The following is a 72089-nucleotide window of genomic DNA, read 5'->3' on the forward strand; positions in this document are numbered from 1 at the left end:
TACATAGTTTACTGTAACATAAAACACATATTATATTTGTATATATGGCTGGTAACTGCATATACACCTATATAGGCTATAATCTATGTGTATAAAACCATTTAAAGATATGTATTTGTAAGTGAATATGAATAGTAAATTTTCATGTTCATTATCAAACTAATATTTCAAAATTAGAAAGTAAATAATTTTAATTTAAAGTGCTTAAACAATTATTAAAATAAATTGTATAGATTGAAGAAATGAATATAATTTTAACAAATAATCATATTTTTTTCCATAAATTATTTAAAAAAATTATGAAAATTTTCAATTTTAACCTCTCAATAGCACTAATTCAAGTAGTACTAATATCAATAAAACTAATTTGCTATCAGAAACATATATCTAAGTTGATCAGAGCTTTTTTTCTTTTTGAAATAGTGTCTTTAGAAATAAAAGAACACAATATTATTGTCGATTCATTTATCACTTCGTTCAAAATATAAAATCGAGAAAAAAGTAGAATTGTTTTTGTAAAATCAGTTTTTGATAAAATCGATTAAGGTTTTTGTTTTAGTTTAAAAATTAATTAATGTAAAGACTTGAAACGTTTAACGAATATTTAAATTAATATTTTTATGATAAAATTTCTGTTTGTGAATAAAAAAGCTTGACACATTCATACAAGATTTCACCTGATTTGATTTTATCACAGTTAAAAAATATCAAAAATACAGTCCTATTTTTTTACACCTATTTTAAGTTCAAGTTTTAAGCTATTCATAAAAATTACAAGAATATATTATAAATTATTTTGTTATAAATTCATAATATTTTTAATATAATTATAATACCTAAGATTTGAACATTTAATACATCGTTTATAATAAGACTTTTTACTGGATTTGAAAAAAAAAAATTAAGCATATTTTAATTAATTTTCATTATGTGTTTCTATGTTATGGATATAGCTGGATACCAAATGTGATTCATAATAATCACTATAGCGTGTTTTAAGAGAGTGTTAAAAATTATTTCTTAATTTATGTCCGTCCGTGTGTTAAATATTTTGTCTGTGATCAATTTAACTTAATGTAACAATTTTATCATATATGTATATCATAGCCCCGTAGTGACATAAATAATAATTTCGGTAGTCAACGATTTTGTTGTATATCTATATAATATAATATAATATAATATCTATATAAACTGCAGAAGTGTATAATCTCTGCTCGCCCTACTCGAATCGTCAAACAATTAAAGCGTGTATGACGAGTTGTAACTTTTTGGTACAGGATAACCTCTGGAACAATACATTATAATATTATTTTTAGTTTTAAAAAAATATTTATTTTCATTAATTTAAAGTTTGTAAGTATGTGATTCATCTATAATGAATTAAAATAGTATAATACATAACCGCATTTATGAACCTACTTAGTATAATTTATTTTTATGTTATGTATAAAATATTTTATTTTAGTTATAACTGACAAGTGAAAACTATAAGGTCCAGGTTTTTAGTTTTCAACATAATATTATCATTACTGAGCGTTTGAGCATATCGTATAGTTTTATAAGACTAAAAAATGTAATAATTCAACAAAGAATTTTTTTTCAAATACTTGAGAATATGTAAAGGGAAAACCTATTTAGTTTCTTAATCATATTCTTAGAGTAATTTTATAAATTATTAGATAAAAATATTTATATATTTTAATTTCCAATTGTTATTATAATTTATATTTTAAGATTTATTTTTGTATTGCAATGAATTTATGTGCTTTCATAATCATTAATTATTATTATTAATTTTTCTTTTAATAATAATTTGTAATTTTTCAAATAAAAATAAAATATTGTGTCATTTTGTTAAAATATAAAACATTGAATGGCATAACTCCTGAGTATAATATTTTTAGTATGTATCAGTTATAATTATTTAATATTTTTTATATAAATTAAAAATGGAGTACTTATGTCTTATAAAATTAAAATTAAAAAAAAAAAAAATGCAAATAATATATATTTATTATTCCGTTTTATTTATCTAAAATTAGTAGGTGTTTGACAATATGTTAATATTGCTTTCATTTTCCAACATAGCGTTATTTCTGTTTCTTGCAGATCCAACAGTCCAACACTATTGTTAACTCAACATGCATAACCTCGGGGCTTGGTTCTGGAATAAATTATAACTCTGAAATTGTGTTTAAATGCATATAATTACGTTTGTTAATATAGTCATAATATTATAAATTAATGCTTTATATATTATAGTATAATAAAATTATATCATTGTATGTGAATGAGTAAAAAAATTAGGTTTTTGGACGTTTTACAACCTGTAAACGAGTTTTTTTTATATTTATTCATTTTAAAAGCGTGCCACTGGGCACGAATAACGTTGCGTCGATGGATCTTGTGGTATAAATGGTATAATACTAATAATAAGTGCTAATACTGGATTTGGGTGGGCCAGTGGTTCGGTTGTCTTTGTACATTTAAAGTTGGTCACACACAAGGTATTATAACGTTTAAAATCATTAAAAATTGAGAATTTTTTTTTGAAAATTAAAAATTTCTCAGTTAAGAGATGCATTTAGAAAACCATTGCACTCTTGCACATAATATCATAATTATAATATTATACTTGCCATATTATTATGTATTGCTCATGAGCTGTAAAGGTTTTCGTAAGTTATCTCTATTTCACAGGAATTTCAATAATTCGAATTCGTATCATTGTAAGTAGGTACAAATTATTAAAGGTTCTGGCTGTGGTAACTTAATTATTTAGGGATGGGTCACAGCATGCTAAGCTAAATTTTAAGGAATTAATACTGTACATTAATCTTAAGACTTAAATCAACTATTACTATGAGCATCGTTATTATTTAGCCAATAACGGTTATAATTATGTTGCCATAAAACACATTTCACTCGGCATCTTCATAATAATAATATGTTAAACACAACTTAAAAGTGCATCGTAGTAAACGCTAAATCATACAGGCACACATAGTATACATCACTTGCAGTCGAAATGATTCATTATTGTGGTCTGCAGTGTTCTGGTTATTGCCGTGGTGGCGTTGCCATACGAATATGTAGGTATCTAATATCTATAGAATTTAGTAGGTACTACGTAGGTATTAATAGGTACTATAATATTCTAATTTATATTATAGTTTAATAATGTATGTGCGAAATGATAAAAGAAAAATACGCCCCACATTAGAATCCGGATATACATTAATAATTTATAGTATATTATATATGCATAGGTTCTATACGTAATATTATAATGAACTATATATTATACTGTAATACATCGACAGACGAACGATCGTCTGCTGAACTCACAGCTTATGTGGCCGTATCGCCGCGGTTGACATCCCACACAACGGTGTATGAAAATATGAAATTTGTCGGGTTTAAATTAATTTTAATGGAAAACGCAACAATATAACATTATAATAAAATAACTATAAAATATAACGCAGACGGCCGCGCGATATGGGTACCTCTATGTGGCGGATAGGAATACCCTTTCATGATTCATGCATATATATTATATACCGTGTGCGTGTAATGTTATGTATAGGTACTTACTTGTAAACACATCTTACAGGTAATATGGGAACATTTTGGGCGGCGCGCGCGTGGTATATGGGTATACCAATACGACGTTTAGCATAGGCGTGACGCCGTTACACGAAAACCCCTTATTAATTTTTTACATTATTCATTAAGTCGAGACCACAACAATACGCAGAGGATATATAATGAGCGTGTATCTGTGTTTGTGTGTGTGGCTCAGATTTACGTATATAGGAAATAGGCGTTTATTATTATGTTCATCCTAAATATTTTATACAGAACGTCGTGCCGGTTAATGATACGTCTCTACACGTGGTAATGCGTGGGTGCGACCGGCGTGTACATGCATTACAATAATACGCGGTGTACAAGAGAGAGAGAATGATATAAATAGAAATAAAGAGAGAGAGTGATAGAAATAGAAAATGAGAGAGAGAGAGAGAGATTGAGTGAGTGAGTGAGTGAGAAAGAGGCGGACAGAAATTAAATACAATATTATTATAGAATTAAAAGCGGTACGCGCTCATTAATATGTAAAACCTAAAATCCGGTTTATCCGTCGTCCGGTTTCCGGTGATGCGAATGTTGTATACCTATATGCGTTTCTATACGATACAGGCCGTGGTATATTAGACGCGCGCTCATCCGTCCAAATATCGCCGCGGTAACTCAAATATTGACGGTTTATTTTTATTTTATGTTTTTCGGTTATCTTTCTTATTCATATACTAGTTTATTATATTATTAGATATTATATACATATTTATATTTACTCCATTCATGTTATACTACACACTTCTCTGGAGGCTATTAACTCGTCAATGATCTCACGCGGCGTTCCGCGGATAGTCTATACTTATCTACGCGTATATTAGAGGTATGCATAATGGGTACGTGCGCTTGTACATACGATTGCGTCAACGGCGGGCGTGCGGTACACATTCATACGATATGTACTGTGAATCATATTATTATGTTCAGCCACGGCAGACTCATCTGGGCGGAAGTCGTGGCGGTTAAAACCTGAAATATTGCCTTTTTTTACGTAGGTTTAAATGAGTACGATTCGTGATGCATCACAAATTCCGTGTGCTATATTGTACGCGAAAAAAAAATTCTACAGCAAATCAGAAAGGGCGCACAGAGCACCTATATGTATTATGACGAACTGCTGTATAATTATGCTGAATGAAAAAGAATTGTCTGACTTTCACATCGCAAAAATACGTTTTGAAGATCGTTTTTAAGTATTAAATTTCGACTGAGTTTTTTTTTCACAAACCTATACAACTTTAAACAGTATATAGTAACGGATACAGTACTGCATAGGTAACATTTATGCGACTATGAACAACCCTGCAGTTTATAATTACGTGTAGCTTATAAGTCGGGGGTGCTGGATTACGTAAAAAAAAACACATTTTCATCAGGAGACAGTGGAAAAACTATATTCGTTGTCGAGTATTCACTTTGTATTGTACCGGGTCCGTATCGAGTATTTTAAAACTGATGTGTGTTGTAGGTATATGTAATACTTATTATAATTTATAATCATAGTGTGTTTATAAAATATGGTCCGAGGCAATGTTATAAAATGAACATTTATTATTTTTTAAATAGGTAACAATTAAGCTATCACATCATTACATGCACATATAATATACAGATATATATTACATTAGTGTATTATACATTAAACAGCGATCATATACTTATATACTATACCGTTTACGTCTGTTTTGTAATAAGACTATTTTTATTTTCGTTTAGAAAATAAATGAAGTGCTGACACCTAATATCAGCCGTGGGAACGTGTTCGGGAAATGGGCAAAAGCCGATTGATGATGTTGTAAAATCAAAAAAAAAAAAAAAAAAATTGAAAGAAATAGTAGTCTCCAACCTTCGGCATTGTAATGTAATATATCATACACAATACAAAACCATAAATATCGGTTTTGGACCATTAAGTGGACGGCTCGATGAAATGTATATATTTATTGTGATATAGCGCAGTGCATATAGGTAGTTACCTACCCGAATAAAGAAAAAAAATAAATGACACAACACTACACTACGCGGCGGTCGCTCGCAGTTAATGGGTTTTTAGGAAATACAAACGCGCGTGATTGACACTTGTCCGAATCAAATGCATTAATGATGCATACACGTACCTAAATGCGTTTTGTTACCTATATTTACTGTGCAAGCACCTACACGTGTGAAACAATTTGAAATAAAACAACAGTACCTACACAATTATATATAGTTAGGTATTAGTGTAAGTACTGTAAGTATATACCTATTGTCTTTAACATAACATATGTATAACTTATATTTATATATTATTAAACTGCCAAATTTGATATACGATACAATAAAAATAAAAACAATAGTTATGAATTCGAGGATTCAGTATGGAATAGATACCTATTTTTGCTTAAGAGGACGCCGCACCCGCATGTGTTATCATACAACATAACAAATTTTCGTTCAGCAGAATCCGTTTTATGTTTTTAGCTTTAATATAAGAGTAAATTTACTTATTATCAAACTTAAAGATAAGAACTTTATCTAAGCTATCAGATAGGTTTTTATTAATATTATAATTTTAAAATGAGTTTTAAGCATTTTTAAAGTTTTAATATTTTACATAGCTATTACTCAGTTTAAAATTAAAATACGAATAAAAGCCTATGTCATAGTCTATATAAAATTCTTACCTTTAAGTTTGATAATAGGTAAATTTACTCTAATATTAAAATTAACAACATAAAATGGATTTTACTGAACGAAAATTTGCTATGTTGTATGTATGTAAAACAGAGATATAACAAATACGGGCGTGGTGTCCTCTTAAGTATTTGAATGTGTGTACATAAATTATACATCGGTTTACCTATTTAGAGGATTCAATAATTTTATACAGTAGTTACACATATCATATCTTTCTGGATACACTCTGTATATTTATATGTGTCTATATATTTTACAAAATATTAAAATACCATACACGTATTTCGGTTTCTTTGTCAAATAAAACCTTGAATTAGTCAATCATCGCTGATGATGGTGATTTTGTAACAGAAACACGTGTGTGTCATTTTTTTCGCATTTATAATTTTTACGTTTACAAGTTGAGTATAAATTGAGTAATTATTTTTAATTCAATGATTCAGTTTTGGCTTATGATTATTGTGAGTAAGAATATGACGTTTTATGAGTCATGTGAGGTATAATATAAGAAGAGTTTCTGTCATGAAATTATCTAGAATTTTAGAACGATTATTGTATGAAAAGTACTGTACACAATCGTGTAATAGTTTTTATTATCGATTATATGATAGTATGACAATCAGAAAATATTAATTAATGTAGGTATATCTCATGTAGTTTGTATATTTTATTTTATGATCAAAATTTAATATTAAAATACTTTAAATTTTATTAAATTAATTGGTTTTAAATGTTTTAATTTATTTATTTATTTCTAACATAATCTGTTAATTTATGAAAAATAATGTGAATGTATAATTTATTTTACCTACAAGGATGAGTGTTTAATAAAATTAAAACAAAATGCATGTACCTATTTAATTAATTTAAATGTTTAAATTTTATTATGGTTTGAATTTGGTAAACACTATAATGTGATGTTTTAATATATTAACATAATAGTATAAGTATAAATATTTAAATTTGGTCAATTTTAATAGAATATCCGGGTTTATTTTTTAAAATAAAAAATACCTACAGATTTTTATTTATGCAAAATATTTAAAATATTTTGAAATATGGCGAAATTAAAATACATATTATGGTTCAATTTTTCTTAATATGTTTAGTATTTTGTTCTCGAATAATTTACTTTAATATTTTGTTCTAATTATACGAATAAATCTGTACCTTGTGGAGAGTTATCAATACCTATATTACTTTTTATTATGATACGAATCTTAGTTATGCACTTTGACACCTGCAGCATTATTTGTCTTGTTGTATGTTGATACTTGACTCTATAGTCTATAGTCTTATCAGATCCAAATACATCGTGTGCATTTGAACGAATGCATTTTAATTAAATTATGTTAAAACACAAATCCGTCAAATCCATGATTTCGAAGTCGATTAAATAACTTAAGTAAATATTCTTATTTGTGAATGCTAATATCAAGAAAATATAATTAATAGATGTGTAAATAATAATAGTCACAACTATAAAATATTATTAGAACAAAATTATATAGTATTGAGTATATATAATTTTATAAATACAATTAAATACAGAAATGAATTAGTACTTATACTTAATTAGATTTAACAATGCTACTTAACTATCTGCACTCGTAAAGTTTGGCTTCTAAACTCGATTAAATTATGTATTAATATTTATTTTTGTTGAAATATTGAAGTATTTTAAAGGATCCTTGTGAGATCAAACATTCAATTTTTTTCTATCTACCTGTATTTTACACAGCTAGTTCTTACAACGAAGCGTTTATTTTTTTGTTTGTTATAAAGCTAAGCACCTATTTGTATAATATATATATATATTTATGTTTAATAATTATTACGTTTCTATATGTTACGTCAAAATCGAGTGTATAAATAAATAATTCACTTACTGGTGAAAAAACATTAGGATAAAACTATGTGATTTGGTATCTATAAAAAATACTTTTTACAGCAAGTTTTGTACCCACAGGTAAGAAAATTTAGCGTCACGCCATATACCTATAATGGCTAATGTATAATATATATACGATGTGTATTTATTCAGCATTCCTTGGGTGAATTATAGTCGCACGAGGATATACGAGTAGAAATACATAGGGTTTTAATGTAAATTTCACATGGAAGGGATTTGTTGGCCTATTCCTTACACAACGGTAATGCGTAATATATATTTCCAACACCGGCACGACCGTACATAAGGTTTGGTACACTCGCTCGGCGTTGCAGCAAAGGCAATACAAATATATAGTGCCTGTATATATATATTGCACATTATTGTACATAGGTATATAATATATATTATTATTTTTATTATTAGGTATACACACGATAACAATAAGAATATAACGCCGAGCTCGGGCGTTTTTTCTTTATTTATTTTTCGTCGTTGTATTATAATATATTATGTACGCGTTATATATATGTGTGTATTATAAGTTGCCCGTAGAGAAATATGATACCGAACGCTTCTCATATGCCGCTGTATACGCATATATGTATGTTCTGAATGTGTGTGTGTGTGTGTGTATGTATATATGAGTACTTGCTGTATAATAAACAGCGCGGGGGAAAAAAATCTAATAAAATATACGCTCGCGAGCCTTGTGTAGAAGTACTATGTAATATTATGTATAGGTACGTTGGAAATAGATCAAAGAAGACGTTTATCGGGACAAACCGGCCAACCAGGACCGCATTCTTCTTCAAGACACACACATACACACACACAAGCACATTCATTCGATTTGCCATTTTTTCCCCATCCGCTTCGCCCGCACTACTACCCGGTAGAGAGCTTCGTATTTTACTGTGCGCTCACGATCGCCTCGCGTATGCGTCTGCCATAGTATTTGTAGGTATACTCATTTGTGGTTATGTTTATGTGTAATGTACGATCACATCAGATCAATTAAATTATTAAAATTATTTTAATTTGACAAAGAGTCAGAGCCAGATATTATAGGTTGATTTATCAAACATGCTCATTGCCCACCCTAATTTTTTCCTTTAATAAAATAACTACATTTTTTCAAATTTTGATATTTGGAATTTTAAATGTACGTTATATACATTTGAAGATAATATTTTTAAATAATTGTTGAAATTTTTTTCACTACTTAAGGAATGTTGTGTTGTGTTACAAGCTTCAATTTTTTAAATGAGAACCCCTCTTTTTTTGTAAATTATTTTCTGGAAAATTTAAAAAAATACTTGATTCAAAATTCAAACAAGTAGATTTTCAGTTATTATAAAGTTTTGTTAAGAAGAAAAATCCTTGAAAATGGTTTTTCAAAAATATAAAATAAACGTAATATTGAATCTATATAGTGTTTATTATACTTGAACCATTTTTACAATTAATAAAAGTTGATAAATATTAATTATTAAAATATTCAAGCTGCTATAACTATATCTTTCAAACCTATATCATCATGCAGAATATAATATAATTTAATAAGAATTTTAAAACATTGAAAATATGATCTTAAAGTATATTAAAACATTTCAAAAATCAAATCTTGAATAACTGCAATATTGAAGAAGAAGGAGGGTGCATGTTTAGAGTACACCCGCAGTTATTACTGTAGTGTAATACATTATAATATATTGGTACAATCTCACATCAGAAGGGCTCTTTTATTTTGATTGAGAAGAGAATGCATTTTTTTATTTTAAAAATGTATACAATAAGCTTACAAAAATATTAGTTTGCAATAATATATTTCATACGAGTACTGGTCGAGTAGTATACATTATAAACTTATAATATGAAACGTCATTTTAGTTTCAATATTTAACTTTATACCCGTCTGGTTTAGGAATGGGCTTATCCTAAACTGGCATAATTTACTAGATTAATTTTAATGTATTTATCATGGTTAAGTAAGGGTCAAAAACGGGTAATGTACATATTACAGGGTATATTGTTAACCTTATATTATATCTATATGAAGTATGAACAGTATAATTCATAAATTATCCATTTTAAATATGTATAATGTATAAAGTTAATTTTTAAAATTAATTTATAAATTAACCAGTGTGCGACGGATAAAGTACGAGTATATTCGTATTATTTTCATTGTAAATTTATAATGTTGATTAGTATAATACGACCAACCCACTAAAACACTTCAAATCACGTAAGTTCAATTAAACAGGTTGATTTTTTTTATCAAACAATACAAAAATTTAATTTATTAATGTTTTTCAAAATATTTTTTTACATAATTTCCAGTTAAAATAAATAACATTTCTTAAATATTTTTTATCCTTATAATTTTTAAGTTTTTTTTTTGAATACAATATGCATTTTCAATTTTATTTTTTAAAATAGAATATTTTTTGAAGTATTTTGATACATAAAAATCGAAATTTGAATGAGTATTCTATGAGTTATAAATATTTAAAGCTTAGCTAAGCAGAGTAGTAAACCAATATCTTGCGGGGTATCCTCCTACCTAACCACTCCGCTAAAAATTCTTTAAACACTTATTATAACTAGGTAATAGACTTATCATTGAAATAACCCAAAAAATATTTTATTGCAGAATATGAAATTAAAAATGTATTTTATTGTTCAATAAAGTAAAAAACTTAAAAGTTATTTTCAATAATAAAAATGAATTTCAAAATAATAAGTATTATCTGATAAAAGATTTATCCTGTGTACAAAGCATAATTATTTGAGTAACAAATGCCAAATAATATTCGGTAATCCGAAATAAAAATTATTTATTAGATGACTATGTAATTACCTATTAATTAAGTTATAATTGAACAATTATTTTGTTATTTCATTTAAATTAAAAAATATAGTTCAATTATTTATTATAATAAATTGTGTTTGGGACTTGAGTAATATCAATTATGAATTGATTTCAGAGAATTCTTCTAGCTTTGCATTTAAATTTTAAATTTGTTTTGATGAGCATTTACTTTTACATGTACATTTTTTAAAACGTTGACCACTGAAAATTATTGTAGATCAACTATTTTACGTAGTTTTTTCTTTTGTAATTAAAACATTTAAAATATATCTATTATTGCGTGTTTTATCAAAAATTATTACCTACAATCATTATTTTTATCAAAGTATGTACGAGTATATTTACTTACTTTTACTTAACTGTAGATAATTTCCTTGGTAATTTACAAAATAAAAATTTCATGAATAATATTTTTACCTATTATTAAATAAATATCTATTGAAGTATAATAATGTATACATTATCCGTCTTTTATATTTTATTCATAGGTTATGGACCATAACATATTATATAAAACAAAATAAAATTTAATCTTTAAAAAATAGACCCATTTGGGGAATTATTTCATTGCATTCCTTCAAAAACGGCTTTGATCAGTAGGTATGTCATGTAAAATTAAAATATAAACTATTGAATTTATTTTATTTGCAGTTAAAAAAATAAATAAATCAATCGAATATTCTGCTAAATTTATTTTGATATTTAAATTCTCCATACGATAATAGTATCAATTTGATTACATATTATTTCCTTGTTTTTTTTTTTTCCAAAATATTATTTTATGCTGACACACGTACGCTTGTAGATGGCTTACAGCTTTTTTAAGATACAGAAATATAGGAAATATAGGCAGTTTGCCATTAATATTATCAGGGGGTTTGTGTAAAATTCACATACTTGTGCATATATGTATAGTCAAAATTATAATATTGTATTGAATCATATTATGACTTAATAATAATAATAATAATAATAATAATAATAATAATAATAACGCTCTTGAATTTATTTGTTTTATCATTATATTATTATATTATTTAATATTTATTATTCTTATTGGTGTATGGCGGCGACGGTGAATTGGATGATGTCTCTCACCTAGACTGACACGAGAGAATTTCAGGGGGAAATAAAAAACGCGCGTGGGCTCCTCTTTGAGGTCCGTGAGAACGGACGGACTCGGACGTTAACTGGTGGCGGCGAGCCGCGGAGCGCGTTGTATCATCTCGCGCGAGCTGTAGGTACATATTCATGTGCATATATGTTGATATATATATATATACGTGTATACCGTCCTGCGTGCGCGGCGGTCGCGTTCACGGGATGGGAAACACTCGGCGGCGGGAATTCGCCCGGAGCGCTCAGATCGAGAGGCAGACAAGAAATTGATTATGTCATCATTGCGCCGGTTTGTGGGCGGAATACTACGCGCGCGCGCGTGTATATATAATAAGTATATATATATATACGATATTGTATACGAATATAATTTTATCCGTTTTGTACGTTTTTTTTTTTTTTTTTTTATAATAATCCGCGACCGACACCCGTGTTGTACACCTACCTATACGTATAGTATAATATTATAACTTGTACATGCTGGTATTGGCGTACCACCGCGAATTAACAGAGCTGCATATTTTATAGACCGCAGTTGTGCCCGATAGAAATGGCGTAATTCGGATTGACTGTATCGTGTATAGAATTCATAGTGCATGTTATGAAGGTACGCACGATAGGTATCTATACATATTATAGATGTCGAAATCACCCGATCGGAGTTTGACGAAATATAATATTCATATGTGCTTATATTAAATACATAATGAACGTATAGTTATTGAATTTTTTATGAATGTAATGAATATGATCATGGTTTTTTTTTTTTTTTTTCCGTTTGCACAATCAAACCTTTCCGGAGGGTGGCGAGGGGTCCGAATTGAATACAATAATAAATCAGAAAACGTTATTTCTCATCGGAAACCGTAACTAAAAGTATGATGATATACAACGGCTTGAAATTTTGGATACCGAGCTGAGCGATGATAACTAAATAATAAACATGTCTACTTCTTCCTCTTTTATCTTTTAACAATGCATTTATAATTTTTTTAAATTTTTAGATTACTTACTTTAAGACCAAGTGAAATTAGGCCTATTAATAAACCATTAATGTAGGTAATTTTAGTCATATACCTACGGTGTGTGATATGGCGATACGATGTTCTTTTTTTTTTAAATGAATGTATAATGAGGGGACCTATCTGTTTTTGTTTCTGTAAACTGTTAATCAAAAAATTTAATTGAAAATTCATCTAAATCGAAATTTGAACGTATAGTTTCTGAGCAATTATGTTTTATGTACGGAGAATAACAATGGTTTTTCATCAAATATACCTCATACTTTACAAACGTAAGAAATTGACAATCTTTAACTGTTACACATACTTACTTAAACATTTTAAAAATCAGAATTTTAATTAATGTATTATTAAAGAAAATAATTAGGGTGATAATTATTCCCGGTGATTAAACATTTAAACTGTATATGTATAATTTATATTTATTTTTTCATATAGCTCTGTGTTTTTTCACTTGGAGTACTCCATACATAGCCAAATCGCGCCAGAGTAGTTTTATGAAGCACGATAAAGACTTGTGATTTGTATCGTTACTATTATATTGCCATCGTCGCCATCATCATCATCATCATTATTTTTATTTTGCTTTTTTTTATCGTGATAGGACGATGGCCGTCGTGCTCCTAATCGCATGTTAATTATTAAGATTAATTATAACAATAATATTATGTGATTAATTTACGAGCCGCACATCCAGTTCTCAATACAGATCTTTCTATCATAATATAGTTCTAAATAAATTCTGACGTACCTACCTATAGTATTTCTACTTGTAGTAATAGTAGATATACCCATATAAATGTTATATGTACGGTGCGTATACTGTTCGGCGAGGTAGTTATAATCACTTATAATTTATCGTTACCAGTTTAATATCTTACTGAAGACCCGTTTGTCCAAAATATAGAGCTTGATATAATAATACTTCAAACCGAGTTTCTGAAGTCAAAAAGATATACAAAAAAAAAAAATTTAAGTATAACATTACGATCTTTAATTCAGTGAGTTTTTAATATTTTTTTTTATAAAAACTAGTTTATAGTACCTACATCATCTGAGTCCTTTTATAAAAATTTAGTCAGAATTAATATACTTGATTAATGAACTTATCGCTTTTAGTTGTTGTCTGTTGAATAGCACTTTAAAAGTTAGCAAATATTAGATTTAGGTGTGCTTTGTAAGAATACAAATTCAAAAACCGTTAACAATGTAGGTATATAATAGGTTTACGATAAAAGGTTTTTCTCAATGAATAAATCAAAAACTTCAGGAATGTTATGACCTTTTAGTTAGAAAAACATGTACAAACACACCGTAAAATTTATGGGTGTTTGGTTTATACAGTTAACAAGTGAATAGTGATTTAATATTCTCTGTGTATTGAGGTTTGACCTTTTTCAAATAGAATTGTAAATCCATTTTAGTAGATCATGTACTTAAAAAAAAGGGTAAATGTTTCAATTTATGGGTATGTTATATGTAATATATGTAATATATGTTATGTTAATAATGTAATATGCATGGTATATCTATGTATGTTTTATGTGTAATAAAATGTAAAAATATAAGTTTATAAGTAAGTATATAATATATTTATATATATATATAAAGTTAAAAATCAACTAAAAATATTATAAAATATTAAGTTTAGAGTATATTGATGAATAGTAATCATTTCAAATCAATAACTGATTTGTTTTAAAACAATACGACGTACACAATTACACAAGTAATCAAATTAATGAATTAAAAATTTTAACTTTTAAGTATTATCAAATATTTTTAAACATATAAATTTATCATGTTAACCGATATGGTTATTTAATAAAATATTCGTTATTCTTTTTTTATTGGTTATAAAATAATAATAGTTGATTAATTATAAATGTCTTGGAAATATTTTTAATTTATTTTTATTTTTTACTAAATGTTCATAAAAAATACCAATAAAAATAAGTTAAAAAGGTTCCAAATAAAAATATTAGTTTAATTACTTATATTTAATATTTAAACATTTAAATTATCATTACCACTTTCCAAAATTTAAGAATAATAAAGAAATTAGAAACAAATAAGTGGAAAGTATCATATGAATAAAAATGGCCCTCATTTTATTTTAATTTATAAGTAACAAAATGTATTTAAAATACAGAGTCTCTCAATGTTTAACAAAAATATCAAATTTTCTGGTTATTTTTTGTCCGTTTGTATACTCATAAAATTTGCGGGTACGTGTTCGTATCAAAGAGCATGACTAATGTCACATGTTGATTTCGAACACTTAGCCTTAGATGGATAATAAAAATTCACAAAATTTAAATACCTACTCTGGTTTGTAATCCCCACTCTTTTCGTCTTATGAGGGACGTGGACTGAGATACTTGACACAAGAAGCCATGGAAGGTATAACGTCTAAATTATTGTCAGGACAAAGTCATTAAAAGACACCTTGGTGTTTTTTTGTCTGCCCTGCAGTATCCTCGGTGATAATGTTTTTTCATTTTTTTTCAACCCCGCTTTACGACGTCATCATCTTGGTTTTTATGATAATTACATTATACGAATATAGCTACACTCAAATGTGCAGAATAACTCAATATAAATCGTCAAGTAGACTAATTCCATGACCGTCACTAAAGTGTACCGTATTCTTAGTTTCGCAATCATCCGTACAATATTTTGTTATTTGTTATGACCTAAACGTAATAATACATAATAGCGAAGAATGAAAACGATTTTCAATATATTAAGATTCTTAATGCATAATAGATGTTATTCACAGTATCACTGGATTCACTAAAAAAATTGAAATTCATAGAAACTAACTGGTTATTTTTAATTAGAATTTCATTTGTATATTTTTTAAATAATAATTTTACTTACTTGCGTATGTTGTATGTGTTAGAATGCTCGTATAAGATTGATGTTAAATAATTTTTCGAAAACGTATCTTACAAGAATATTTGATGTCTTAAAAACATTTTTAGTAATTTAAACATTTACTAAAATATAAAATAATAATATAATATATGACGTATTTTTATTAATTATAATACATTTATTTGTACATTGTATAATAGTCGTATAAAATCCTCATAAATTATTTAACTTGTTTTATTATTGAGAATTTAGGTCAAGTATGTATATTAACAAGTATTTTTTTTTTTTTTTTTTTTTAATAATAACAAATACATATTGCAATATGTAAAATAAATATATTTATATAATTAAAAATATAAAATATTTTAGAATTCCAATATAAATTTATTTAAAACATAAAAATAATAAAATAATTTATTCAAATCTGCAGGTGTTATGGAACGAATTTGTAAAACGTATTAACATTAGTTTATTATTTTTTTTAAATCATAAAATTTACAAAATTTAAGTGTTTTTGGTCAGGTTAAGTTAAGACAGTTAGGTTAGGTTAGTATCTGTTTCGAAATTATGGATGACCTAGAATTTGATTTACGTTTATATTGGTTTTTTTTTTTTTTAATGGGATTATGCGTTTTACTCAACCAATGAGCCATGGGTATTTGAGTAAAAAATATTTATTGACCAGATTGGAAATAGTGTGAAACTTGTGAGCTGATAGCAGCACACTATAGTGATGCAATTGATTTATAGTCATGTGTGCTTGTGGTTTTTTAGTTTTATGTCATTATAGGATTCGGTTACTTTGAAATGTAATAAGAGAAGATAACCGAAGGCCATTACCAATATATCTACCATAAAATACAATCTAATAAAATAACACACAGATTTACTTCCTTTACACTGTATTTTTAGAAAGGTCATATAATATCCTAGATGCCTCCTGTTTTTATCATAAAAAAATATATATTATTTACATATAATTGGTGTTTTTCTTAAACCGATCTTGACCCTGATTTTAAATGATCTGATTATGTTTATACTTCATTGATTTAATATTATAAATGTGATGAATGATGATAATAAAATATTGTTGGGATGTATATTCATTAAATTCATATTTATTTTATTATTTTTATACAAATTAGATAAAATATCTTTTAAATTATTTAATTTAGTTTTTAATAATATCATTTTAAGAAAAATATTGTTTCTATTTCTGAATAATAAATACCTTTTTAGATAAGGCGTATACTTCATACGTAAGTTATAAATAAGTCGTAAACTTATTAATAATAATAATAATAATAATTGAATATTAAATTTACGTATTCATAATTTTTTTAATATTTAACTATCAAGAAGATTGTAGAAACTAATATATATGTATGATACATAAATATCTAGGTTCAAAAGAGAAAAAAAATAATTGATTTAAATCAAATTATTAAAATCTTTAATATTGCTTTGAAAATATTTTGTTGCACTACTTACAAGGATAAGTCATTAAAGTAAAACTATTTTAGATTGTTTAACTCATGTAATTTAATTTAAACCTTAGAAATTAGAGTTCGTTTAAATAATTACTTTTTATTATAATATAAATAATATAAATAATATTATTTTATTGAACATAAACGACTAGCATTTTAAATAATAAAATGAATTATTTGAATTTTATTTAATTATATGTTCTGTTGTAAGAAGTAAGAACTTGGGAGAAATATAATTTTATAATACAAAGAATATACCTATGAACTTATTCAAATATAAAGTTTATATTTATAAATTGATATAGACTACGTAAAATGTAAATATACTTTATCTAGTAGTTGTTTTTCGTTTTTGATAACAATATACACGTAATTTGGCAAAAAAATATTCAATATTATTATATCAATATATAACATTCTATAGAACAACATAAATATATATATATATATAAATATATGTGTATATGTTATATTACGTTATAATATAGATATTTTTCAAAGTGATTTTTTCCATAATTTATGGACAATAGACATAAATCATTTTGATTACTATTAAGTTTTATATTTGACGTTGCAAGAATAATTATGAGATTCATGATTATAAATGTATACATAACGTATTCAAACTATACCTTATACTTAAACATTTCACGTATTTTGTGTTCTTACAATCGGCAGATCGTTTGTATGTAAAGAACTCGTTTGTCATAGATGAAAACACGGTAGAAACGGCAGCGCACAATTTATATACATATTATGTAGTGCTATGTTCCCGCTGTGTGAAATTATGTGATTAGAGCAGTAAACGTTTTATGAAGAAAGACATAGATCTAGCGAGTGGCACACGCGCGCACGTACTTACGTATATCAAATAATATATTATACAATATTTTGTTATATTATGGTAGCAACGGGAATTTTTGAGTTTACGCCGACATCACGTATATTATCGTAATCACATATTCATATTATCTACTGCACAGTGCTTATTAATACTACATTATACATATAGTACGTTATATGGTTATCCGTGTTATTATTATACTCTAGCAGTATAGCTTATAATCACTTGTGTACTATATACCTGTTTTAGTGTTGTATTCATGACTTTCAAGATATTAAAAAACAAAAAATTGAAAAAATGAATTAGCGTTTATCAGAGTTATTCCTCAATAAATTGGCTATTATACTCCGGTATATTATATTAGTAATATTTTAATATTATAAAATTATTGTTTAAGACAGTAATTACTATAAGTACGGCCCGTAATCCAAGTCTGGCTTACGAATATTTATTAACCGACCATCTAATTTCCATATAATATTGAAATTAAACCAAAATTAAAAAAAAAAATAATTTTAAATTTCAAAAATTGAAAAAAAAATTAATTCAAATTTACTAAAAGTGTTAAGTTTGTAAAATTTAATATGAATGAATATTTTCCATTTCTTATCGTCAATTATGTTGTTAATCAGACATGAACTTATGTTGCAGTCTAACATCATATTTATCGTATTTAATATTTATACTATACATAAGCATATTTAATTGTAGAATGACCAAATTTTAATTCAAAATGTATCTTTATATAATATGTGTAATACAAAATTAGTCGTCATCATAGACGAAATTTTAGGGAGGGTAGCATGAGGAGCAGTTGCCCTCCCCCCCAGAAAAATATAGAGAGGGCAAACTTATAATTTTGCTCCCTTCTAAGTTAAATATTATTTAAACAATTTTAATTTCTATAAAATATTTATGTTGAAATTACTTTTATACAATTGTATAGGAAAATTAATCCCCATGTTAAGTCAGATTAATATTATAAATATTGCCATAAATTAATATAAATTAGGTAATGTAAATTCTATAAAAATATGGATATTAATATAATATTATGATTACTTTTAAAGCATAACATAATATATTACATTGAGATTAATTTATATACTTATCGTCATATATCAGTTATAAAATAAAAGTATTATAGTTACTTGAATATTTAAGTTTTTTTATTATTTTTATTAATATATACATAATCTGTACTACTTAGCACGATAAGTGTATGTGGTGACAGAATAAAAATACAATGAAAATAGAAATAAGAAGTCACCCATTAGTGAGTATCTATTTAAATATAGGAGCGTGAAATTTTATTTGTTCTTATTTAGATAGTAAGTAAGTAAAAATTTAGGTGGAATATATTAGATAAGTTGAGTATGAGAAGATTTTTAAATGGGTCAATAAATTGTGATTAATCCCTTCCCATAATAATAGCCAAGTGCCACCTATGATCGTCATAAGTTTATGTACCTATGTATATTATGCGTAAATTATACCATCGATTTTATATTTCTGAACGATGGGCGATGGACATAATAATAAAAGTAAGTTGATCCAAAAAGTTATTTGACTGTTTGAGTGACAGATCTGTCGTTGTACGAATGGAAAGATTTTGATTTCTTGTATTCTCACTGCTGTGGGGTGGTTATTTAGTTAAAGTAAGATTAGGTTAGGTTGGGATTCTTAATAGTTAAATATTTTTATTATTAAGACTTTAGTGCTTAATCGTTTAATTTATGATATGCAGATTGCACATACTCTAAAATGCTATGTACATAACTAAATTTATAACGTAATTAATTGATTACTATTGGTCTTAAGCTTTATCAACACGTAATTAGTATCTTTAAAACAAACGGTCCTCAGTTGTTTAAATACACTATAAAATTTAAATTTACAAACATATTAAATAAATAATTTTGCAATGTAATATCCATTTAATAAATTGGGAGTTTATTAATTACGTGTTCAAAACACTTTAGGTCGATAAACCAATTGTGATTTTTTAAAATCATATACCAATTGCCTAAATAGCAGATATTGGTAATTTAAATAAATACAAAAAATAGAAAAAGAAAAACTTATAAGTTTTTTGTAAACATATTAAATATAGTTTTATTTCATATTTAATTATTTTAAATTATTTAAATTATTTCAAAATTTAAAAGCTCCATCATCAACAAAACTAATTTTATTGAAACTAGTAAGTAATCAATTAATCAATTATTAAGTTCTTAATTTTCAAATATTCTTGTGTACAAAACGTTTATGTATAAATTAATGTCAACTAGATTGGATTGAATAATAATTTCATACCTGAACGTTCTGAAGGTAAAACAATTTGAAAGCATATGCAATTGGTATATTGCAGATTGTAAAAATAAGGAGCGCAATTTTTGGTACACTGATCCTAAACTAAAATGTTGTCACGGGCTAACATGTAACATGTATCCTAATAAATATTTAATCGAACGGTTTAATATAAACTACAAGTACCTCGGTGAAATTGAATTTAAGTAATACACATAAATCACATATTATATAGACATATAGTCACACAGGCACGCAGACAAAATATTTACCTATCGACAAAGACGGGAAAGAAAAGGGCTTATACAAAAAATAAAAATGAAATAAAATCATGTATTTAATATTTATAAATATTTATTAATATAAAAAAAACCAGTACAGGAAAGTACTTAAAGTTTGAATCCAGGTGTATTTATGCCACACTTGCAGCGGGCATAAATTATAAATAAATATAATCCGAAAAGCTAGAGTTTGTCATCACATGAAGGCACGTCTAGGAATGCGCGCAGTGCACTGTTGCAGTTGATATGAAGTCCAAGTACACCGCATTGCAGCGTCTGGTATAAACACACACACATATATATATATATATATATATATATATATATACGAGGTACACGGGGCTGTTATAACATTCAATATCGGATATTATGATGGATATACACACATACACACACACACAAGTATATATAAACATATAAAATATATATTATATACGCGGGTGAAACCAGATCCGCGTCATCCCGCGCGTAGTGCCGTCGTCACCGCCGCCCGAAGTATACACACACACATATGCATTTACAATATACAATGTATAATAGTATCGTGTCGGTACGCGTTCTCCGATTCGCTTGGCCACGTCAAACGTGTTCAAAATTTGTGATCGGTCCATTTTATCGGGTTCGATCTCTCTGGAACACGGTAACCAATTAATATTAAACAAATAGCTATATACGCGCAGTCTCGGGCGTATATATATATATATGTATGAGTACAACACAGGTCGTCGTCGTCGTCGTCGTCGTCGTAGTCGTAGTCGTCGTCGTCGTTGTTTTGTTGCCGGGGTCCGGCGGTGGAGATGATTATCTGGGACACGAACGAACGGGGCCCGAAACCCCTGACGGTCACGTCTACGATTACATTTCTTGCGGTATATTTCACCGGATAACCATCTGTATGTATGTATATATATAATATATATATATATAAACATACCTGTACGCGTTGGACATCCGTATGGCAGCCAGACGCGCAAACGGTTCGTACCAAAACAGTACATAATATTATAAATACGCATTATTCAGTGATGGCAACGGTGACGGCGGGCGGTAGAGGTTATTTTATTTTTTTCGGTTTTTTCAGCTTTATTTTTACGTTCCAACGAGGCTACTGTGCTGCAGTGCTGCAGGTATTGTAGGGCCCGTGCTGTAGTATACACATAACACTCGTATACCTGTGATATGTAGACGGTGTCGTCTCCCTTGTGTGAATTGTATATGCATGCGAACGATTCCCACCCACGAGATACAAAAACCAAAATAATATCCCTCTGTAGTCCGTTCGTCGCCGAATGAATGGTGTAATAAGAAGATACGAGAATAATATAGATGCTGTTACCTACATATGCATTTCATTCAATCGTATACCTGCTACACACACATACAATATACAGCACACAGTATACAGACGCACGTATTATAAACATTAGTTTCGTTTTTAAGGATTTTTATTGAAAATGTTTTATCTATATAATTATAATATATCAAGTTAAAACACGATGAAGGTACACAATAATTAAAATAAAATTAAGTGGCATGATAAGAAACAATGTCCATTGATATTTCTTAGCAGTAAAAACATGTTTATAGATAATAAATAATAATTTATTACAATATGTATATATATTATATATTACACATAATATAATATACGTATAGTTATTTTAAATTATTGATTTATATTAATATATTTTTTGATTATAATAATGTTAAAAGTTCTGAGAAAATAATTTCATTTTCTGTAACGGTTAATATTTATTAATTCAAAAGTAAATATGAATCGGAAATTAAAGGATTTAAAAGAATATATATATTATAGTTTTTAATGGAATCATCTTTAAGGATTTTTTTTTTTAAGAATATTGAGCGAAAATCCATTTTAATTTTCACAAACGTTTATGTTTCGAGGGTTTCAAGCATTCTTTGAAATTTATGATTTATGAGACAACAATATGTATATTTTAATCTAACCTTTGAAAATTCGAAAAAACGTGTTCCTTAAATTTCTAATAATTTATGATCTTAAATTTCACTTGGATAGGCAATAAAAAATTACCATGGATAATGTCCTCGTGATTGGAAGTTATTGTATAAATGGCTTATTTTTTAACAGTTCAGTTCTTTATTTTAAATTTTAAATTTTATTATCCTACAAAATTAACTGGTGTATTTGTGATTTTAAGGCTTGCATTGCTACAGAAAATGCGATTTAAAATTTTATCTTTTTGCAGTTTACCATGTTATTTAAAGTATTTTTATTTAAGGAATGTGATTATTATCTTAAACTAATATTCAACTGTATAATATAAATACCGTATTTTAAACCTATGGATATATTTTTTTAATTCAGTATAATCAATAATCATATACTATATACTATACATAGTATAGTTAAATTTGTTTTTCATCATTTTACGATACGCCTATTAATAGTAATTACATACAACTAATTTTTGGCTAATAAAATTGTTATTAAATGTTTAATGCACTGTTACGGAACAAAACAAAATATACAATTAAAAATAATTACTATAATTATTAAAAAACACATTATCTTATGAAAGTATTTTTTAAAGTTATAAATACGATGACTGTTTAAAAATTAGTGGTCATCTGAATGTACGTCAACAATGTAGCAAGACCCCAGGGAGTAATAATTGAAAATTATTTAATTTTGCCTTGTCATTTGTTTTTGATTCAACATAATCTCATTCTTTGATGGAATGTGATTTTTATCATTGACAATACGATTGACAACAATAAAAAAAAAAACCGGAGCAGTCGCTGTACTGTATAGTAAGTTTCAAGTTTAACTCGTCATTGAGCTATAGGTCAGTGCATTGGCTGTTTTAAATTTTAATTCAAAGATAATTATTTAATTTTAACAAAAAATTATTCTGTGCAAAGTTGTGTCATCTTCTAAGGATATTTTATAATTTATCTATTTAACTTTTAGTAAGGCGTTAAGTTGAACTCATATTTGTAAAAATATTGTATATTATATTATGTAACTACTAACTACTATTTTTATTAACCAACGCTAGTCAGTACCAACATAGTACGTAAAATAGAATAGTATAAATATTTCTTAAAACTAGTTGTAATATTTTTAAATTTGTATTGTGTATAGAAAATAATAATATTAATAATAATGAAGAAATGTTTCATGCCCTACGGACTTACACTTTTTAAATCATATAATCTATTGGACTAATCATATTTATATTTTTCAAGTTTTTGCAGTTATTTAATTAATTTGGTTTAGATCTGCAGGTTTTCTTTAAATATTCTACTTTTGCTCCATAAAACAATGATACAAACCTGATTTTTCCACCACCTTAAAAGTTGAAAGTTGAAGTATTTTTACTGCTACCAATTATTAGTTAGACTCCTAAAAAACCCTATATCATTGTAAAATTAATATATTCATTACTCGGCTTAAAATCCAAAATATTTATAATTAATATTTTAAGTTGTAGTCACAGTATCGTCAGTATAATCTGATATTTATAGTTATATTTACCTATTTTTATTTTTGGAGGAATCACTAAAATTTATAAAGAAGGAGTGGATATGTAAAATATACATCTGCAATAAATAATCTTCAATATTTAATTAATATTATTCGGTAATAATGTATACAACGCTTTTTGTAAGCAACAATCATATAATATCGCAATGGTATTAATATTTTAATATAGTGGCGATAAATAGCAACAAACTGTGCACAGTGGGTAACAATAATAAAATACATTAAAAATAGTATAATACTTAAAATATGTCGTGTGTTTACAATAATACAGTATAATAAATGTCCTGTAAAAACATAATATATAATATAGATATATAAATTATTATCATGGGTGAGTATACCTACTTAAATATAATATTATATTATACATGTTTATATATAGGCGGCCACCATTTGATGCATGCCAGTATGACACATTTATCGGTAGGTATAATGATATTATGTAATTAATTTACAAATATATTATAATTCGCTGCCTCACGCCGAACACGTTCTATAGAATAAGAGCGTCTCGTCATTATCGTCAAAGACCTCTGTGTAGGCTGTACATAGGAGGTGTGCTCACTGTCTCACAACAACAATAATATTATTGTAATCGACCGAGAGTGTATTTAGGTACAGTATTCAAGTACTCGGTAGCGATCACGTGACTGACGAGTTACACCGGCGGCGGCGGCTTCCATTATTTTCGATTAGTGTTTCTGCCGCCGATGCAGTAGGTAACCGTCCGAGGTACCTACCTACTACAATACTATATAATATATATACACATGGTCGACGTCGTCGTCGTCGTCGTCGTCGTCGTCGGCGGGATAAGGACGGGGAAGATCGCCGGAAAAAAAAACCAGTAGCGACCGCCAATAGGATTACCATGGATTGTGCCGAGAGGCGGTCGCGTGATTAATAATAATAATAATGATAATAATAATATATTCTATCGTATACGCGTTATCATACGTTGAGCAGAACGGCACGCACGCGTACTACATCACACACGTAGTCATTATAACATGTGCGTACTTCATGTTTTACGGTAGGCGTTTTATTGTAATTGGTGCGGTGCTTGCAGTGCTCGCGTTTCATCGTACCGGCCATATAATAATAATACGATAAGTAATCGATTCATCATCGAGCTTCGTCGAGTTTACGATATCGTATTATAATAAAAATGTTTATTACGATGTAGACGATGAGGTGATGAGGATAATATTATAATATTTTAATAATGTGTTCCTACGCTGTACATTGATGTGCAACACAGGTACCATAGTGTGAACATGACGTGATGTTAACGCGTATAGGTACACATTTACGTTATTATTATGGCCGTTCGCGTCCCCGTAACACTGGCGGCAAGTAGAATCCAATTTACCCGTTAATTGGACTGGGCGATGACAGCGGCCCGAGGCGTCGGCGGCGGGTAATACGGTATTGTTTTATCATAATGTATTTTCTACTGTGCACGTTGTGACGCCATAAACGTATATTTAGCATTTATTGAAATAGATTAGTTACTACTATATAGAACATATTATTATTATCATAGCTGGATTGTACAGTTGATGTTATAACTCCGGCGCACTCAAATCAACATAATAAACATGTATCTATCAGATTTAAAAATTCAAGTTATCAAAGGCATCTATATATCTTTGATATATAAAAGGAATTCGCACAAGTTTTGTCTCCATCATATTAACGCATAACATGAAATATATACGTTCTGCAGTTCCAATTTTGGTGGTTTTAAATATTAGAGTGAATTGACCAATTAATAAACTTAAAGAACGTTGGTTTTTAATGATATATTTTTAATTTTTAAATATTAATACTTGACATGCTCTTAAACTTCTTAAAAATTAAAATATCGTAAAAGTACAACGAGAGAACACTATAGAAATATTAGAATTTGATAAAATTTCAATTCACTTTAACATAAAATTGGAATTGTTGAGAGTAAATTTTGATATATTATACATAAATCGTAGACTGCACATGCAAATGCGTTGTTTGTAAAATTAATGGAATTTAAAAGTGATAAGTATAATAAATTTCAATATGGATTATGGATAGGGAATTAAATTAAATTTTCGCATAATTTATGTATAAATATGTACATCGATTTAGCTGAACTGTATATAAATTGTACATAATATACTACACTGTATAAGAAACATAGTGTTATGTTTAATACAGCGTTACCATTTCACTAAATCATTAATTCATTAATAAAAACTTTTTGGTTTTTTTTTTTTAATTTAGTAAGTCATAAAATAAGTATTTATAATTTAAAGAAAACTGACTAATATATCATTTTATACTTGTAGTTCTTACAATTAGTTTTTAAGGTTTTTTTTATAGAATAATATATATAGGTACTTAAATATAATTAAGATTGTAAAATAGAAAGAATAAATAGAGATCAGTTGAGTATGCGAAATACAATTATTATTTATTATTTATTTAATGTTATAAATGAACGGTAGTATTTGAGTAAAATATTATGTTCATAAAATAGACAAAATATATATTTATTTATATAAACGAATATGCGTAAAGCGTGGAGAACGAGGATAGCTGTATAGGAATGTTGAAGAGTATGATAAACCTAATTGGAATGACAAGGGTAGATAGGTTATAAGATAATAAAAATATTTTTTTGAGAGAAAGTGGAGGAGTGACCCCAATCTACACTACACGGTTCTATAGAACGGTTTAAGTTTATTTTGACTTTCGGAAAACAAAAAATAATCATTTTTCTAAAGTCGACGATTAATAATATTGTTTGGATGGTAATCTCCGTTGCTTTTATAGACAAATTATACATAATACATTTGTACAATCAATAAAGTAATAAACTGATTAGTGATCAGCTGCAGCTTATATGCTTATATACTTATATACTTACTCATTTTATGGTTCAGTAACTTATTTGAAATTAAAATTCATCTGTGCGTATAATATCATGTTATTTAATTCTAATTAAAGTGTTATTTTTGGTCCTCGTTGATATTATTGGAACACGAAAACAAATATTAATAATACGTCATGGAATCAAAGGACAAAGAGTGGAATCCATTAGGTTTTCTCATTGCACGACGAACACGTAATAATCACGGGAAATGATGCGAAATTGATGTCACCTTTGTATAGTATTTTGGCGTGACTGTCAAGTGCGCGCATACCCGTGTATACAATATAATATGCGATGCTTGTTAAAAAGTCGTAAAAGAAACCGTCGGACTACTTAAAAAGATCGTATATATTTTATTCGGATACGAAATGTTGCGCATATGTGTGCGCGTAATCTTGATCGACCGTCTTACAATCCCTCTTACAATGGTGTTGCGTGCGCGCGCGGTTAAGTGTGAGTGTGTGTGTGTGTGTGTGTGTGTGTGTGTGTGTGTGTGTGTGTGTGTGTGTGTGTATGTGTTTGTCATCTGGATCGCAATAAAAAAAAAAAAAAAAAACAAAATACATAAAACACACACATACTTACATATATACATACATACACACACATATATATATATGTATATATAACAATAATAATAAAAACGCACACGCGGTCCTGGATAACTGGTTTAGCACGGTGTAATGTATGGCTTGTTGAGTGGATTGAATCATCGCGCGCGGAGGGACCGAAACCTCCGGTTCAGGTGGCGGCGATGTTATCGTCACATGCAGGTGGCCACCCACCTTAACAATTTGTATCGGCTGACACCTCGACGACCGAGCCGTATACACATATTTATACACAGATCTACACGCACACACAAGGGGTCTCCTCTCTTGTTTTCATATAATATATGTTTATGTGTATGTATATACAACGTAATAATGTGTATGTATAAAGTATATTATATACATCTTATCCGCGTCGCAGTGCGCGGGTCCACTTAAACCCGCCGTAGACGATAATAATAATTATTGCTATATTGGCCGGGGGAAACGAAACTCGTCCGTAATTAATTACCCGACCCCGAAAAAAGGACCGGCTAATGGTCGTAAACATGTTACGTTTGGTGGTCCATTCGATGTGTGTGCCAGTGTATACCTAAATGTATTATATCTACCTCCTACCTAATAATAATAATAATAATAGTATAATACACCTATTGTAATATAGGTACGTACGTGTATATAATATGGTAATCGGTCGATAAGTCCGAGGACATAAAGTCCGATTTGATAAAAGTTCGGATTCATTTTTTCAATGTTGACCAAAAAGTTCGAGAATAAAAATTATAATTGATCTAAAAGATTAAATTTTCGAAAAATTGATGACATTTTTTTATCTACAATAATTATAATCAGATTGATGTAGGTACTTACCTAGTGGATTCCCGACGTGTTTTTGTATTTTGACTTTTTACACTTGATAACTTCAGTTGTATAGGTATAAGATAAAATCAAACGCAATATATACATGTATATTTTAATCATTTCTTTTATATTTAAATTGGTAAATATGTACATTTTATCTGACAATAAATAAATAAATCCAAACTCTTGTCTGAAATTCGTATAGCTTAGTAGATTCCCAAATTTCTTGGGTAATATTTATACTTGTAATAAATTAATAAATACATAAATATACGCTGCGGCGAACAAATGTTTTCCGATTGATGGAAAATAATTTATTTACCTAATATAGTAATATCTATGGTAAACATAATAAAGCAAATTGTGTGATTTCGTGACTTTCTTGTGGTGGGGATAATATTTTTAATTCTTTTGTACATAGTATGGAATATTGCAGGTTCCCTATATTTTATCCGAGGCGGACAAACGTTCGTATTACTGGTTTCTATAGTTAAGGTTTTAATATTTCACATATTTGAATTTTGAAAATTATATTAATTAAAGATATTCAGATTAATATGTATAAAATATGCAGCTACAGCATTTAAACTCAAATAGGTAGACGAAATGACCTAACCTAAAATGAAAAAATATTGCTATCAGCTTTCATGTGAGTTTTAAATATCCATTACTTTAATACGGATTATATTTATAAAGTTAAATGACTATATAAATATTTATTTGATTAATTTTTTTTTTTTTAATATACACCAATAAAATATTTTATTGTTTTAAGCCGGATATCACCAATTCGAGTATAAACCCCACACATTGTATATGCGCAACAATCCGGGAATCAATGCCGTAGACATTCAGCTGTTCAAGAACCAATTAGGAATTATCATCGCATATTCATATGGCGTAGTAGGTAAACATATGGTTAAACGGTGATATTCGTGTATAAATAAAGCGTCATATTGTATGTATAATATACTCGTACCTACCTACAGGAAACGAATCCGCGGCGGGATACTTGTCAAAAACCTGGTTAACACGTTCGCCTCGGCTCGGCGCGACGGCCGCGGTGGTCGGTGGTTGCATATAATTCCGAATATCATCAAACACGGCGCGCAGCAACGGTGTCCGGTAGGTACCCATCTAAACATATTATAATAATACGTCATATATAAGTACACATTATATTATTATACATAATTTATGTATAGCAATACGATAAAATGGTGTGGTGACGTCCTCGGGGCGTGTAGGACGGCTTTTGCGGATTAGTGTCACGTTGAAATTATAATAATAATATAATATTGTATAATATATTAATTAATCGGCTGTGGAGTGTAAATAAGAAGCCGGGCGTTTTCGGTGCATTAATTGTGATGTTTTGAAATGCTCGCGTCAAGTGATCGCGCCGCGGGTCCAGTCGACGTCACCGGGACGCGGACGTGTTATTAGTTATTACCTACATTATATTATGTTATATGCGCACCATTGTGTGTGTGTAGTGTCGGACAACCTGTTATAGTCGTGCTCGTTTATGAAATGTGTGCCCGTGTAGAGCTGCTTGCCGAGTCATTGATTGATTATCGTTTTTCGTGGTTTTTCTCATTTATTTATTTATTGACAGATTATTTTTTCGCGAATTCTACACTCGGCTATTTATATTTGTTCGACAATCGAACAATGCACTGACGGAAACGCGTATAAACACTATAATATAACCGTCAGTCGTGTTTGGATGAGTCACGTGCACATAATATATAATAGTATAATGTACGCGTCTTGGTAATGTGCTATAATGTAATACGTTTGTACACTGGGACGAGCACGAGGACGCTGCAGCGCGTTCGCTTCTGCCGATGATGTCAATTTCATTGTTTACCGCGGCGACCGCATCGATCGATCATCGTGCGGCGCGCGGGAATGGATGAATGGTATTATGTACTACGTACATGTGTACAGAATGAAGTAACATTTGGTAGGCATGGCGGTATACCATACAAGATATTTTTTTTAAAGTAAACACTCGTTTTAAAGTTTTAACGTTTATGGAAATACCGTTTTTGGATATAGTTTAAAGCCATTACAAAACAGTGTTTTTGAAGAAAAGGTTCTGTATCTATGACGGCTGTACTTATATATTTTTCATTATATTTCATGTTTCGAAGCAGAGTATTTTTCTTAAAATTTAAGTGTGTGAAAATCGAATTTTGAACGAGTATATTACGTGTAATACCACTATCAGCATTTACGTATTATGTACCTATTTAGTGTTTGTCGAGTGTAGTGGAGTGGCATATATAAGGATTTTTCGCAAAATGTTAGAATATTAATTAATTACTGCTGTTAAAATTTTGAATTTTATAAATTGATGTACTCGGATAAAGATTCTGCTTCAGAATACGAAAATATCAATTATGTTGTCATTAAAAAGTTTAAAAAAGTTTAAAATAACTATAAAAATTATTAAAAATATTTTTTTATCAAAACTTGAAGTTATTTAAAAAGAATATTTTCAAAATCATTAAAACTTTTTATCTGTGTATATTGTACATAATATGTTGATCTAATATATTCTATTTTGCATAAATACTGTGAATTTGTTCGTTGTTTGTTAATGTCGTGATAAGATGATAGCCTGATCACCTTGAAAATATAACATGAAATTTCTGTGTTATCAAAAATATTATTTGCTAGCAAAATTTTCGGGGAATTAAGTTTTAACAGTTCAGACTGATTGAATAGTTAATAATTTTATATTCATTATGTTTTTATTTTTATTTTAATTACTCATGTAATACGATAGTTAATTTAGTATTATAATACACATGACCGATTTTAATTAATTGAGAAAGTGCTAGCTGCATTTTAATTAAATTTGTCAGCCATATTATATTCAATACGTGTACTTTTAACATAGAAATATGTTTAATAGACAACCATTTGTTACACACTGCAATAATATATATATATGCTTAATAATATAAGATATATAACTAGTAGTTAGTGTTAATTTATAATGAACGTTGGTTGCATTACACCGAGATCTCATCTTGTATATTATGTAGGAATTTATAACTTGATAGATATATATAAATTGTCGTGTAATAATTAATAATACAATTATATTATTATAAATATCATACATTATGTTACTGCATATTATTGTAACTTATTCCGATTAAAATATGACGAATGAAAAATGTAATGTAAATATTGATAAGTTATGTTGATACCACATTTTAGTAATAAACCAAATACAATTAGCCGCATAAGAAGATAATTGTACCTATAGTTTATGAACGGAACGTTGAATATCTTAGTCTTTCGATGTTTTTTTTATTACTATGACATCTTTTATAGCAGTAAAAATCATCAACTTTGAAAGTGTTTTCTGATAGGAAAATGGATGTAGTTCGAAATTTGGGGATTTGGGTTGGAGGTAAAAAATAAAAATTTCCAATATTTTCACAATAATTAGAGAAAAACAAAACAACGAAAATCTTCACACAAAAATAGTTTTCTACGACATATATATATATTTTTTTTGTAGTTAAAAATAAATAACCGGAGGAATGTGAATTTTCAATAAATACTATTAAACAAATTTTCAAGAAATTTAATTTTTAAAATATTTGTACTTTATTTAAACATATTTAAATATGTTGATCTTTTTTTAGATTTTAAGTGATTTATTTTTGATAATATTTTTATTTTTAGGTAATAAAATCTGAAAATATTGATTCTAAGATTCCTTATAATATATTTTTCCATAAATGTAATTCGGGGGCTGGGTGCTTTAAGTACTCCCAGTAATAAAAGTAGCACCCAAATAACATATACCATTTGTGGTTAATATTATTTCATATTCTGATAATAATATCATTTAAATCATTATTCATTGTTTGATCATGAAGGTTGCTTATTAATCGCATCGTATAATTCATAATCATAATTCATTTGAGATTAACTGAAAAAATAGTGACTTTAGTATTCTAGTTTTTTCATTGAAATTACGAATCTGCAAGGTTTATCTTTAAAATTTTTTAAAGATATTGAATACACAGTGGCAAAATTTACTTATAGAAATTAAACAAAATAAAGATTTTAGTTATTAATATAGTACTCTGTAATTTGTAATTTAAAAAATATTTACTTTAAGAATTTTTGTCATTAATCACGTATATTATTGTTCTAAATACACAATGACATTTAAAAATATTTATACTAACTTTAAGTTGTTATTTTTACTACTAGTCAATGAACCTATCTATCTAAATTATATAAAATATTTTATAATACGTCGGTATTAAGAGAACGTCGTACCCGCATATGTTGTCTCCGTCTTACAAATGCGTAACATGGCAAATAGTACTCTCAGAAGATCATGTTTAGCTCCTTCAGCTTGAAAATTAGAATGAATTGACCTCTTTTGAAATTTAAAAGTGAGATTATTATCTAGGGCATCTCATAGGCTTTTTATTATATTTTAATTTTAAAGCAAGTTATGAGTATTTTAAAATTGTAAATTGCTTGCACGTCTTAAAACACACATAACTCGCTTTAAAATAAAAATATAATAAAAAGCCTATGAGATGCCCTAGATAATAATCTCACTTTTAAATTTCAAAAGAGGTCAATTCATTCTAATTTTCAAGCTGAAGGAGCTAAACGTGATCTTCTGAGAGTACTATTTGCCATGTTACGCATTTGTAAGACGGAGACAACATATGCGGGTACGACGTCCTCTTAACTTATAGGTATAAGTTACAAATGAAACAATTATAAATTAGTCATTAAATATATTATAAATAAATTATCTGGTGTTATAAAAATAATTTTGTGATATATTAGATGTTTTTGAAAAATATAAGTTCAACCAACCGTATTAGTAATTGTATTAAAAATAAACAATAAAATATTCTTAGAAATAGAACCATCTCCGCTTAGAATTGTTTTTCGTGTATTGATTTATCATTGAACAAAAAGTAAACACATTTATTAACAATAATGATATTTTATAGTGTAGATAAAATGAAATAGTTTACTTAAACTCAAAGTGTTTAATATAATAGGCATAATGAGGCGTAATAAATAAAACTTGCTATCATATACATCTCGTTTTACGTCTGTATATCTGTAACTCTTTTTCATTCAAAGGTGCATTGGCCATTGATAATATTGAACTTAATTATTTATTATACTTAATTTAAATACAGTTTTGTAGATAGATATAGAAATACGTGACGTTGATGTTTATAAATCTTCGCCGTGACTTATTTATTGTGTTTTTTATAACTTTATTGTGAAAACCACACGTCTGCAGGCTTAAATACATATTGGTACACTTAATTATATGTTTAGCAAGTGCGGTTCTAATGAGGCTATTTAATATTGTTGTACATATTTTTACTATGTTTAATATACTAACACACAAACGTTATGCCAATTAAATAAATAAATGAACATATGCATTGTAACTATTGAGAATATAATTTGCATAAAAATGTAATTACAAAATATATAGTAATAGATTTATAATATTGCATGGATATTACAAAATATATTGTAATATTCATTTAATATATTGTAAATGATATTAATTATATGGTACTTTTTGTTCTATCCATTAACAAAATTGATAATATACTACATTAAAAACGCATTTATCCGTTATTTTTATTTATTAACTTCACCAATCTTATTTACTGTAATAAATAAAATTTAATATATGATACCAAATTGCGAGGTCATAAACCATGGGATTAGTTTTTCGGTTTCTATAAAAATAAATTACCATTTTGTCTATATATACTTTCAAGGCTGGTATAAACATGTGGCTTGAAAAACTAAATATGAAGAGTATTATAATATATTATATTGATAAAAAATGAAAATCTATTATTAATTTCTAAACTGTGATGGTCGAAGAGTTTAAAAACTGCAGCAATATTAACTTCTTCACTGTTAGAAAAACATACAACGTGTGTTTACATCGGTAGTGTTCAAAGTAAAGGAAACATGTGATTCGGCCTTTATGTAATCGACCGCTGTCGCGGTTAATGACCTAGCTATTATGACGGCCACGCTGAGTAGCATCTAGTGTACGCAGTTGTGCCGAGCTGAAATAGAGAAAGAGACATAGAGAAACATACACACAATATTGAGCTTGTAAATGTTTTTTTTTCTCATTTTATTTTTCGAACGGCGGTCGTAAACGAGATTCAAATGAATCGGCATATTATTATTGGGTAGGCCACAATGCGGGGGTGTGTGTTGTTTGTTTAAGAGACCCGCGTATGATATACAATAATATAGGGCGTTGACACCCACTGCCGCCATCAGGACTAGTGAGTTACTATACATTATAATAATAATATAATATAATATAATATAATGTGTAGTTTATACACCGCGCTTTTATTGCGTTATTGACTGCGTAATATTATACTTGATTTCAGTATTCAATGTTATTGTAATTATTTTTAAGTATATATTAATAAATAATAGTATTATGGATCATATAAGTCATCCGATGATATAATATCATTTTCGTTGTCGCTAGTAGTAATCTTCTATAAGAAAATAAAATAAAATAATGGACGCGTATGTGTATTGTATATATTTATTGAGTGAGAAAATCACTGTAATGATTAAAGTTAGTTTTTATCCAAGACTTCTGGTATGCATACACTTAGACGTGAGTTTAGGTATCACCATCTTTATTTATTAATATGTAAGTTTGAAGATCAAATAGCCAAGGTACATTCATTACAATGATGACCTAAGTCCTAGATACGTTTAAATGGCTAAATAGATAGGAACATTATAAGTTATAACAATACGTGATATATCTGAGATCGACTTTAGGCAAATTCGTGGAAAACATTTATGAGGAATACATATGTGGAAAAAAGGATCACACTCATAATATATCGGAATAATCATCAATAATAAATTTAAAATTGTATATATGTTACGGTAAAAAAAAGTTAAAGATCAAAATAATGTTATTTTCTTGTAAATATTATGATAATTATACTTAGGAAATCAGTAATTATTATTATTTTTTTTTTTTTATATTGATACTACTTATTTATAATTTTTAAGGTGTAACGATATCGTTAATTTTAACACGGAATGTTGTTAATTTATTGGCATTAAATATAATATTTTGTAAAATTGTGGTCTATAAGTTAAATGGGTAACTGGAACGTACTAATGTATACGAAATATAATATATATTTTAACTTAAAGATAATATTCCTAAGTTAGTCTTTCACAATACGTATCGTTTTGTATACTTACTTATACATATATTTTTTGTATTATTTTTCGTATGCTTCAGTACTCATAATAAATTGTTTTTATATTCATTAATTTTTATTAATAATATAATTCAATAAGGATGAATTCAAAATGAAAATCAAATTAAACAATATTATTTTTGATATAATTTTAATAAAAAACTTAAAGACAACAACTAATTTCTAACTATTGATTAGAGCAGTTTTAATAACTATAATGAGTAAGCGTTTATTAAAGATCGTACATCATTTATTTGATACAACTTTGGAAACACCGGTTATTATATATTCTGACAATGGCTAAGAATTTGTTATTAAATCATTATTAAGCTTAAATCTAATAAGTTATAAGTGACTATACTTCTAAAAAATTTACACGAAAAACTTCTTCATGGCTTTAGTCAAAAATAACGATCGATAGAAAGAGCTAATCAATGAATGATATATCGAAAATATGCTAGGTTAGATATGACACGTATGATAGTATTAGATTTCAGATGAGTAATATACAATTTTAAAAGAACCGTGCATTGCATTTCGTGTTATTGTTATTATTGTTTAATAATTTTTTAACATTTTATTAAATAATCAAAGTTGTGGAAAGTCTATCTTTGAAGCAACGTTCAGGTACAGAGCAAAAGTTAGTTTATATAACCAATAGATATTTCAATAAATTAAATTTAAAATTTAAGTATGAAAAAAGATATTGAAAAATTATGTAGTAAATGTCCGAAAATAATGATAACAATACAAACAATAAAGATAAAAGGATTATTGCAAATGAACACAATTATTTTATGATGAGAAAACTTTTGATATCGAAAAAGGTTTTCTTTAACACAAATATACAAGATCTGAAAATTTTCCATGCAAAGACATTTTACATAATCTCAAAAGTCTACTTAAACTTCTTTGAGAAAAAAAAATAGATAACAATTAAAAAATTAATAAACTGTAATATTCTAGTAGACTCACAGATTGTAAAAGATGTCAATCATATAAAGTGTAAGACGAATAAATGCGCCTACCAAGAAGTTGGAAGTTATATTAAATGAAATACCTTAACTCTTTAGTATAGGTATGAAAATAAATAATAATTTTAGTATAATCTTATTTATATTATTATTGCACAATAGTATCCAATAACTCAACAGACATATTATAATCATAAAATGATAAATTAAATAGATTCATGAATATAATATGTACTAATATCATGAATAATTGTATTTACTAAAATGTAAATACAATTGAATACATCATTGATTGGCATTGTTTGAAACTGGGATTTCTTTTTAATAAAAGAAAATAGTATTTAATTTGTTGTTTATTGTTCAAAATATGTAAAATAAAATGCAGCGCCCCTATGCAGTCTATAGATGTAAAAACCCACTAGACCGATTTTTATAAAAGTTTTCAAAAAGTTCTCAGAGATATCAGAAAAGTTTAGACGGTAGTTTGAATCGCGTTCGAAAATATACCATGTACAAATCTGCTATGTGGATCGCCCATCTCAGTTGACTTTGTTCACAAATCGTGTGATACATCGATGCCAATTTGCCCGTGAACTGATGTCTTGTGTACTAAAACCGAGGTACGTCGATATAGCTCCGTATTTTGTGTTAGTTAATTTTTTCCTGACCGAAATCGGAATATACAACTAGTATATATACTGTCGCTGTGACCTCGTTTGGCGATCGCGTACGTAATGCACATCATCCGCTGCAGCAATCTATCGATCCCCCTTCCCTAATAGGGCCATGCCCAATAGTTCACCGCACGCGTAAAACTCGTTTCTTCCTATAGATTGTGTAGTACTACACACTATTACCTATACCTACAACTCACCATCGCCGATCAACTGTGGCTGCACGTACTCAGTCAGCTGTGTGTGTGTGTGTGTGTGTGTGGAATGCGGAATCTCGTTGAGCACGTAATATATATTTTCGGCACCCAATTTGACTCGGCTCGATTAATTACCGGGCGGCTAGGAGGTATAATACAATATATACCTACATAATATATTATAATATAGTATACGTTCAGTGCGAGCGCGTGCGCATTTCGCGCCGGAACCAGTTTTTTAGTGCCAGCAAACCGACAAATTTATCTCGGAGCGAAAAACAGAATATCTCCCCTTCTACGACCATCCACTTATCAAACCAACCACACCACCCGAACAACGTGCTCGGGTATCAACAACCTGAATTATTAAAAGACGTACGAAATTTCAAAACAATTATAGAAGTGGTAATAATACAATAAAATGAAAGTTTACTCTGTGAAAATAATAATTGTAATTTGTAGATGATAAAAATATTATTATTATGCATCGCCTGTTGTCTTGGAGAGGACACAGTCACTGCCATCGCCGCCGCATTCCATGTCCAGGACTCGTGGTCAACTTTTCATAATTTTATCATTATTATTATTTATAATATTTATACAGAAGAAACAAAAGTTATTTTTAAGCGTCAACACACGCGCGCCCGCGTTTTTATAATCGCCATTTAATTCTTTTAGTGTACATATTATTATAATAATATACACCCGCGGAGCACCCGTACGACATAATCTGAAACATAATCCGGTAGTCGAGTCGTATCGGAATCGGTATTTTTTTTGTAATATTCTCGTATATGTTTTGTCATGCTCTTGCTTCACAAAAGGATTATATATGAACGTATAGAAATAGTGGCACAGCCAGTTATGCTGACAGGCCAGAACGGGTTTTTTTTTGTTTTTTTTTTAACGCCGCGACTGCGTCGGCGTATCCGCGAAACCTTCACCCGACTGTACACATGCGGTAGATATAACTATATATATAATATTATAGTTATGCATTGATATTGAAAAAAAAAATTTTACTCCAGCTACTATTGTACACCGGTAACAATAAATTATTCGATTAATAATAAACCCATCAGTGTTAATATTTAATTTGATTGTCCAAACTCCGAATATACATAGCCGCACACACCTGCAGCCGCTGTAATTGAATCCGAAGAGTTACGACGTCACTCCATTTAATGAAATGTTAAATCAATGTTTGTTTTGGTATTTTACACATAGTGTTTAGTCAAGGTAAAAAATAATATGGTTAAAAAAATACACAATTTCGTTGTTGTGCGCATGTTGAAGTTTTATGACGTAAAATATGACACATGAAATAAATTATTGGTATAAAGTATTTTTAATTATATGTCATTTTAGTTGGATAATAATTTTTAAGCATATTTAAATGCTAATCAGTTCAAATAATTAATAGTTATAATCTGACATTCAATAATAATTAAATTAAGGTATAATATACTTAATCGTTGATTTTGGTTTTAATATATATCCAAATAACTGCAAAATTTATTTTAATTTGTACATACTACATACGTACAGTTGCGAGTTGTATTTATGTAAAATAATAACTCGCTCTTATGCGTGTATTAGGCAGATATTAGTCATACCATGTTAATAATTAATGATAAGCTAAAATTTAATTTTTATATTAGGTAAACGTAAAGTTTAGTAAAAATAGTAAATTGTACTGTATTAAGTTTAACAAAACTCATTAAAATATAAAATATTTTCAAATAATAATATTATTACATTTTATAAGATAACTTATATCACAATAGAAATTAAAAATAAATTTTATTATTAAAAAAATATAAATGTATAAATAATGAGTATTGGACAATAAAATCGTTTTAGCTCTTTTCGAGTACCTATACTTATATATTTTGAAAATTACGCGCACAATATCGAACAAAATGTACAGACAAAATGTAAAACGAATGTTTTGGCGAAATTCCAAATACTGTGGATTCCCCAATACAGACGAATACGGTGTAATATGCAGGCATTGAATTACGATAGTATAAAGGTTTCCCTTGGTTTAAGAGGTTTAAGACGTTGATTATTTATTTGTTTAAGTTTTGGTATTGAAGGTAATATATAAGCCCAGTATTCAAATGTACCGAACGTCACTGAGAATTCGATTATCTCATCGATTATCATGTATAATTTATCTAATTTTCATACGAATGAAAAATCCCGAATATATAATGTTATGTAGTTTGTACATAATATTATTAAATGTAGGCATTGCACGAAAACAGTATAAATCGTATTGTTGTATGCCCATAAGGCAACGTGCATTCATGTTTCCAGTTTCATGTGATGGATTACAAAAACCAATAACGATTAGGCAATAGGTATTAAACGTGTGCATAATAATTATTTATCATATTACATTATTATATAGATAATGGCGTGGGTGAGGAAGGAGGAGGAAATATCATACGCTACGCCGTCTATGTACCACTTCAGTGCACACACGCCACGCGGGCATACTCGTCTGTCAACAAAATATTTTTATTAGGTATTAGGTATGTATAACATATTAATATCGGTACAAATGAAAATAAATATCATTTTTATAGATTATTTGTTGATTTTTGTTTATTATTACAGGATTTAACAATAAAGCAATGTGAACTAAATAACATAAATATAAATTGTTATAATTAAATGAGAAAGGACAATATTGACTATATATTAAAAGAGTTTTTTAGTTCAATGTTTTGAGACATTTTTAATCTATATTTGATTGACTATGTACCTACAAAGTTATAGTTAATATTTATTATTATGTTACTAAGATTTTATTTCAATTTTAATAGTTCATTCTTTAAGCATTTTTTATATCGGATATCGTATCCAAATATTATATTTTTATATTTATATAATGTTATTTAGGTTTTGTTATTCATTTATCACGCATATAGAAAATTATAAATTTGATCAAAACAAGTGTTATTGTTATATTTGTAGTTGGTAATATATTACAAAATATCGTTTGAAATCAACTTATTTGTTGGAGACATTGTATGTATTCGTTTTTGTGCGTGTCTGTGTGAGCACTGAGCACACGCACGTCTGTACGCGTTTACACAAAAATAATTTACGTTCATCTTGGATTTATTTATCGTTTTATTTACGCAATTTTCTTTGTGGTCTCACGGATATGTGAGAGTACTGTTCAGGATATTTACTCCGGCATTCGATATCGGTAGTCGAAACGAGCCAATTTTAGTCCGTTGTCGTTTCGAAATTCGAAAAATGCAGACGTAGTCGTTATATAAGAGCGTCGGCTACACTGGGCGAGGACGCAAAATAAATAAATAATAATAATAATAATAAAAAAACCAAAGGTTATCGGGCGCATATATGCGGACAGACGGGGCAATATCGGTTTACCGGGCGCGTGAATTATATCCATTATAATTACAAGCCACAAATCAGCAACGTCTCACTAGAGGGACGGACGAACGAATGGTTTTCACAAGGACCGGCTGTGAATGATAAATCGATTGCCGCCGTTTGAGTGGATAACGTCAAAATTGTTAACATTTTTGTTTTTTTTTCTACAATTTTTCTACATCCAATATAGTATCGCACATTCTAAAGGTTTGAGTCGTATATGCGGCGTAGTATTTACGATTCTCCACGACTCGACATCGAATCGGTAACAAACACATTTACATAATAGATATACCTATATGATATCATTTATATATATATATATATTATATACTTATTATGTGTTTCTTAACCCAGTGATAAAAACATCATCGGGATAAGTTTATAAAGCATATTTGTACTTAATATAACTAATACATATATACCAAATTATGTATTAAAGTCAAAAGGGTAAACATTTTCAAAGTACCAACTTTTAAATTATCATATAATATGTTATTATATTATTATTAATAATAATAATAATAATAATAATAATAATAAATAAATAATATAATTTAATATATTATGTAGCATATGTAGCTAGTACGTTTAACAGGACAGTGATAATATAAATACCAAGAAGTCGGTAAATCAGAAATCAAATAAATGAAAGAACCGATTTCCCAGTACCGCTCAAAAATCATTAAACCCTTGAAAATCACACCTCTTCATATTGATATCTGGGAGGTCTTCTATATTTATTGTAAAGGTCTCAAAACGCCGGTCCAGTATATTATTATTTCGTTAGATTGTTGCACGAAGGAGGCGGTTCGCACGTCACTTACATTGTATAAACGTGTTTGTAATGGATTGGCAAATCGAATATTTCACTTATTTCAGTTATTTGAGTGCGTATTGAGAGATTGCATTTTGAAGGATGACCGTGGACATTGCAAAACCATTTGACCGGAGGCAATAATCGAGTGTAGGGTGTAGGCAGTGGCCAAAACCTATCGTATACTTGATTCACGGGTGCAAAATTACAGATAATCGATGTTGTCTGTACAGCAGTTACTGTGGTGTGCCGATGGTGCGTAAAACGATACCACTTTCTATAGAGAAGTGCTATAAAGAAAGGTAGATGTAGTTTAAATGTCTTCAGTGCGACCCGACAGTGAGTTTTGCTGTCGTGTAAAAGATTAACAGATTAATACGAAAGAGTTCAATGCCGTTTGCAGTAGTGCAATAATTGCAGTAATATATTCCGTCGAGTCATCTTGAAATGGATTTTTTTCCGAATCCAATATCACGAATCGAACAATTATTCGTTTTCCGGGCGGTACGCTGAGTTGTAAATAGTAGTTGTAAACCTATATATTAAAATATATATGTATATATATATATATTTATAATGTATATACACGATCTAGCTGACCAAAGCGTAGATATAATAATATTATATTATGCCTAACCCGAAAATGTCAATTATTATTTTTGGGTTGTACATAGTATATCTTATACTATTTACATCATAACGGTACAACAAGCGGTGCTTAGTTAAAAGGGTTTTTTTTTGCGTACAAACGTTATAGGTTTCACTGGTGTGGTTTTAATTGAAGGTTTTCCGGTATAAACCTGCACCCGGCCAGCACATTATATTACATACACACGCGTTACACACAAACGTTATTTATACTCAGTCAATTTCTCACCTTTTTCGGCGGTACCATCTTCTCTATACGTATGTATTGTACTATATAGATACGTATTGTAGTACGCATAATATGTCCTACCTATTCTAGTGGCGGCGGCCAGTGGATTACGAAGATCGCGAAGCGGCATTTTTATTTTACGATCCGTATAGCTTTACAATCGGGGCCGGTTGACGAAGTCGTAAAATATGTCACAATAATGAGGGTGCCCATCGAACGGGATTTATGACCCGGACACTCGTAAACCGTATAGCAACAATAACAACATTTTTGAATGAAACCCATCGACTCAAGTCTCGAATATTATGATGATGATGATGTGTTATTGAGGGACCGGCGGCTGCGTACAGCAGTTTAGTACATTATAATAAAATAATATTGTTATATGTGTATTGTACGCATATAAGGTAGTGCGCAGTCGGTCTCGGGTCAAATGCGTTCGTATACTTAGGTACACCAATACGCCATATATGACGCGCGTATAAACGTAACTATATTAAATTTGCGTATAATATAAAATATTAAGTGTGCCAGTTACATTATTATTATTATATTTTATATTAACACGGTTTCGTATACACACACACTATTCATCACACTCTTTTTTTAGACTACATTCAGCTACTTGCGCGTTGTAATTTATCATTTCAATTCGTTTTTTTTCTATATGTATCCATATATTGCATCCATAATGAATGTATATACAGTTGATTTCTAATACCTAGTACCTATATGGCTATATAACCTATATATTTATTTTACTTTGTACATCCAATAAACCGTTTATTATTTTAATACATGCCGTCTCAATATTAATATGACTCCTCCGAATGACTGAATATCTTGCCATAATGCGGGATTTTCTATATTCATGGACAGCAATTATCTTTCATTTTCACTTGCTTCGTTGAGTCCAAAAACGTATCTTCCAAAGCCGACCTGTTAATACTCTTCTGCGACGTTTCTGATTATATACGATGGACCATAAGTGCAGTATAATGTGTGTGAATCTTCCATTTTCGTATGAGTTAATTACGTTTATCCTGATTAGTCCTCACTCGATAAGTAAATATAAGTGATATTTAAGTATAAAATCTTTAGGATTAATTTGTCTGTTAGCTGTTTTTACATACTTTTTTTTCGTTTGTCTATGATTATATTCATATTCTTCCGTTTTATATATCTACAGTTTTCAAAAAGTTGAAAGTTGATACGTTGAGGATCTAGATAAAGTTTTTTTGAGTGTATTATATATATACTATATATTATATTACGATAAACTGTCAAGTCAAGAAAGTTTTTAATGTTTTACATACTACTCATTTATAATATAGGTAACTACTTCTACTATTACTGCTAATTATTATTACTTTATTGCTACATAATATTCACTTTTATTTTTTTTAAGTTAAGAGTTTATTATTAATTATTAATTATTATTTATATTGCATGATACTTTATTTTTTTAATTGTCGATGAACATTTTATTATAAAATTTATAAATTAATTATCTCCATAAATTTTTACATATTTATTTACCCAAACAGTATAAAACTATTAACATTTTTTTCAAACAGATCATATTTTAGGGGATTCGCCTAAGTCATAAGTGGTCTACCCACTTATATAAGTTGAATCTTATAATTTGTAGATGATTATATCATGAAAACTAATGTAGGTATTTACCTGCTAAAATCCCATAACTAAGTAAAATTTTATAATTTAAAATTTAGTTTTTAAACCTATAAAATAAGTAAAACCTATTTTATTTTACAAGTATAAAAACTAATAGATATTCATTTTTAAACCATTTTTAATGTGTTAAAAAAATGTCGTCGGTTAAAAATTTTTAGTAAATTAGCCTATTTAAACAAGTTTAATCTTATATTATTTCAACTTAAATATTATTACATAGAGTATAAAATCAATCTATACAAAACATAATATTTATTAATTATTTTGATAGTTATATGAATTTTAATTTAAAAACCATACTTCTCCCTGTACCTATAACGGTTATGTACTAGTATAATATAACCATGATACCTATCTATACATGATTTCTTTCAATTGTGTACATTAGTTGTTTTTTTTCTCCATCTCGTAGTATATGATCGTCATATACATTCAGGTAGGTATTACCTTAATTGGGACGCGTTAGACTACAGCAGACAGTATAATTGGATGACAAATCGGTCGGCGTTTTTTAAACGAAAACACAAACGGACGGATTATAAACCGCCCGGACGATACATATACATATTATATTTATATGTGTACAATGTGCACAAAGTTGAATATTATGTTATGCGATGCTTTATGTGCGGGCCGCGTCTTTGCGCGCGACCAAACAACGGGATCGGGTTACTCTCATTTATAATAAAAACGAAGGGAAACGAATATTATTAAAATAAAATATGGAACTCTGCGCGAGGAGTTGACAATTTTAAAGGTCATCGTTGCGGTTAGCATTTCAAACGGTTTCTCAGCACTTGATTTATTTTGTCACTCACAAGCATATAATATTATTCCTCCGGGGCTTTTGTCATAGCAGACATCAGTGTCTATTATTCAATATACAAATATTAAAGATAAAACATTCGAGAAATTACGTAGTGTTTGTAATTGCCAATGCTATAGTATACCGAAAATAAATACTCATTAGTATTTTAATCATTTTTTTAGACGTATTAAGAGATTATTATTCATTAAGCTTATTAATTTATTAATTAAAACATTGCATCGAGATTTAAATTAATGTGACTTTGAGCATATAGTGATAATTATTTAAATAATTTGAAAAATTAATTAGACCTATTTTAAACGTTATAATGTTTATAGTTTATACCAATGTTTCAGTTTTCACTTTGCCTTTAATGGTTTAGAAATGCGTTGGATCGATTAAAATTTTTTGCAATTTAATAAGTTCTTTATATACTTATGTAAACTATGATTATATATTGTATTCTATTAAAGCGTAGGTTGTATATTAATTTAAATTTTAAATTTATCTATTATTGTTTTGACAGTTATAGTCAACTATTTATCAATATATTATTTTTAATTAATAGTATGATATTTCATTGTTCATTCACCTTAGCCAAAATAGTGACAAGCAATAACGTGAAATAGGTTAAAAATAATTTAATTTTTTTGTTTATAATAATGTAATAATCTTGCATTTAATAATCAATTATTTAGATTTTTATTGTTTCGATAAATGTTTTATTCATAAATTCTATGTTAATTATTTATATGTTCAGGCTAATAATTCCTAGTATCTACTACTATAAAATTTAAATTATAGTTTTATAAGCCAATTGTCAGGCGAGTTTAATGAATAATGATGATATTAATCAAAAGTTACATTTTTAATACTTATATCAAATCATTTTTTAGACCAATTGTTAATTCATCTAGGTATTTTTGGATGCGTATTATCACAAATATATAATTATAATAATTACATTATTATTTATAATAAATAATAAATATATCTACATACGAGTAGGTTCACTAATATAACATGTATTACGTATTTATAATGTTGTATGTAATAATAACTAATATAAATAACAATTTCCCAATATTTTATTTAATACTAAATATGTAATAATAAAAATTTAAATACAAAATAAAGTAATTGTATGTATTAGGTACGTTCTCCGAGTGAAAGAAAGATTGCGTTTGGTGACGTAAAAATTACAATAAACCGCAATATATCTTATATTGAAGATATTATTAATTTAGATATAATAGAAAAAATGTCAGAAGCATTACATTTTAAACAGAAACTGTTTATTCAGATTCAAAAACTTTAAGATAAAATTCCTTTGTAGATTAAGAGTGAACTCAAAGAAACAAAAAAATGAATTTTCCGAAGCTCACCGATTTCCTCTCTATGTGCCCAGTATCGATTATCTATGTTTATACGATTTATAAACGTATAATAATATGTACACCTATATTTTTATAATAACTTGATTGTATATTACGTTGATAATATTGTTCCGTGTATGTATATTGAATATTATGTTGTTTTAAAATAAACAAAAAAATATTACAAATATAATGGAACGAGACAGTGCACCACCGTCAGAAAAAAGAATTAAATTTCAAGTTAACCATCATGCAAGTCGGAGTGAAATGTCTCCGTCATGTGCTTTTGATGTATGTCCCGATTCACAATTTACTGATTCGAGCCAAAGGTTAGTTTGTTTATTTTAATAAGACTGATCTCTGTATAACTTCGTAATTATATTACAAGATAGTGAAGAAGTAAAATATTAATTAGATTAATAGATATTAGTTTTAAATTATGTTTATGACTTAATATGGTTAGTCAACGAAATGTGATAAGTGGTATTCGACGATGTGCATGTGCGTGTTGAAAAAATACTTTTGTTTAATAATTATATATCGATATATTAAATATATTATATTATATATACTGTTTTATATCATAACAGTGCTCTTAGTAAAAAAGGTCGGCAACAATGATACAGGGAACAGCACCGTGAAGAACTAAAACAACTTGAAGCAGAAAGACGGAAACGTAGGTAAACAAAATAGTCAATGATATTAATTTAGAAATTATTTCATAGTCATTTAATTCACCATATATTTTCAACATTATTACAAAAAAAAAAAAATTTTTGATATTTCACATCTGCCAGGCGTCCCGCGACGGCTCAGGTTATTTTAATTGCTGGAATGCAATATTTAACTGCTAATCGTTGAAATCTGTCTTAAAAGTTCTTTTGCCTACAATTACAATTATTTTTTTGTTTAGCTTGTTCGTAATTCTATTTAAATATTGAAATATTTTATTTTTTTAAGCTTGATTCTCGCAACTGTTTTTTCTGTTTATTGATCTTACTAACATAATAACTGTTTTCTCGTTGAAGTTCTTTTATTTTCTTGTTTCTGCAAATTAACTCTTTGTCTGCTAAAGAATTTTTATCTTTTAACTGTTGATTCAGAATTAACAATCTTTTATTACGATTTTCTACTTCTGACAATTTTTCCATTGTATCTACCGTATTTTTAATGTTAAATATTTCGTGGTTTATTGTATTTTTTACGTCACAAAATGCGATCTTAGTTTCATACAATTTCTCACATACGATGTTAAACTTAGCAGAAAGTTTTTCCTGTTCAAACTTTGAATTTGTTTCGATTTGTTTCATCGAATCTAGAAGTTCAGTTGTTGTATATTTACAGTCCATTTCAAATCGACTATCCATGTTAATTTTTCTACGTAAATTACAATTTTCCTCTTCAATAGATTTCAAATTTATACTTAGTTTTTTTACCAAGTCATCTTTTTCCTTTATTTCGACCTGAGTAACAGTTAATGAATGAACATTTTATAATTTTATTCATAGTTTACTTATTGTATTATTTAAGAAGTTATAATTTATAAAATATAAAAGGTATAACTAAATCGTTGTTCAGCATAATTTGTATTATTTATATATAACGTATGTATTGACAAATTTATTATTACTAAATATTAGTATATTTGATTCATTTAAAAAATTAATACTATATTATAGAAAAGTAAAAAATAGAAATTAATAGTTGTTTATTTTATTTAAAATAAAAAATCGTTTTACATAAAAAATTCATTACTGAATTACAATGATTAATTATTCTATAATTTACTATTTATTTAGTTATTAATAAAGTATTAAAGTACTACATTAATGAAACAATATGTGTTCTCACAAGAAGTAGAATTAATTTGTTTACGCCTAATATATGTAAACATAAAAAAATGCAAACATATAATAAAATTAAAAGATACTTATTTAATTACTTTATAGCTGTATAATTCATCAAGGACACATTCTCTAAGTTCTTTCATTTCCTTTAATTTGGCAAAAAGTATGCTCTCGTTCAATTTTAGCGAGTTATACTGAGTAATGATTTCATTAGTTAATGTACATTGTTCGTTATATTTATTCTCCCAATCACATATCTATTAAAACAACATTAAGTATTAATTAGGATTTAGTTTTACCATATTGCAGTTACTTTACAAATTGATCTGACTCCGAACACATTATTAATAAATTTATATTTTTTATAAGTTTTAAGTATTATAAAAATATAACAAATTATTTTTGTTTATAGCAACGGTATGTTATAGAATCTGCATTTATTTAGTAAACAATTTAAGCTAAATTTATTCTGTTCTTATGCTTTGATATGTATATTGAATATTCGCAGTAAAAGATGAGTATTTTTTAATTTTTTATTATCATTTAAACCTTAAAAATAATGTGTTTCGTGGTCTTACATGTTTTTTTTTTGATGCGTTGTAGTCTGTAGAAAAACTTTAAAAGTTTTACAATCTTAAAATATAGGCAATTGTGCATTGATACTTCAAGGTTAATTCTCGAATTATCCAGTAACTTACAATTTTAAAAATAAACTAAAAAATGAAACTGTCCACCAGTATTTATTAATAAACATATTAATGGTTATTTTTTTTTTAATTGCAACTATTATATCAAATCTTAGGTGGTAATTTAAATCAATTATTGATTTTATTATAAAAATATAATAGATAGTCTATCTAATGAGCCTGTATAGTGCATTTTCAATTTTGTTCAATAAATTTATAAATGAAAGGAAATACATATATACTGAGTAGTAATACATCTTAAAGACCATGATTAAAATATTATTAAAAAAATTCTTATTATTATTATTTTTAATTAATATATCAATAGTAAATATTAGTAGCTACTAACTAATATGAATTTAAATGAACTAAAATTTCAAATGTCAAATTGTCAAACTCGAAACCAGATAGCGCTCTAAGTACACACCTAATCAACACGCATTATACATACTTAAAGCGTTATTAATTATGTATTCAAACAAGTTTATAGTTTATTTTTCAATTAATACAAAATAAAAGCATAAAGTTATTATAAGTTATTTTGACAAATTACAAACTTAGGTATTTATGTTACGTTGTGTATGATTAAGTAAATGTTTTGTTGTTTTAATTTTCAATTGAATAAGATTTTAAATACATATATACATTGTGCTCAATACTGCACATATGCAGTGCTGTAATATGCATCTAAGATACTTTTTAAGTTACAATTATTATTATATTAGTATAAACTGAGAATTTGAATTTCTCAAGTAGTCAAATAGATAACACTTGCTATTACATATATTTTATTTACTTATAATTTATTTAATAGGTTATTAAATCCAAATTTTTATTGTTTAACTATGATGAATAATAAATTGATAAATTTTATTATTTATTAATTATATTTAAAGATATAAAGCATAAAAATTATAGTATTTTAAATCATGTATTTTTTTTTTTAATCTTTTTTTTTTACCTTAATTCAGTAACTCTATATTTTTAAATATTGAATATTTGCTAAGAAAATACTTTTGTTTTGTTAAATAAGTCTTAAGACACTTTCTAAAAGTAAGGTATTTAGACACTATTTAAGTTGAGTTAAGTATCTGAATTTGTATTTAAATAATAATTAAAAGAATCTTATTACAGTACTATTTGTATATGATCGGTCGTTTTCTAAATTTATTTTTAGGAAGAGATATAAAGTTGAAAAAAAAATTATTCAAATTAATAAAATCGATAAAGAATATAATATACCTAAATGGATTTGTACCTATAACATAAATTGGCTATTCAAATCTTAGTCATTCTTAAGTAGATCGAGCTCCAAACAATGTAGTTTTTAGTATAATTATGTATATCAAATTATTTTTGAATATGAAAACACCCATTTCTGATGACATAATAATATATAATACACCTCTGTAATTCCAGTATCGATACTATTTTTTATACCATTATTTATTAAACGTATCGATAAATTAATGGTTATAGTTTATTTATGTTCACTTGGCTATTTAATTTATAATAATAAATAAAGTTATAGAATTTAAGTTGTATAAATGCTTTATTATTATATTTGTTATCTTTATAGCAGTAACTAAAGTAAAGTAACTTTACTAATTACTAAGAAATATTTGTTTTTATTTTTATTTAATATGTATCTGTTAAGCAATTATTATTGTTTAATGAATTCCTGTGCACAATTTCTTGTTTAGACAAGCTATTATGAGTTAAAAATTGATATAGTCGATAGAGATTTATAAATTAAAATAACGTTTTAAAATTAAAAATAATATTTATCAGGAAATATGCATTGTTTTAGTTTTGTTTGTCTTCTAATTAATTTGTTAATAACTTTATTAAGACATTATAAGTACCGATACCAAAATTGTAAATTCACAAATTTTATAGTATCTATTTATAAGATATAGGTAATAGTTATTAATAAATATTATTACTTTTAAGTGTTATAAGTTATGACTATTATATGTTATGAGTTAGGTAATTGTATTATACGTATATACTATAAGATATTGTATATTAGAATAATTTATAATATAAAAAGTATTTGGCTTAGGTACACTATAGCTTATTTAAAAAGATTATACTCTTTATTCTTCTTTTTCTTTAAAAACAAAACAATTATATGAAACTTGAATTTAAATAATTTCAAAAAATTGTTTTTAAATTAGAAAATGGATATGTTACAGTCATTAATAATCAGTTATATAAACAACGATTTCTGAAATGTATAGTTGATAGTGCAAAAAAATGTAATTATATGTTAATGTAGGGAAGTTTATTTACATGAATTTACGTAATAATAATTAAATAGGTATAGATGAATATTTAATAAATAATTTTTATCATAGAAGAGAATTATCTTTGATAAAAATTGTAATAACCTAGATTTAGACGTTGATTAAGCATATATTTTTCAACATTTGTTAAAATTAACATGTAAAAGAAGAAAGTAAGAACAAGAACAAGAAATGAATAAAATTAGAGTATAAATTATAAAAAGATAAATACATTTAGTGAAATACATCGTTATACTTATTAGAGAAAGATTCTTGATACAAAGAAAGATGCTTAGTTAAAAAAAAACCAATAAACTTAGATCAGTTGCGTTGTTTATATGATAATAATAAAAAAAAAAATCAATTCAATCCATTGTATATTTATTTAATATTTTCAAATACAAAAAACTAATTTTGATTTAACTTCATAAATCAATATGGCCGCTTTATACTTTAATTATAAAAATTAAAATATTAGAATGTAATATGTTTAAAAAAAATATTATTACATTATCAAAATGAAAAAGATTTTTATACTTCGAGTTTTAATGAAGTATAAATATGTTGTTTATTCAAAAGTGGAAACATCGCCAATGAACGAAAACATACTAGGTACAGATATTATTCTTAGATACGGGTATAACTATGTTTACAGTCAAAACTATTCAAGTTAAAGTGAGGAACCCATTTGAAAAGTTTCACGAGATCAAGTGTGCAGCAGCTGTGACGTAGTAGGTATACTTTTACGATAAAAATCAATTTATGTATATATCATATGCGTTGAATATTAATAATGCATGAACACAACGCGGACGCATTTGAAACGATTATTACCACCATCAATACCTACCCACATTTTTCTTTATTTATTCTATTTCTCCGGTTTTCGTGATATATTTCACATTATAGGTGTACGAGCACGCCGTCGTTTTCGGCTGCGTTCAATAACGTGTAGGCACCATTATATCATTACACCTATCATACGCCGCAGTTCGAGTTGATCGCGGCTAGTACGCAATAATACCGTCGCGTCCCGTCTTTTTTTTTTTTTTTTTTTAGTTGTAAAACAAACGCGTGCGTGTCCATTATATTACATAATATAATGCATTCGTATATGGTTTTGGAAAAAAATAAAAATAAAAAAAAAATATGATATTATGCGCGTTCAGCTGCTGCAGCGTAGTCCGTCCGGACGGCGTCGGAGATCCCGTGCCGCCCGGCCCCGAAGATTGTTAATTATTCGAACACAACGTAGTCGTTTCCGTGCGCGCGAGGTGTATCGCTCATACAGACACGACGCCTATGCGGCGTAAATACGTACGCGTACCTATAAAACACGCGCGCCGTATCCGTTTATAACACGTTTTTTTGGACCGTTGTGCTCGAGTTCCCGACCGCGCGCGCTCGTCAACGACACGTCTCCCGCGGTCTGCCGAGTTGGTGATCGTCGGTGGAGCGGCGGCGGCGGTGGCGGCGGTGGTGTGCACCATGCGGGGCGGCGGCGATAAGTTTCACCGGACTAATCGAGTTTGCGCGTCGTCGGGACACGATAATTAATATAAGTTTATCCGGCCGGCAGGTCCGTTGACACTTGATAAAGTAGCGGTTTATCATCGCCGCCGCAACGGCTTGTTGTGTTTGGCGTTATTATTATTAAAAAAAAAAAAAATAAATAAATAAAAAATAAGAAATAAGAAATAAGAAATACGTTTATGTACACGATATTACACACTGTATACCGCGTACGCGGTTATAGTGTTATGGTATGAATGGTATGACGATGATGATGATGATGATAATAATATGTACCCGACACGAATGCGCGCATACGTTATTGCCCCAGCCGAAGACAGCAGGTAGCTGACCGGGACGCCCGCTGACACGCGCGCTCGTGGTGATGACGATGATGATAATAATAATATTATGTCCACCGCCGCCCAAACGACACGTCGAATTATTATAATATTATAACATATCATATATAGGTACGTGCGTGCCTTGTATTGTAGGTACACACTCACTAATATACGTACTATAAAATATAGGTACACGCGTACTGGCGTACTGCGGGCAGTTGTCGCGACGCGCGCCCGTGTGCAGTTTGTCTCCGTCGACAACTATCGTTTTTTACATTTAATTTTTTTTTTCCAAACAGAACGATTATTTTATTGCTATATATTAAACAGCTCCAAAACGGTTTGATGTTATTTTCAAAACGACGTATAATACTACGTTTTTTTACCATTTTTTCTCCTTTCTTTTCCAACTATAAACGGGGTCCGCCACCCTCCTTTTACACCTTCGTAAGAGGTAGCAGAGACGGGTTGGTTGAATGATTTTGATCGTTTTCGACTTAAAAAATGTTGGAGGTTAATTTAGGTAAATCTTATGAAAAACTGAGAATTTTTCGATATTTAAAATTTTCAAGTTTATAAAAGACAAATATTAAAGTGTTTTCTATATTTTTTGAATTGTTGTTGTGGAATAGCTTATAACTTATAAGAAACCCTGAAATAAATTTAAATACAAACAAAAATTTTTAAAAAATCGACTATCTTAAATGTCAAAAATAAATTCAAAAATAGCCAAAGTTATTATGAAATTATATTATATCAATAAAATTAAATTATAAATAATTTTTGAAAATTTGAAGTCAACAGTTATTTGATTTTTGAAATTTACAATAAAAACACAACATGATTTTTTCGAAAACCGATTTTGCCATTTCATTGTAATTCTTTTTTGTTTTCACGTTTATTTTGAAAAATTTTAAAAGTATCTATTTTTGTTTTTTTTAAATAAAAACTATATCCGGTTTTTGCTAGAAATTTTCCATAAACTTGATAAGAAGAGCATTTTTTCTATTATAAAAACAGTCTTCAAGTACAGTAAAAAAAATAAAAACGAACCATTGTAAAACTGTATAATATAATTATATTGGTAAAATATATATAGGTACATATATTCCGTTCAAAAATTAAAATACTTGACAATTTAATGTGAAACTATTATAGCTTAATAGCTACTGTTACGACTGCGGCCTTATTGCAGATAAAGTAACCCACTGTGCCAATTCGTCTTTGGGGCTTATCCCTTCCCTCTCCTTTACTTATACTAACTATTTTCATGTTTATTCGTCTCTTTTTCGGCTTTCTTCTACCTTATCTTTGTTTTAATATATATTTTCATAAACAAAAAGTGAACTAGAAAAAAAATTGTTGGATGAGATTCGCTGAAATCACTTGAGTTTGTACCTGTAAACTTACCTGCCTATACCTGTATGTTATGTATGCGGTCATTCTCTAATTAACCTATCACATTATCACTGATATATAATGTAAATGTATGCTGAATCATTTAAATTTTTAACACGCCTTTCAGATTTATCGACTTGTCGCGTCGTCGCGTATTTATTGCCAATATTTTCGCCCCGTTAAAAGTTATTATAATATACTCACTTGGCCGTCGTAAATTTAATTTAGTGGTTTTTATTATTTGTCGTTTTCTTTATATTTCATAAAATTACCACAAGCCGTGAAAATCCGTCGATTTTACGACATTGCACACTGCAACACACACGCAATACCTATTATTTATATATGTTATGCCGCCGATTGGAAAGATAATAAATATCGGTCGTCTCCACAGCCACACGGTCTACACAGCTAGCATGTAATATATTATACACAATCGGATACACACCACGGTCATTGAATCGTCTTTGTAAAACCTAAGTCTTTCTCAAAAACATTATCATATACCTAAATAGTAATAATATAGTAGAGGTATATTAGTAACATACCGTGCAGGCCGCGCATCTAACATTGCCGCAAACGTTGATTTTTTAAGAGTTATAAGTTTTTCTTCAACGAAAGTCAATATGGAATAAAAATTAAATATATTTATATACACGGTATTTGTTTTTTTAATTTTTTTTTTTTTTTTTGTTGTTGTTGTAACCTGTTCCGATCTCGATTTCAATTTCAGTGTCCAACGATTCGTTTGACACATTTACCTTCATCTCTCATCCCTTATTTGCATAGATCGAATTTCGAATGTTTCGTGCAAAGCAATTCTGAGAAACGAATTTAATAGTACTTCAGCGGACCGGTTTCTAGCCAGAACCATTGGAAACCGTTTTTAAATGAGTAGCCATATATATATATATATATATATATATATATATATATGTGTGTGTGTGTGTGTGTATATGTATATGTATATATGTTGTGTGTGTCTTTTATTGGTGGGAACACATCCAATCAACGTGACAACTAGTGATTGGACCCCCCGTCGTGGACATTGAATTATAATAATAATTATAATTACTACTCAAGTACATTACAGTACCTAAATATATGGCACGTACGGTACCTACACCGCATATATGTACATAAAAAAAAAAAAAAAAAAAAAAAAAAAAAAAACAATAAATGTCTAATTAATATACTCGTGCACATAGCTGGATCGTCTTTACGTGAATGACGGATGTCTACACGGATTCTTTGTTTTTTTTTTTCAAATATACATAAATATAAAAATGGGTTATATAGGTATAGAATATAGACACACGGTATATGAAAATACGTTATTAAAAGTATACAACTGTAAATTCAGCGAGCAGACGTTATTGAAATTGAGTATTGGCATTGTTTATTTATTAATCTTTTATTTTTCGATATAACGGAGAAGGTGAAAAAAATATTACAAAACAAAATTAAATTGTTTTATAGTTAATAGGAACGATTAAAAAACAATGCATTTTTGATAAATTTTCAATGATAGTAAATGTCTTAAAATTAATATGAACTCGGGAATCTGGAATAGAAAACTGCACGTTGGATGTAAAGGCGTATAATTTAAAACTATAGTACTAATAGTACCAATATAAATGTAATTTATCTTAAACATTAAACGTATGACGTATACTCCATATACAATACAAACTTACATACAAATCTCATTTTTTCGAGAGGCGATGCTAATGGATATAGGTTATAGATTATACTACAATGCGTAATCGTTGTAAATTTGTATTTGTTTATATTTTTATTCTGAAAAATATGAGTCTGGAAAACATGTACCTGAATGTGTAAAGCTGCAACGACATTTTAACACAAACGAATGGAAGAATGTCAGATCTCCAACATATACAAAACTCGTACGTCCTTGACTTGTAGAATCCATGAGATTTGAAAAAAAACCGTACAAGAATAAATTTAATATACAAGAGCGATAGTAGGTATACATACGTTTGTACAACATAACACGTAAACAGACATAATTCCTCGTTGGTAGTAGGTAATAAGTCGAATTCACAAAAACCGAATACATCCTTATACAACATATTATATTTGACTAATTTTTATTTTTTAACAGCTATAGGCATGTATAATATATTGTATACACTATACGCCATTGATTATAAGAATATACTTTATGCTCCTCGTGTTTGTGTGTATAATAGACGATCGATAAATAACCATACATACTGCTATAAGTATATATATATGTATATATTCACATAAGTATAATGTATGAAATAAATCGATTGGCTTAGCTCTTTCAATGTTAATACATCAATATTGCTGCAGTACACCTATATACGTAATATATAGTTATGAACAAAATATCATACACGTCGAAAATGTTCCGACGAAAATAATATAGGTATATAACACAGTTCATGTAATAATATATGTGTATTATATGCTATATAATATAAATATATATATATATATATATTTGTGCAGTGTGCATATACGCATTATAATGTCATTCCAGTGGATCTTGGACGTTCCATGTTGTATATGGTTTATGGTTATATATAGGAGTAAATATTTTTTTTTTTTAGAGAATTCTCAATATTACTGCACAAACACACTGCGCGCGCATATTATATCTGCTGCATATGATATAAGCGCGTTCTCCCGTCTTGTATGTCGGTATATTTTATTCTTATTTTTTTGTTTTTTATATGCGTTCTCGAAAACAACAGCGTGGGCCCGGTGTCACGTACCTCGACGTAGCGCCGTGTGCAGTCCTGCTACGGGTAATGCACCGTATAGTATATAATATATATATAAACTATATAGTCTTTGTGTGTTTTTTTTGTAAGCTTATTAAAATGTAATGTATTTTACAACGCGGCTATGTCGTCGACATGACTACGTCTAGTCTAAGTGATTTAAACAGCCTATACTATATTATACTTTCAGCCACGTCACAGCTGTATATACCAGATATCTGTACATAATATATGTATTATGTATTATGTATATAGTATATATTATGTATACGACATAGGCGCAACGAGTGTTATGTTTTTTTACGGCGGCGTGTAGTGCTGGCAATATCTCCTGCGGAACAATATAATATTATATTATAATATCGCAGAAACGATTTTTTTACAAGAGATGAAGAAAAAATGAGCGATCGAACTTCGTTTTCCTTTTAGGAAAATAGTAAATAGGTACTTACCATATTTCCATGGACACGAATCCGCGGAGAAACGTTTTTGTTATTATTATATCTTACATACGTATAGTCGTAAGTATATTATACAACGGTCACACGTATTTATAACACTTATATACGTGTTGGGTACAATAACACACGTTTGGCCATTGTGCAGACAATAACATAACATGGTCGTTGTCAATGATAATGTTGCAACTCTGGTTCTTATACTTACATGTATATTATATAAATCTATGTATAATAATATTAATGTGCAATACGGCTATACAATAATACGCATTTTATTATATAATATGTGGGGTTTTAGGAAAAAGTATCGACGCCTCAATTGCATCAATCACGTTTTGTGTGATCAATTCCGACAGATATTGAACGATTTGCTTTTCAATACTTTTTTCCATTCTGTTTGATCGTTTTTATATTTTTTTCCTTTTTAGGTCCACACCGGACATAATTTATGATCCGACGACAAGGGTTTGGTGGTTATTAATTTTTCATCAATAACGCCTGCACCAAATATATAAGCACTTATATATATATATATATAATGCGTGTGTGTGTGTATAGGTGCGTGAGCGTGTGTATCTATACATGTATCCATAAACAAACTGCTGCGCTGCGGTTTTTCGGTGCCTTTCGACAGATCTCTTTACATGTACTGCGTTAAAAAAAACCACAATTTTAAATTTCATACGAGTTCTGCATAGATCACGGTTCTGTGTCGAAACGACTAACGGACAAGTGGTTATTACCGCATCAGGTAACCCACAAGTGTATTATTCTATAAGGTCGTTTATAATCGAATAAATTAGAGAAAAATATATGCGTTATTACTTATTGGTTACTATAATATACTTTGTAGCCATAATAAGTATATACCTATTACGTACAAAGCACATAATATACTATTAATATTTTAGGTGATATACTAATATTATCAATTATTTCCCTATGTCCAATTTTATTTGTTTCAGAATAATTTACCTAATTAATAATTTTTTTGAACTTAAAAATGAATTTTTAATATGATATATTATAGACTCTTTAGACTTGTATGTACGGATTTCATAATATAATTTGATTACATGTGCAATAATATAATATTCATAATTATCTTTAAATAATAAATATTATTATAAAGTAAATTTTTATCAAAAAAAAATTTTTTTTTTTTTAATTTAAAAATGCTGACAATTTTTTTTATTAAAGTATTAAACTTTTACAATTATATTGAAAAAATCAGATTAAATGTAATACCATACATTTTGAAAATGTTTAACTTTTCTGTAGATGATATTAAGAACATTTTTTGAATAGGATGAAATGGAGGAAATAGATCAAAAGGATTTTTATTAATATATTATAGAAGTAACACAAGGTACCCCATAGAACTTGATGATGGTGCACAAAGAATTATGATTAAGTCTTTTTTGAAAGAGTTATTATAGGGAGCATCGTGGAGTATAGCACAGTTACAGTGTGACTAACTTTTGAAGCCTTATAAATGTAAAGTATAGATTCAACATAATGATATAAATATATGAATATTTATAAAAATATTTAAAAAAAAAAAAATTTTTCTTTTAAATTAATATTTTGATTTATGTAATAGAAAAAACACTCTTGTGGAGGATTTTAAAATTGTCCTGCCTGGCTGCCTTTAATTCTATTTTTCCTGTATACAACAATATAATACAACGATTGTACCTTATCAAATAAAAAATATATTTTATAATTACCTAATACAAATAAAGCGAATTAAAACTAATGATGGATAATGTTAAAATTTTTAGTTATGAAGATGGATAGTATTATGATTGATTATTTCATCAATTAGTTTTTATTTATTTATTTATTTTAAATCCGATTGGTTATCAAAATAAAAATCATCCGAAATCGCATTTGTCACACATTCAACAATCGTCACACCATGTCATATACTATTTAAAACCGTTGTAGCGCTTCGCGTCCGGAAACTGCGGTTTTCTCTATGGGATCGTTTAGATATATTATAATATTATGCTACAAAATACAAATAATATTATCATCACGTTAATATATTGTTATAGCGGTCGTTCATTCCATATCGCACACATACCATCGTCATCGCAGAGTATAAAAAGGTGTATCATAGTGTTGCGCGCGTGTATATTCTTATACTCGTACACATGTATACGCATGTATTATATATATAAAATATATAGATTGTAGAAGAGGTGTTGACTGACACGAGACCGAAAAAGGTGCAGGCGGTTGAGTGATTAGCTCATTGTCGTCAAGTCCACGTCCAAACAAGCGGACTATACGTGTTATTATTACAATAAACAATGAACGAATAATAAATATAATACGGATAAAGTGTGTGAGAGACAGAGACAGAAAGAGACAGAGAGACAGCGTGAGCGAGAGAGATCCAACAACGGATATAGACGAACGAACGGATACTTAGAAACCGCAATCGTTGAAAGGGAATAAACATTATACCGCGGAAAGGTGAATCGTCGGGTTAATTAAACGAAGAAAATTATATTATATTATTATTATATTTTCGTTTCCTCGCGCCTATATACAGACTCCTCTATACCCCCGCCTGGATACGCTATACCACTGTTTTATACCACCACTGCAGCAGCCGGTCGTCACCACGCCGACTGGAGTTTATGAATGAAACCCAATGACGTCATCTGCTCAATGCGTGCACGCTACGCGTATATAGGTAAAAAAAAAAAGCGTAGGTGGCGGCGTGCCGGTATACACCTTTGACCCCGGACATCAATGTAAGACATTCCGCGAGTAAGGTACGTAAGCGTACAATAATAAAAATAATATTATAATATAATTATAATAATAGTACTGAATCGTTGTACATGCTGGATGCTGACGCCACATGGGCGAGGACCGAAAGCACGAGTTGCTCGTACAAAGCGCCTATTGTCTTCGGTTCATTGAAGCGTCCGCCGCCGCTGTCTGCGTGTATATGTTGTAGCGTATGTGTTTGTGTGGCGCGTGTGAGCGATTGAACGAACCGGTGACGAAGACCGAGACAAGACAATCGAACTTGATTTTGGACGATTCGGCGGGGCTTGATAAACACTGCAGCAATTAAAATACAAAATAATAATATGAATGTATATACGAGTGGGTCAGCATAAGCCGAAAGACTGTCCCACGTTTTTAAGCCACAGCATGAACGATTAAAAAATTTAGGGTCTGACTATAAACGGAATGCACATAATTAACGCGAGGTGCTTAACCGTTCCAGTTGGTCGCTGTTGTATTTATGTTGTATACCTATGTTCCACCGCATGAAAAATGCGTTTTTTTGTTAGATTTACTATCAATTAATTTTTATACGTAAAAATATTTCTTGTGTTATTTTTACTCAGAACCCTTTAAAAGGTTGATGTGTGTATGCCATTTATTTATGAATAGTGAATACATGTACAGTCAATACATTGATTAACAAATCATTATGTGCTAGACTGAGGAATTAATGGTGACCATATATTATATTATTTATATAAAAAAATGAGATAAATGATTTGGGCTCAACTCTAAAAAACATACAAAAATTACGTACTAACTATCATATTCTTATTGATATTTTAGGGATAATATTTGCTTGTTGTTTGAGGTAAATGATCGTTTTTATTCAGGAAGGGGAATTAATATTTCACTGTTGCTGTAAATCCAATTGTTCAATCTGTTTCTTATATACAGGTATTTATAATTATTAGAATAATATCCTACCATCTCATTTACTATAAAAGAATTTTTTTTGGGGGGTATTATAATACTAGAGACTTATTTAGGATTTTATCTTGGAGGATATGTATTTATTTAGAGGTTACTAACTTCTTCGTAATAATGATTTATATTATTTGTTAACTATAACGAAATGTGTTACCAATTTATGAAATAAATAATTTATTTATGTTATAGTTTATCAAGTTACTGTGAAGAAAATAAATGGTTTTTTTATTTTTATTTTTTAAATAGATTATGTGCCCTTTAAATTTTGGAATCGGGTTGCTAAGTACAACATAGTTAGAAAGACTTTTTTTGATAAATAGAGTACGTAAGTATAATTCATAACATGACTTACAGAAATGTACACAAAAATAAAATTCGAAAGGGGGGAGTTCATAAGCCAATGCTTGACCCATCAATGATTTTGATACTACGGTTATATACCAATAACGCCATTTGGTAATTCCATTTCGTCTATTATTATTTGTACGAAATCGTTTGGCTAGTTATATTATACAGCTACTGAATCAAGTACCTGTCCTATTATAATATCATACATAATTTACAATGTGTGAATTTAGAACACGTATTTTATGTTTGTTTTCAGAATTAACATCGAGCATAATCATTAATTATTTTTTTATTTGACAGTTGTCGTCAAAACATTTGAATTTTGAATGCCAAACACGTTTATATTTATATACATTGTAATTTGTAGAGCCGTCAGTGTTTATTTATTTATTTTCAATTTACAAATTATAACACTCTTTAAAAACGCTGATATTAATATATTGACCACAATCAGTAGTACTCGAGTTCAAGTATACGTTAAAATGAGTATTTAATTAGTTTTGTAACAAAATATTTATATATTGTATATGTCTGAAATAGCACTAACCACAGAACAGCAATATTCAAATGGCTAACGCTCGAGTGCATATTTACGTTTGATGAGTTTTTTTCGATTGGTGTGTTGCAGAGAATCGTACTTGTTATATATTTTTCTTTTTTTTATATAGTAATTACAGCTTTAGTTGTTCTTAAGTAATTTTATTTTTTTATTCTGCAATTAAAAAAAAATTATTAAAACAGTGCAAAACATTTTTGTTTTTCATATTTAAAATAGAAACAATTTTAATAAAAAAAAGAATAAATAGCAAAAAACTATAGAAATTGTATAACAGACCAGATATTCATAGTTAATCAGGAATAAAAATTAGATTAATGTGAACACATTCGGAGAGTAGATGATCAATTAATAAAAAAAGTATTCGTTGAAAAAATATTAGAAAAAGATCTTTAAGAAATTCTAGGATTCAGTGAATCAATACCTCTATACCATAATGTAAACAAATTGTAATAAATGTAAAGAGATTGTAAAAAATTATAAAAAATGAGTTAACTTTTAATAAATAGAAATAATGAGACCTGTTTAAGGCTGAAATGGTCCTTAATGGATTAATAAGCAGTGAAGAATAAAAAGGACAACATTTTTCTTTACGTAAATAATATTTTGGATCTTGTCTGTGTACTGCATTTGAAGTTTCAATAAAAAATGTCACCGTATTGCATAAATTTAGATCAGGTTAGTTTAATTTGTTGTTAAAATATTATTTTTATTTGAAGATGATTGAAAATATTATTTGGTTTTTAACAATTTATCTCGATGGCTGGTCATTATCATACAACGAAATAATACATTTATACAAATTAAATGGATGTTCGTGTGACAATTGTTATTTTAATATCAATTATTAATTATTTATTCGGTCTTTAATCAAAATATATTATGATAATATTTACGCTTAGTACCTATTTCGTGATCACACGAATTGTTACGAAATATAATTTTATTAAAAATAATTATAAAATAGAGTTTATATTTCGAAAAGATTTATACGTTTTGCGGCACAAAACCATGTACTCAAATGGATGCATGTATAATATAATTGATCGGACTTTGTTTTATTAGTAGTCTTACATAAATCACACGGAAATGTCAACGATATACTCGTATGTATTTATTGGTAATAAATCTAACGAATGTATCTTATTGAAATACTCTTCCATGAAATATGATACGAACGTCATCAGTATGGATATAATAATACTATATAGGTAGGTGACTATATAATAGATAGACAACTTTATGATATTAATATATTATACATTATGGTGGCTGTATGTAAACTGCGGCAAAATTTACCTTTTTCAAAAAGTCGATATGTAAACTGCGACAAAAAAAAAAATTAAGATTATATAATCTGCCACAAAACCGAAAGATATATCATACAAACTGCGGCAATTTAATTAGATACCTATTGTATTATTATTTATTTATTTATTTTTTTTTTTTAATTAAACAATTTTTTTAAATAATTTTTAATATAATAATAATATTTTTTAATTTTAAAATTGGTTTTTTGATTATACAATCATTACGATCTAATTTTTAATAATAATATATTTTTCAATTTTAAAAATTGGGTTTTCTTTATTTTTACGCCTAGTACTTTAAGAGATACTAATAGCTGCCATAACACGTAATACGTATTATACCTAATTAAACAATAAACGTGTATAAGTATATAAAATAAATTGCCGCAGTTTGTATGATGTATCTTATCGGTTTTTTCGCAGATTGTATAATCTTAATTATTTTTTTGCCGCAGTTCACATATCGACTTTTAGAAAAAGGTAAATTTTGCCGCAGTTTACCATCTCCCATTATGGTGCACAGAAATTATGAAAAAAAAAAGCAACGGTATACTCGTACCTATAATCGTATAAGTACCTATAGGTACAGCCATTTAGACGGTACAGTTCATACTTTCATAGGGATACAATTGTTTTATACTTCGATTTCTTCGTCACTTTTGCCAAGGAAAAATCAACAGATAAAAATGGTTATAAAAACTATTTATATATTATTTGTATGCGTGTAATTAAAAATAAAAATAAATATTTATGTTCTGTGTCATAAAATGTAAATACAGTGGATTCCACTTAATGTGGGCACGTTGAAACTAGCCCTGTTTGCCCACATTAAGCGGTTGCCTATAAAAATTGGAATTAGTTCTAAAAAAAAAATGATATTAAAAGACGTTTTAATTTTGCACACGTGTATCATACGATTGAAAAAAATGTTAAATTATTATATAAATAAAACTAAATAAAATTACTTTTTGGATGTGGAAGGTATGCAAAAATTGTAATTGCTCGTTGTCTAAGCTGTTTAGTGTGGATCTGGTTTAAAAAAGTGGCACACGCTTCAAGCTTATCAAATAAACTACCCTCATTATTCTGTTATGTATATTCTAACACTATGATAAAATAAAAATTGCCATAAAAACGAAAAATATAAACCAAACCGAGTGCCCATATTATGCAATTAATTTTAACTTTGGTATACATTGGAATTGGGACCAGACCATTTTGCCCGTATTAAGCGGATGCCCATATTAACCGGTGCCCACATTAGGCGGAATTCACTGTAATATCATATTAAAATAAAAATAATAATAGGTATGTAAAAATAAAATAAAACATTTTAATAATAATATATTATATAGGTACCTAGTATGTACGCCGCTGTATAATATATTATAAAAATAAAATAGTAATTATGAAACCGGAATACGTGACACAGTGGTACCTACTTAATATTATGTGTGTTTTTTAATTGATATTATTTTTTTTTCTTCATATTATTACTTACTACTTATTTGTATATTATCTTCATAGTTTTTATAACATGTTTACAGGCAACGCTCACTATAATATATTATTATGTTTTATACATATTTTGGAAAATACTTTTATAGGGCATAACCCATTAAAATTCATATTGTATTTGTCAGGTGTTAATTGATTGAACATAATATTATATCATGAAATATATAATATTTATATTTGTCAACGCGTAAGTCGGGTTGGTTTTCCGACGGTTTTATTATACAATAATATGTATTAACAATATAATAATATTGTAAGATGGTGCATGCAAGGTCGTATTTAGGAGGGGCAAATAAGGGGGAGTTCCTGATTTTGAATAGGTAGCTAATATTATTTAAATTGTCTTAATCATCTGGTAACTTAATAGAGTTATCTCCTAACTTATCTCCTAAAATTAATATAATATTTTGAAAAACTTCAGATTCTAAGTACATTGATAAATGTGTCTGATTTTCAACCAAATTCATAAAATATTTAATACTCATACCTAAGTCTTAAAATAAAATATATTTTATTTATGAGTTTTTTATAAAAAATAAAAATTATACTGAAAAATATAATAAACTTTTTGTGACATTTGAAGTTCAAATTTTTACGACATTGCATATTCATTCGTAAAATAATTATTTTTCCTCAAACAATAGATGTTATTTCATTGTAATTCATAAATGAATAATTCTCTAAATACCTACTTATAGTTTATACAATGTTTATATTATTATTTTCATTATATGTCATATGATAAGATTTTTAAATATTTTAATTTATTTTGAGCTAATCATAGGAATGAAAAATTTTCAATTGTTATATTTTTATTTTTGTACAAATTGTTGATAAAAATTATTTGTTTGGCAAAAATTTTTAAAAATTTAATACAAGATCCGCATATATTGTTTTTATACTTGAATTAAAATATTAAAAAATATAATCACATTTTTGTATTGTAATGCATTTGAAGTTTAAATGTTTGCAAAATTACAAAAATTTACATACCTACTACAAGTATTATGTTGTAAACAGTTAGTTGAAAATATTCAATCTATATAGTTAAATTCTATGAAAAAAGTTTATTTCTTAAAAGTAGTTCATACTAGAACCAAAAAATCTAAATGTTATACAATATAATTATGCTATATTTACTTGAAGTCTAAATTCGGACGAAATGACATATTCAAACAATGAATAAAGTTAGTCATTGTTTTGTTATATTTTAATAACATTATTCGTTTAAAAGTTAAACTTATAACGTGTAAATATTATGAATTTTACTTTATGGATAACATTATTTAGTGGGTAACAGTCCAAGAAGAAAATACAGCCCTGTATGTATGCCACACGAGGCTATAAAATACCTTTGATTTGATTATCGTACCTTAGCTGTTTATTGAATTCCACTGGAGCAAGAGTGGATAATATACATTATAATAAAGTACCAATCGTCACTCGTTATATTATACTTGCACATATAATATAGCAATAAGACGAGTATCGATTTTTGAATTTTTATTCTATACGGAATCGCTGTTATAACTATTTGTGTGTGTGAATAATGAATTATCTGCGACGCACTCGGTGATTAAATTAAAATACCGTTGGTCGTTAAACAATTGGCTATTATATTTATTACTACATTGTGAACGACGACGAGAACAGGCAACTCTGATGAAAATTGTACTCTTAACTACTTTCATTATTATTTTTTTTTTTATTCAACACTATTTATATTTTGTAATATAAATTGTAAATAATATCTATAGATAATGAAATATTATTATTGATGGCTTATTGGTTTTTTGTTTATTAAGTATGATGTTTACATTTTACAAGTAACTTGGATCAGTAATTATTAACAGTAATAAAATAAAATTACTGAAAAATTTTATTATGAACTTATAACGTCACATATACTTAATGATTTTTGTTGCAAACAATTATTTTTTTTCTTAAATGATAAAATTTGTTAGTTACTGTGCTATTTTGGTTTTTTTCATTAGCGATATTTAAAATAATTTGATTAATGTGTCTATTACACATTTACATGACTTTGTCTGACAGTCTGATTCTAACTGATTGAAAAAATTGTTTCAATTTTTTGTTCTGATACTTTGTTTCTGATATTGATTCATTAATATATATCATAAAGTTCTGTTTAAATTCAGAAATCAGTACAAAAATATATGTAACAAATCAGAGCTTAATGTTTCAATACGGTTTTCTAATATATTTTTTAAATCTATAGTAAAGTTTATTACTTTACCCTCGACGTTAATACTATGTTTCTTATTACGAGTATGTACATCCATAAATAATTAAATTTAAGTTCTTCATTTTTTAAATAATCCTTTCTTCGGTTAACGTAGATTCATTTAATGTTTGAATATGTACTGTATTTATTTTTAATAGGTAACAAACAACTGTTTATAATACAATTTGTCTCGACTATTGTACTACATAATATAATTGTTTAAATTACTTTAGTATTATTTTAAAACTTACTTTCATGTTTCACGATGATACAGTCTCAAATTTTCTCAGATTGTCATCAGTAAAAAAAAAAAAAACAATTCTCTATTCAGAGAATAAAAATAAGAATACCTATTGTAAAAATCAATTAGAACGTTATGCTTATTATCTAATGACAAATGAACAATGATAACTGTTAAATAAAAATTGAATAAAATAATAAATAGTTTGTAATTTACACATAGCCTGCATATAATAAAATTTAAGAAATCTAAAAAAAAAACATCTTGTAGGGCTATAGTTGTATAATATTTTGGTTAGGTGGGTATTTATTTGTAAATTTATAAAATAAAGTATACATTAATAAACTAAAATTAATTAATATTTTAAAATTGTATAAATTTGTATTCCATAGTAATTCAAATATTATTCAATTGGAAAAAATTAGAATTTAACATATCCTCTTTAAGAATTTCATATTTATTTATATTAAAAAGAGGTACTATAAGCATACAAACATAAAATATTGCAATATGCAATAAACTGTTTAGTACTTGCTCAAGCTCAAATCAGTGCAGTGTTAAAATTGTATAAATGAGAAAATAGAAAGCCAGTATAGAAAATAATAATTATTATTTTATACCTACTTATTTATAACAAAAAAAATTTAATAATTATTGAACACTTTAATAACGAGGTCCATTAATAAGTGATAATAAAATAAATAAAGTTGCCATATGGTTCTAATGTTCCTAACTCGAACATACGGACTTCTTGTTCGTATAGGTAATCTCTTATTCGTTCTACGTATATATGTATAGCCCAGCTGTGTGCATATTTCTGTGGCACCTCAAATGGCTTAATACCTACATAATATTATAATCCGATTTGAGCAGGACGTTGGGGTTAGGTCCTCCTCCATTAATGACTACGTAAGGCGTATAAACAAAAGAATGAATGGATACCAGCTATCACAATGGCAACGGGTAATATGTATAGTGTACTGTGTAAATGTATAAATAATACCGTAAAAACTTTTGTACACGCGTTATTCACTCTATGCGTGCGTAAAAAAAAAAAAAACTTAAATAATAATAATAAAAACAACAGCAATTGTAAAAAGGTATATAATACGAATATGTGTGATCCATGGGAGGTCCGTTTTTATGTGGTCCCGACTCAATGGAAACTGGGCACATTAGCTGGTGACACGTCCGCATCATGCTACAGACAACCGGATAGGCATAAATCACCGATTGCGTGCATATATATCATGCGTCGAAGATCTAAACCCTGTACAATACTTATATATTATACATGTACATAAAGTAGAAAAATATAATATGTATAATATGAAGATATATACAGAGTAAGCCGTAAGTTATTGTGTAATAACTAATAGACAATATAGTACTGAAAGCTCGTTGAAATTTTCCAAAAACTAAATCACCCTAGTTATAAATTCGTAAATTTTATGTTTAACATTAAAATAATAAATGTTACGACAAGTATGTTGTATGTACTGTTATAATAATTACTATTTTAATCTATAAGTATCGTATTGTTCATTTAAGTCAGATAAACGTTCTTGATACAAGACTAGTTCCTGTTTTTTTTTTTTCAATATTTATTAGCTCTGTTAAGTTGTTCGCTTGATAAGTATAGTATTATATTAAAATGATAATTACTAAACAACTTTGACTTTTTTTAAAGATTGAATGGTTTCTGATTTATATACAAACAACATTTATTCAAGTAGGACCATTATTTTAATTATTCACAAAAATTTCAATTACTTTCTTATGCAAATGTTTACGGTAATTTCTTCAATATTTAATCGTATAATTATACAATTGAAGTTTATTTATAATGCGATGTACCTAATAGTCGTTTTTGTTAGTTAATATGTAAAAAATATTATATTGATGTTATGCTTATGATAATATGTTTGTTGAATTTTTATTCCTTTCATATTTATGAGCTATTCGTATACTTATTAAATAATTTGTGTTTGAATGACTTCTTTAAAAATTGGATTAATAAAAAAAAGTAGAATTTATTTTTTATAGTAAAATACCTACTGTAATTATGTAATAAGTAGAGCTGGAATTTTGATGACTTTTGCATTTTTTTCTTTATGTGCCATATATAGTTCTAACCAAAAACCAAATTTGTTCGTTATATAACAATTTAGAATGCGTAATTTTAATTTTGCATTTTTTTTTACATTTTTTGAATTTTATTATCTTTTTTTTTTTTTTACAAATATTTCGTTAATTTTGTGTATTTAAACTCATTTTAATATATTTTAAGTTTTTTTTTTTTAATATGTGTTGTATAGATAATTCTTCAAATTACCTACTTTAGTCCATTGATATTGAAAAAAATAATATAATTAATTGTCAACTCAAATTTGATATATATGTATTTAATTTACTTCTTAAAACAAATTTTTACTACATTTTGTGTAATATTAAAAATGAATAAATAATAATAATAAATTTTAAAATAAAACTTTTTCGCTCATCCGAGCACATCTTTTGGTCTTCTTTAAGTTCATTTAAATAGTAACATAGCGGGGCGATAATAACGATACCGAGTACACAAACGTCACATACGTTACAACTTTGTCAGGATATTATTAAGTTTCTAAATGTAATTTTGTCCAATAAAATAAATAACTATAGTTATAAGTCAATAAGTCAATAAAATACCTTTAATCACTGATGGATAAAGATAATCGTACAATTTTACGTTAAAATAAATCATTTTGGAGAATTCTTTTGAATGAAAACATAATATTAGCTATTAAAATTATAATTATATTATTAAGTTAGAAAATGTAAAAAATACTTTGATTTGCTATAAAATATTGAAAAAACTATGCTTTTTCTTTAAAATATGCAAAAAATATACAAAATAAAATGTTATATTTAAACGATTTACTTCACAAAAACAATTTTCATCTTAAAACATTTTACAATCATGACAAAAAACACGCAAATGCAAGAAGTTCCGAATTCTAGTGATGATATTTAATAATATGTAAGAGTTAGCATTAATAATCGTTTTCCATTTGATTATATTTATATATATTTCTTTTACATACTAACTTAAACCTAACTTAACCGGTGATATTTCTAAGCTATAGGACTTTCTCAATTATCATATGTATTATATATTTATATTTTACTATTATTATTATTTATTATTGAATTAAATGGCTTAAAAAATGTCTACCTAATTCATATATTGACATTTATTATGATTCAAATATATTTATGTATGAAATAATAATACGAAATAATATATTGTAAGCATTTATATTAAATGTATATATATGTATGTGTATGTGTGTGTGTGTGTGTGTGTGTATGTATTAAAGAAGGATTTTATTTTGTATGCCACAAATTGATTGAACGATTTAATTTATATCGAAAACGTCCGTCACTCCATCATATAGTCGTATATGACTAAAACTGTGGTACGCGGAGTTCATCGAGTGGGTTGCCACCCGTGTGGGCTCGGCCGCGTGTTGCTACACGTTGACTGTGATGATACATGCTACGAGGACGTTCTCCTCTTTTAAACTGCATAAATATTCAAATCACGCAGTAACCTATTATATGCGCGTGCAGCGGATGTGCAATTTGAAATGATTACCATTTTTCCACACCTGTGCTCGTTCATTTGCAGGTACAACACACGTACGTAAATTATGACTGTAAATATATTATGTGAGCGAGGATAGGGTGGACACAGACAGAAGGGGATGTAGATAAGTATTGCGAATGCGTGTATATACGTCTTAATTTACTC

General features: G+C 27.8%; 1 protein-coding gene and 1 long non-coding RNA gene across 2 annotated transcripts; one reads left to right on the forward strand and one right to left on the reverse strand.

The window, feature by feature from the left end:
* Positions 1 to 29883: 29883 nt before the first annotated feature.
* On the forward strand, positions 29884 to 40737 carry LOC112593781. The gene is made up of 3 exons (XR_003114608.1): positions 29884 to 30016; positions 40451 to 40574; positions 40660 to 40737. It is a non-coding gene; the product is annotated as an uncharacterized LOC112593781 (long non-coding RNA).
* A 7153-nt stretch (positions 40738 to 47890) lies between these two features.
* Positions 47891 to 49210, reverse strand: LOC112593674 (spindle pole body component 110-like). The gene is given in 3 exon segments (XM_025338180.1): positions 47891 to 48484; positions 48964 to 49125; positions 49187 to 49210. Coding segments are annotated over 3 exon segments (780 nt in total).
* Positions 49211 to 72089: the final 22879 nt, after the last annotated feature.

The sequence above is a fragment of the Melanaphis sacchari genome, unplaced genomic scaffold (genome assembly GCF_002803265.2).
Source record: "Melanaphis sacchari strain LSU unplaced genomic scaffold, SCAv2.0 Contig20_pilon_pilon, whole genome shotgun sequence".
Taxonomy (NCBI): domain Eukaryota; kingdom Metazoa; phylum Arthropoda; class Insecta; order Hemiptera; family Aphididae; genus Melanaphis; species Melanaphis sacchari.